This window comes from Ananas comosus, linkage group 13, assembly GCF_001540865.1.
Source record: "Ananas comosus cultivar F153 linkage group 13, ASM154086v1, whole genome shotgun sequence".
Taxonomy (NCBI): domain Eukaryota; kingdom Viridiplantae; phylum Streptophyta; class Magnoliopsida; order Poales; family Bromeliaceae; genus Ananas; species Ananas comosus.
This window is the reverse complement of record NC_033633.1, coordinates 7,944,252-8,015,641: the sequence shown is the minus strand read 5'-3', so window position 1 is coordinate 8,015,641 and position 71,390 is coordinate 7,944,252. Positions and strand designations below refer to the sequence as shown.

Here is a 71,390-nt window from a genome sequence, read left to right as displayed (position 1 = left end):
TGTGTTGGTTTGGTATGTAAGGTGTCACGCCGGAACCAGCGGGAAGCACGGTCCCGGTGGTATCCAAACCCGCCATACGTCTTAAAAAGCATAAAAAGCCGTCTACAATAAACGGTAAATACAGCGATAGAATAAAAACATTAGAAGTATCAGGAGCCAAAGTACAACTAGAAGTCTACAAAAAGAGGATAAGCAAATTGCTAAAAATGCCACTTAAAAAACACCATATGTAGTACAACTGAAATCACAAAAACAAGTGCTATGAGATAATACATAGGGTGGTCGTCTATACATGATGCCAAAGGTCCTCTCGCTCTCTACAAAAACAACGATGAGAGAAAACCACCTAAAGAAAAATAAGGAAGCTCCTCGCGTATTGCTAGCGATCCCCTTGCCGCTATCCCGGTGCCTCCATCCGGGTGGTAGAGGGTTCTGAAAATAAAACCATACAACAGAGGGCGTGGAGACTATTAAATAATAGTTTTCAGTGGGGCAATTAGCTGACTTCAGTGAAAGCGGCACTAGGCCAAAAGGCTAAAAAAGGGGGGTAATACAAGTATAAGCCAGATATGAGCACCCTCTAAGCCGATTAAACATGAACGGTTTACTACAATATGATATCTCTTACTTAGCATGAATTTGCGATAAGTATAAGCTACTGTACTATGAATTACGCAGAGCGTAACTGAATTATAATACACAAGCTAATAGTTGAAAATGTCATTGTTTACCCTTTCTAGTCAGATGTCACTCGGTAACTAGTCATCGATGTTTTTCTAATCTGTTAGGACGTACCCGTGGGGTAGTCCGGCTTGCGCCGTGCTAGATGGCCCTGTGGGTAGTCAACATCCCTACTCTAGGAATGAGCCTCCCCCACGGCATCCCATTTCGGCGCCCAATCCCGCACGGGCGAGCATGTGTCGCGATGGCTATCTCGGGAGTGCTGGCTTGTGGGTAGCGACCCTCACAAGCATGTGCGAATGAGCACAATGGCAAGCAAGCGTAAAAGTCCGTCTCAAGTCTCAAGTCTCAAGTCATCATGTCTAAAATATGGAATGTAGCAAATCTCTCAATGGCCTATCACTATGTCATCATGTCTAAAACATAGAATATAGTCGATGTCACAATGGCCTATTACTATGTCTCTATGTTGTAGTTTCACAGTTTACTAGTTCGGTGCCCCTTTATGGCACTTTTGTTCACTTTGTCCAAACATGAGTTAGGAGTTCAAGCGTACACAATTCAAATTCTTTTCATCATATGAGACATATTTCCAACTTGCAATATAGAATACTTTTCACATGCATGCCTAATACACATATAGCTCTACTATATAGAGTTGAATTTTCACGATACATAACACATGCATTTTAAGTATTCTAAAATTTATAAAAATTCTATCTATCATGAATATGCATGCATTTCGATGAAACAACAACTTTTAACCACTTAGGATAAGATTTCTCCTGTTCCAATGAAGCCAAACCCACCGTGACTTCTCGAAACCCTTCGTTTGCACCGATGAAGGTGTCCACTATTCTCCTAGTACCCTAAAGGTAACAAAAGGAGGGATACACGAACGTTACGAACAATCATTTGCTCAATCATTAAGTGTCATGCCCTGAGACCGCTACCAATTTGGTCCGGTTCGGGCGCGTCGAACAGACGCCGAACGGACAGCACCTCCCCTATCCGCACAAGGCTCAACAACGAGATCGAGTACAAGAATTTATCCAGGAATTTAAATTCTATATGTACACAATCAACGAAGGGCACAACTAGTGCCTACAACTAAGAGCAAGTAATCCACAAGTAATACAAGTGAAATAAAGAGAGATGTACTAGCTATTACATCACATTTGCATTCTTTTTATAATTACATTTACATGTTTCCCCAAAATGAATACATGATCATTTCCAAATACATACTTAGCTCTTCCAAAGATATAAAGCATCTAGATACAAAATGGTACTCTAATGCATAAAAGGAAGCTACTATACTACTGCTCGGGCGCAATGCCTTTGCCGCGATCCTCGCCCGGCGCGCCCGCACTCGACCCTGAAATGAAGTGAGGTGAGAACTATCTTCCATGGTTCTCAGTGGGCTCGGCCGCCGACTCCGCCGATCTTCCCACTAGGTCCAAGGGTTTCAAGAATTGATCCAATAGAAACTTGTTGTTGGAGAAAGAAAGAGAGCACCCAACAAGTTTCTAGGGTTTTTAAAAAGATATTCTATGCTTAGTCATCCTTTAAAAACACCTCTACATCTTATTTATAGGTTTAGACGACTTAGAGATAGACTAGGATTTGAAAACCTGATTTTTAGAAACAAAATCGGTCTCAGGGTTCCGGTCCTTTCGAAGGATCCGGTCCCCCGAGGACCGGTCCTCCAAGCTAGGGACCGGTCCCTCGTTGCGTAGCAGAAAACACATGCCACGGGAACCGGTCTCTCATCTCAAGGACCGGTCTTTCGTTGCGTAACTAAACAAACCTTGCTACGGGGACCGGTCTCTCATCTCAAGGACCGGTTGCATCGTTTCTTTACGCAGAGAGGACCTACGGGGTCCCGTCCCTGCCAGTCCCCGAATCTTGAAAGGCTCAGTCTTGTCTAAATTCATATTTTAAAACCATCCTAAGTCTTCCAAACACTTTTAAACATTTATAAATCATCATCAATAGTATTTAAACTTACCGAGCATTGTGCATTCATGTTTTGAGTCTTCGAGTCTTCGATCTTCATCTCTTCTTCTTCAAACATTCAAGACTCGACTTACTTCATAAAATATGCCAACATAAAATCCGTAACAGCATTAACCCCAACTCGCATGCATAGTGTCAATATATACATACATATAGTTTTTCCATTAAGTATCTTGGCAGCTTTACACTTTAGCAACCAAGAACATACTATTAACCCTCATTAGGGATAAGCAAACATCAACTTTAACCATGGTTTAGTGTGATCTTATCTCAGATTTTATGTCACGCCCCAGGACCCAGCGGAAGCCCGCCCGGCGCGTGCACAGACCCGCCGTGTGCATCAAAACAACCACAATGCACACAAGGCGTCTACCAAAAACTAGAAATGAACAAGACAAAGTCCTAACAAGGCTATCAGAGTGAGTAATATAAAATCACTATGTTCTAGCATAAAGAGATCCTGTAAGGAAGTGAATTCTCGAAATCCAAGAGTTGGACTTCGTCCAGAATCGACTAATTGTCGAGTGGGTAGGTTTCGAAAAAGCCAAAGGTGTCCAAAACACAAAAAGTGCATTGGAGTTGGATCCGCGAGAGCAAACAGTGCAAAATCTGTACTTGGCAGAAATTACTCTCGGAGACCGGTCCCTGGCGGGAGAGACCGATTCCCGTAAGCTGAAAATGTGGCGGGAAACTCTGCGCGCGATATTTGCTCTCTGGGTCTGATCCCTCGGTAGGGGACCAGTCCTTGAAGGTCCGGTCCCTCAGGCGAGGACCGGCCCCCGTACGCGCAACCGGCGAGAACAGCGAAAATTTGGCTAAGTCCTAAGAGCTCTGCTCTCGGGGACCAGTCCCTGGCAAGGAGAGACCGGTCCCCGTACGCTCAAAAGCTGGCAGAAGAGCTCTGCCCGCAGGTGATGCTCTCGGGGACCGGTCTATCCATAGAGGGACCGGTCCCCATGTGCAGAAACTACCCAGTCAGAGCAGTTTGAGAGGGGCAAAGTTGAGGGGCTTGGATGCAATTGTTGCATTTGTTAGGAGTATAGAGGGGAGACCACCCTCTCTCTCTCTCATTTTCACACCCAACTCTCTCTCTCTCTAAGCTCTCTCTCCCTCTCTCTTGAAGCAAGGAAGAAGGAGAAGAAGGAGAGGAAGAAAAGAAAGGAGAAGAAGAAGGAGAAGATGGAAAGCAAGCTAGAGAATGGCTTGGTCATCTTCTTCTTCCTCTTCTCACCATTGGAGCAAGTTTGAAGGTAAGCTCTTGAACCTTACAATGGTAGAAACCTAGGGCTTGGATTTCTAGCTTTGTGAATGGGTCAAATGGACTCCTGGCATGCTTAATAGTTTATTAAAGCTAGAATCTAGAGTTTTATTGGAACAAATTTCATAGATGCAAACTAGGGCTCCAATTTGAGGTTTTTGGAAATCTATGAGATTGATCTCATTTGATGGTATCTAAACCTAATTGTTAGGTGTCTAAACACGTTGGCGAAGACGGATTGAGCATTCGTCGAGTCGTTAGAGAGATATCGGCAAAACAAGGCCGAGCAAGCTTCGTTTCCTTCTTGGAGGCGGAGATTTCGTCGTAACAAGTGTCGAGTAGCATTTTTAGGACCTCCACATCGTCGATAGGTGGGTGGTGTCATCCCGAAGCAACCGGGTTCCTCTCTATGTCTTAGTACTTCATGATTTACATCTCTTACATGTTGCATTGTAGAATTGCATGTTACTCCTTTCCTTATGCTTGCTAATGAGATCGATGTATGAGTTGAATGCATGATGATGGTTAAATGAGGTGTAGTATACCGAAACTTCGGTAAACAAATATCGAACTTTAGTCAAAATGACCAAAGTGTGAAGTTGGTATGCTTCGGAAAGGCCGAAGGCGTCAAAAAGAGCAAAAGTGCATTATAGGGGATCTTCGAGAGCTAGAGAATAAAAAATCTACAAACTGCAGCTTTTGAGCTCTCGGGGACCGGTCCCTGGTGGGAGAGACTGGTCCCCGTACGCGTGAAATTTGAGAATGTGAAAATTTTGGCTAAGTCCCAGGAGAGTAACTCTCGGAAATCGGTCCCTGCGGGGAGAGACCAGTACCATCAGGGAGGGACCGGACCCATTTTTCATAGCTGAGGGGCTGCTCTCGGGGACAGGTCCCTTGCTGTAGAGACCGGTCCCCATGCCCGAAAAATGCCCAGTTTGGGCAGTATAACAGGATAAAAGTTGAGGGGCCTAAATGCATTTATGCATCTAATGGGTTATGTTATGGGGTAAATGAGAGTTTTCTCTCATTTCTCTCCCTCTCACACACTTATATCTCCCTCTCTCTCTCTAGAAGAAGGAGAAGAAGAATGAGAAGAAGGAGGAGAAGTTGGAGGAGTTGGAGGCTAAGGAGTGGATCACCATCTTCTTCTTCCTCCCTAGCATAAAAAAAAGGAAAGTTTTGAGGTAAGCTTTGCCCCCTCTTGGTAGAACCCAAAGTAGGGTTATGATTGACCTAAGGATGATTTTAATGGAACCTCTAGATGATTTGAAGCTTTCTTTTGCTTCCCTAAGAGATCAAAACTAGGATTTTGTATATGTGTTCGAGCTAGAGCACCCAAATTAGGGCTTTTGCTTGTGAGGGTTTCAAAGTTAAATTGATCCTCTAGAAACCTAATTGGGGATATTTCCGATGCGTTGGTGCGCTCGGTTCGACGTTACAAAAAGACTATGCAAAGTTATGAGCGGAAAAGCCTAATTTGGCTTCGTTTTGCCGCAGGCAAGGAAATAGGCGGCCAAAAATCGTGAAATTCGAGCCCGAGCACCCTAGCAAGCCTACGAGGTGGGTGGTGCTTTCCAAACTCCTTGAAATTTTTTCTATGTCTAATGTGTCACTCATTGAGCATACATATATATATTGTTGCATGCATAATACGGTGATTGAGATGATATTTATGTGAATGTTTGCATGTTGTAAGTACAAATGCATTATGAGATGGTCGAGAACCTAAGAACTCTATATATGCATGAGATGTAACATGAAAACCTAGTTGAGGTAAAAGAACAAAGGTGACACTATGACATGTAGATCGAGTGGCATTAGTAAATGTGAAGATGACACTAGAGTTAGTGTGTGTGGCATTAAAGAGGATATGAATGCTAGAGTATTTGAACACTAGAGTTAGTGTGTGGCATCAAAGAGAACAAATGTGGCATAAAGAACACTAGAGTTAGTGTAATGATATGATTAAAAAAAATGAATGCAAAGAATATGAGATTGAGACACAATGACATACAACCTTAGAGCTAAGGGTCATTTGTGCATAATTTTCTTATAGTTAAAGAACGGATTGAACTTGACATCCTTAGAGTTAAGGATTGGATCATACTCGCTTTAAGTCCTTATTCGAGGGCGGTAGCTCCCCCTCGAGCGATGCGCTCCGGAGTTTGTCATCACTGGGTTGGTGCTGTTCCCCAGAGGACGGTCCCCGTCGAGTCGTAGGAGTCTCCTCGACGATTTGGGATTTTGAGTTGGTGAGTTAATGCGGAGAAACCCATGGGTTAGCCATGAGATTGAACAAGAGATCAAAGAACATGCATTCTTCATGAGTTTTATATTGAGCATCCTTATTGATAGCTTTGTTCAGGCATATTCGTTGTATTTGTACAGTTGGTTACTATCTGCTTATTTCTTTCTATTATGCCTGAATTAGACCTAGTGGGAAAGTCGGTAAGATTGGGGCCGAACCCCGGGACCAAGTGAGCCGGCGAGCGACCGCGGTAAAGGTATCGCGCCGTAGACAGTGACCACCCGAGTCGGGTTTTCATATTTTGCTAGTAGATGCATTCCCTTATATAGCATTTTTTGTATTTGGTGATTAGAGATGTTAAAGCAAAGAATGTAATGTTTTATTTTGAGAAAATGTGATGTAAAAAGAAATGATAAAAAGCAATGTAAAGGCAAATGTGATAGTTGAATGCTTGTCAATGGTTAAAAGTTAATCATTCTACTTGTGAGTTGTTTAGTCTAATATTCTTTCACTCTGGCTATTGCTTACCCTCATGTAAGCCATTATGTATGTTTCCACTTGTACATTCTCTTTATTTGAATTGTACATGTGTTGAGCCTTGGGCGGACAGGGGAGACTCTATCCGTTTGGCATCTGTTCGACGTGCCCAGGCCGGCCAAAGGGATCGGTCCCGGGGCGTGACAGATATGGTGGTATCAAAGCCTGAAGTGAAAGAATATGAGTGGACCTAGAGACCCTTAGGATTGGAAAACCTTAAGGATCTAGAAAACGTGAGCGACGATGGATTAAATTAGCGAAAGCATGTGATTGGCTTAAGTTAGGATGTCTCTAATGTGACTAGGGACTAAGTTGAATTGACGTTTGTTCTCTGCTCCTTGTGTTGTGTCGGGCGGCCGACGACATAATGCATTGGAGTGAGGATGGAAACATAAGTTGCTTTCGCCGAATTGGGTATGGTTTGGTAATGTTGGTCACGTAGCTAATGCGAGTTGCTTCTTTTCAGGAAGCAATGGCACCTTGTGGTCGACCGCAAACAAGGTCGATGCCGGAGGAGCCGAGTGCGGCACCCGAGCAATCCGGAGCAACTCGCGACGGTGAGCTTCGAGAGCAAATAGCCGCGCTTATTGGCGTAGTGCGGCAACAAACGGAGTCTGTTCAACGCCAAGGGGAGCAGATTCAACGGCTCCAGAAGGCTTTGGAGCGTCAGCAAGCGGCAGCGGCCCAGGTGGGTGCCGAGCATGTCGCGCCCCCTGTGGTGGTGTCGAGTGGAGTTGACGAAGCGGCGGCAGCGGCGGCTGTGCCAGTCACGGTAGTGCTGGCCGGATCAGGAACCTCAAATCCCGATAGTACGGTGGTAGAGGCGAAGCGGGAGCGTCCGTTGGCGGCTCTCATTCAGTTTAGGAAGTTTGATCCACCTAGTTTTGAAGGTGGCCTGGTGGAGCCAGCGGTAGTGGAGTCGTGGATCGACTCAATGGAAACGCTCTTTGAGGACTTAAACACCTCGGAGAAAGACAAGGTGTATCTCGCCACCCATTGCTTAGAGAACGCGGTGATGGCATGGTAGAAGCAAGTCTAGCGGGATCGATCATCCGATCTTCCGCCTATGCTTTGGGAGGAGTTCAAGAGGGTGATATTCGCGAACTACTTCCCCAACATGGTCAAGCAGAAGCTACAAGAGAAGTTCCGCAAATTAAGACAAGGAGACCGCTCGGTAGCGGACTACGAGCAAGAGTTCTCCCACATTATTGATTGCGTCCCGGATGTTGTTCATGATGATCGGAAACGGGCTGATTGGTTCTTGCGAGGACTCCAGCTGAGAATTTATGAAAAGGTGCAAATTCTCAAATTGACGACCTTTACGGAGGTCTTTGACCGGGTGTTGTGGGCGGAGAACGGTAGCGCCTACGCACGAGAGGAACGCGAGGCAATGGTCGACTCAAGGGATAAAGGCAAGAAGCGAGCGGCGGGTGGTGCCGGGGGCCGGCCGAATGCAAAGAAACCCCCTTGGTATCCCCGACAACAGTCGAGGAGCTGGAGACTACCTCGGTGCCTCATATGTGGCGGAGAGTACCGAGTGTCGACCTGCTCACAGTGTGAAGGAAAATGTTTCAAGTGTTTCCAACCGGGACATCTTATCCGGGAGTGCCCAAGCTGGACGTCGTCTGCGCCGATGGCGGCATCAGCACCGTCTACCCCGAGGTAGCTTGCGGGGTTGCCACCAGCGATGTCGGCTGGACGTGCATCATCACCGCGTCAGCTAGAGGGATCGCGAGCACCTAGTGGCCGGATTTTTGCCACTCAGGTGGAGGAGCAGCCTGCAGTACCAGATGACGTTGTGGCAGGTATTATTCTGATTAATGGCACTAGAGCTAGAGCTTTATTTGATACGGGTGCATCTCATTCATTCATTGGTGCATCCTTTGCAAGAACTCATGGCATCAAAATAGTGCATAATTACGACTATTGGTGGGTCAATGCGCCGGAATATTCGTTCAGAGTGCACGAGGAGTGCTTGGCTTGTCCAGTTCAGATAAGTGAATGGATTATGCCAATCGACTTGTTGGTGTTAGGCAGAATGTGGGGATTTGACGCAATCTTGGGGACCAATTGGCTCTCCAAGTATTATGCAGTCATAGATTGCGAGAGTAAGGTGATTACGTTTCGCGAGCCTAACCAAGAGGAGTTGGTGTATCGCGCGTGTAAAAGCAAGCGCTTCGCGGCGACCGTATTGGCGGCGAGGGCGAGGAAGATGATCAAAGGTGGATGTAAAGCCTATTTGGCAACCATAATAGATACTCAAAGGGAGCACCCTGAGTTGGGAAATATCCGAGTTGTGTGCGAGTTTCTGGATGTGTTTCCGGCGGAGTTACCGGGATTGCCACCGGACCGGGAGGTTGAGTTCATCATTGACTTGATTCCCGGGGCGGCGCCAATCTCGAAGGCTCCGTATAGAATGGCACCGGTGGAGCTAATGGAGTTAAAAGCACAACTACAAGACTTGCTCGATAAAGGCTTCGTAAGGCCGAGCGTGTCACCGTGGGGAGCTCCGGTGCTATTTGTGAAGAAAAAGAACGGTACACTTCGACTCTGCGTAGACTATCGCGAGTTGAACAAAGTGACGATCAAGAACAAGTACCCGTTGCCAAGGATTGACGATTTATTCGATCAGTTGCAAGGGTCAAAGGTGTATTCAAAGATTGATCTCCAATCGGGGTATCATCAACTAAAGATTAGGCCGAAGGATGTGCACAAAACGGCATACCGTACTCGGTATGGCCATTATGAGTTTACGGTAATGCCGTTTGGGCTTACTAATGCCCCAGCAGCATTTATGGACTTGATGAATCGAGTCTTCAGGCCGTTATTGGATCGATGCGTCGTGGTGTTCATTGATGACGTGTTGGTCTACTCGAAGAGCGAGGAGGAGCACGAGGAGCATTTGAGAGCCGTGCTACAGATTCTCCGACAAGAGAAGCTCTATGCTAAGTTGAAGAAATATGACTTTTGGCTTATGGAGGTCACATTCTTGGGCCACGTGATATCGGGCGATGGAGTCTCTGTAGACCCTAAGAAGGTGGAGGCGATTAAGGATTGGCCTCATCCGACGAGTGTAGCGGAGGTCCGCTGTTTTCTTGGACTACCGGCGGTTCGTGGAGGGGTTTGCTAAAATAACTACTCCGCTAACGCGCCTTACCCACAAGGGAGTGAAATATATTTGGAGCGACGATTGCGATCAGAGCTTCAAGGAATTGAAGAACAGGTTGACATCGACCCCGGTGCTTGCTTTGCCGACTCCAAGGGAGACCTTTATAGCGTACAGTGATGCTTCATACAGTGGTCTCGGGTGTGTGTTAATGCAAAATGGCCGGGTAATAGCTTATGCTTCACGCCAGTTGAAGAGTTGTGAAAAGAACTACCCGATTCATGACCTTGAGTTAGCCGCATTGATATTCGCACTAAAGTTATGGAGGCATTACTTGTACGGTGACCATTATGAGATTTACACAGATCATAAGAGTCTCAAGTACTTGTTCACCTAGAAGGAATTGAACATGCGACAGCGGCGGTGGTTGGAGTTGTTGAAGGACTATGATGTCACTATACTATACCACCCCGAAAAAGCCAATGTCGTAGCTGACGCTCTAAGTAGGAAATCAGTGGAAAACTTGGCGACGGCAATCACATCGCAACCGTTATTGCAAAAGGAGATGCAACGGTTGGGCCTCGAGCTAGTAGCGCCAGGAGTGCCGGCAACACTAGCTGCGTTGGTAGTGCAATCGACCTTGTTGGAGAAGATTAAAGAGCTACAAGCTTCGGATCCTTATCTTCAAAAGGTGCGGAGTCAAGTTGAAAACGGTAGTGCCGAGGATTTTGACGTTGGCACCGATGGCGCACTTCGATTTAGAAGTCGTTGGTGTGTGCCTAAATATGATGATGTTCGAAGGGCGATCATGCAAGAAGCGCACCAATCTCCCTATAGTATACACCCGGGCGGTACAAAAATGTACCAAGACTTAAAAGCGCATTATGGGTGGCCGGGTATGAAAAGAGAAATTGGAGAGTTTGTGGCGCAGTGTCTCACGTGCCAACAGGTGAAAGCGGAGCGCCGGTTTCCGGCGAGGAAGCTACAAAGTCTACCAATACCCATTTGGAAATAGGAAGACGTTACGATGGATTTTGTCACCGGTTTGCCTCGATCACAGGGCGAACACGATGCAATATGGATGATTGTGGACCGATTGATAAAGTCGGCGCACTTCTTGTCGATTCACACTACGTGGTCAAGAGACAGGTTAGCTCAAGTGTATCTTGACGAGGTTATGAGACTGCATGGGGTTCCAGTGTCAATTGTATCGGATCGAAACCCCAGATTCACCTCTCACTTTTGGAAGGGCCTGCAAGAGGCGGTGGGTACACGGCTCGATTTCAGTACAGTGTTTCATCCTCACAGTGATGGGCAATCAGAGAGGACGATACAAATCCTCGAAGATATGTTGCGAGCGTGTGTACTTGACTACAGGGGCGGATGGCACAACTACCTACTGATGACGGAGTTCGCGTATAATAACAGTTACCAAGAAAGCATCGCGATGGCGCCATTTGAGGCATTGTATGGAAAGAGGTGCCGTTCCCCGATTCATTGGAGCGTGGTAGGCGAAAGAGTTACTCTTGGCCCCAATGTGTTGCGGGAGGCGGAGGAGAAAGTTCGCCTTGCCCGTCAGCGTCTTGCGATGGCACAATCAAGGCAAAAGAGTTATGCCGACAAGCGCAGAAGAGAATTGGAATTCGCGGTTGGAGACTGTGTATTTGTGAACGTATCGCCTATGCGAGGTGTAAGGCGTTTTGGGGTCCGCGGGAAATTGAGTCCCCGATATGTCGGACCGTCCGAGGTATTAGAGCGCATTGGCGTGGCGGCGTGCAAGGTTGCATTGCCACCGAGACTCGCGGGAGTTCACGACGTATTTCACGTGTCGAACCTCCGAAAGTATATTCGCAACTCGACACATGTGTTAGAGTATGAGCCCGTGGAGCTACGCGAAGACATGTCGTATCAGGAGTACCCGGTGTGCATCCTTGATAGAGAAGAGAGGAAATTACGGAGTCGCACAATTCCGTATGTGAAAGTCCAATGGAGCAACCATGTGGTGCGAGAAGCCACTTGGGAGCTTGACGAGACTATGCGGAGGATGTATCCTCACCTATTCGAGTCGACAAGTTGATGTATGTTTAGTTTCGCGGACGAAACTATTTTAAGGGGCGGAGAATGTAATATACTGAAACTTCGGTAAACAAATTTCGAACTTTAGCCAAAATGACCAAAGTGCGAGGTTGGTACGCTTCGGAAAGGCCGAGGGCGTCAAAAAGAGCAAAAGTGCATTATAGGGGATCTTCGAGAGCTAGAGAATCAAAAATCTACAAACTGCAGCTTTTGAGCTATCGGGGACCGGTCCCTGGTGGGAGAGACCGGTCCCCGTACGCGTGAAATTTGAGAATGTGGAAAATTTGGCTAAGTCCCAGAAGAGCAGCTCTCGGGAACCGGTCCCTGCGGGGAGAGATCGATCCCCGAGAGACCGGTACCATCAGGGAGGGACCGGACCCATTTTTCATAGCTGAGGGGCTGCTCTCGGGGACCGGTCCCCTGTTGGAGAGATCGGCCCCCATACCCGAAAAATGCCCAGTCTAAGCAGTGTAACAGGATAAAAGTTGAGGGGCCTAAATGCATTTATGCATTTAATGGGTTATGTTATGGGGTAAATGAGAGTTTTCTCTCATTTCTCTCCCTTTCACACACTTATATCTCCCTCTCTCTCTCTAGAAGAAGGAGAAGAAGAAGGAGAAGAAGGAGGAGAAGTTGGAGGAGTTGGAGGCTAAAGAGTGGATCACCATCTTCTTCTTCCTCCCTGGCACAAAAAAAAGGAAAGTTTTGAGGTAAACTTTGCCCCTCTTGGTAAAACCCAAAGTAGGGTTTTGACTGACCTAAGGATGATTTTAATAGAACCTCTAGATGATTTGAAGCTTTCTTTTGCTTCCCTAAGAGATCAAAACTAGGGTTTTGTATATGTGTTGGGGCTAGGGCACCCAAATTGCGGCTTTTGCTTGTGAGGGTTTCAAAGTTAAATTGACCCTCTAGAAACCTAATTGGGGGTATTTTCGACACGTTTGTGCGCTCGGTTTGACGTTACGAAAAGACTATGTGAAGTTATGAGCGGAAAAGCATAATTTGGCTTCGTTTTGCCGCAGGCAAGAAAATAGGCGGCCAAAAATCGTGAAATTCGAGCCCGAGCACCTAGCAATCCTGCAAGGTGGGTGGTGCTTTCCAAACTCTTTGAAATTCTTTCTATGTCTAATGTGTCACTCATTGAGCATACATATATGTATTGTTGCATGCATAGTAGGGTGATTGAGATGATATTTATGTGAATGTTTGCATGTTGTAAGCACAAATGCATTATGAGATGGTCGAGAACCTAAGAACCCTATATATGCATGAGATGTAATATGAAAACCTAGTTGAGGTAAAAGAACAAAGGTGACACTATGACATGTAGATCGAGTGGCATTAGTAAATGTGAAGATGACACTAGAGTTAGTGTGTGTGGCATTAAAGAGAATATGAATGCTAAAGTATTTGAACACTAGAGTTAGTGTGTGGCATCAAAGAGAACAAATGTGGCATACAGAACACTAGAGTTAGTGTAATGACATGATTGAAAACAAGGAATGCAAAGAACCTGAGATTGAGACACAATGATATACAACCTTAGAGCTAAGGGTCATTTGTGCATAATTTCCTTATAGTTAAGGAACGGATTGAACTGGACATCCTTAGAGTTAAGGATTGGATCATACTCGCTATAAGTCCTTGCTCGAGGGCGGTAACTCCCACTCGTGCGATGCGCTCCGGAGTTTGTCATCACTGGATTGGTGCTGTTCCCTAGAGGACGGTCCCCGTCGAGTCGTAGGAGTCTCTTCGACGATTTGGGATTTTGAGTTGGTGAGTTAATGCGGCGAAACCCACGGGTTAGCTATGAGATTGAACAAGAGATCAAAGAACTTGCATTCTTCATGAGTTTTATATTGAGCATCCTTATTGACAGTGTTCAGGCATATTCGTTGCATTCGTACAGTTGGTTACTATATGCTTATTTCTTTCTATTATGCCTGAATTAGACCTAGTGGAAAAGTCGGTGAGATTGGGGCCGAACCCACTGGGAACTTCGTTGTAGTTCTCACCCCACTATTTTCACAGAGCCGGGACCAAGTGAGCCGGCGAGCGACCGCGGTAAAGGTATCGTGCCGTAGACAGTGACCACACGAGTTGGATTTTCACATTTTGCTAGTAGATGCATTCCCTTATATATCATCTTTTGTATTTGATGATTAGAGATGTTAAAGCAAAGAATGTAATCTTTTATTTTGAGGAAATGTGATGTAAAAAGAAATAATGAAAAGTAATGTAAAGGCAAATGTGATAGTTGAATGCTTGTAAATGGTTAAAAGTTAATCATTCTACTTGCGAGTTGTTTAGTCTAATATTCTTTCACTCTGGCTATTGCTTATCCTCGTGTAAGCCATTATGTACGTTTCCGCTTGTGTATTCTCTTTGTTTGAATTGTACATGTGTTGAGCCTTGGGCGGACAGGGGAGACTCTGTTCGTTCGGCGTCTGTTCGACGTGCCCGGGCCGGCCAAAGGGATCGGTCCCAGGGCATGACATCTGAATTTCCAGACTTAGCCAAATTTCAGCATTTTTCGTTTTCGCTCGTTTTCGCTCGTTTGGCCTCCGATTCTTTTCAAATCGAACCGAGACTCTCCAAACATGTTTTCGAGCATGTTTTCACCATCTTTTCATCCACGCTAATGCCGGATTTAGTCCATGGTCCAACATAGCCTTTCGGGTTCCGTTTTCGCGCCTACGCGCTCCGAAAACGCCCGAATGCTTCCATACTTCACCGGAACCATTCCAATGGCTCTCCAAACCAATATAAACCGTAACTTCATTATTTTAGAAGTCCGGTACCTTATAGTTTGCTTGTCACGTCCCGCTATCGCCAATTTGGTAGATTCGGGCCCGTACACAGACGGCGAACGGACAGCACCTCCCCTGTCCGCCCAAGGCTCAACAATAACGAGTACATGTATAAAGAAAAAAATAATTCCCAGAATAACATTTCAATATACATAGCTTGCACGAGGGCAAGCAACAAGAACAAGTGAAAGAAACTAACTAAACATGCATTCACTGTACTTTCTTTTAAAACTTTAAACCAAAACTATAAAACCAGATAACTACTACTTTTAGTTATTTACATCACATACATGCTCATTTATACATCATTTTACATGTCTTTGTTCCTCTAATATATACAACATGAAATCAAAATCGGTATACTACTATACTCAAGAGTCCACTAGCTAGGATGCCGGGCCCTTCCCGCAATCCTCGACCACTCCGCTCGCGCTAGGATCTGCATGGTTAGTGGTGTGAGAACTACTAAAAGTTTCCAGTGGGTTCGGCCGCCGTCCTCGCCGACTCACCCACTAGGTCTATTCAGGCATATGTAGGCAAGAAAAGAGAGTAAATAGTAACCAGCTATAACATGTAACTACTACAATACCTATACAAAGCTGAAAAGAGCAATATATATAACAAATGGATTTTATGCATGCATACTATTGATAACCAATACCCAATCAATCTGATTAAGCATTTGGTTAACTATAACTCACCAACTCAATCCCTATTTGTCGGGCCCTAAGCTGCCTCCCGACGAGACCGTCTACTGGGAAGGTTTATACGATCAACCCAGTTGATGACACACAACGGAACTTATCGCCCAAGGAGGAGCGACCTTACCTCGAGTATTAGACTAATGTGAGTATGATCTAATCCTCACATAGAGGATTTAATAACTGACAATGCCACACTTTAAATTCTAACTAGCTCTTTTTAATTATGCTAGTTTTATAATTCCAATCTCGATGCTAGCCAATTCTTCTAGTCATAATATCACCAACTTTACTATTGTCATAGTCCATTACTAATTCACACATTCTTAGGGTTTTCTATGTTCACATATTCTTTACATCGGCATATGTTCAAATACTCATTTCATGACTACATAATGTCAACTACCCTATAATGCATGAATACAAGTCAATTCATATATAAATATGATCAATGAGGTGTGACGCACTGGACCTTTGCAAATTGCGAGGTTCGAGTGTTTGGACAGTGTCCCGAGTTTTTCCAGACTTTCTGGTGGGTCGTTGACAGTGTTCCGACCTATGGCTCGCATCCCGAGAATTGTAGCATTTTATGTAGCGCTAAGGTCACTAAAAAGTTGGACTTAGCCTACCCTCGGATTGCATTCTGCACAAGGTGTACCGGTACACTCTTGATGGTCGTACCGGTACACANGGTTACTCTTTCTTTTGTATTTTGAGAGAGTGTGAGATTTTTGTATCCATGTATAGAGACCACCTATGTACCTACCTATAGCACTTGTATTTGGGATTTCCTATTGTACTTACTTTATGTTTTATTTAGTGGATTTACAGTTTTAACTTTATCCCTTGTTGTAGCATTTAGACTTTTATTATACTCTGATACTACTAGATGTCTTTTATTATTGCTTTTATTATTGTTGTTTTTTGACGCCTTATATGTTGTAGACATATGGCGGGTCTGGGCACGCGCCAGGCGGGCTTCCGCTGGGTCCCGGGGCGTGACATGAGGCGACATAGACATAATAAGGGATTCGAAGATTTCGGATAGCACCACCCACTTGTAAGGGTGCCAAAGCCTAGAACCAATGTCTCGAAATATATAAACAACTATCTCTCGCGGCTAGACGCAAATAAAGCTAGAACGAGGCGTTTCTTAATTAACGCGTCGTAGATCCATCAGAATATCAATCCACGCTTCCGAGCACATCAAACCTTCATTTATAGAGGAATAAAAGGGATTACACTTAGGTCACATTCACATCTTTAACAAACTTTGCATTTAATCCCAACTTTATGCATAGTATCAATAAACACATACATAATCTTTCTATTAAGTTCCCTATGGTAGTTTAGAGTTCTAGAAGCTAGAACAACTCATAATTCAACCTCTTTAGACAGGGATTGTCATCATCTTAACTCAGAATTTAAAGCTACTTTAGTCCCAATTTCCTCTCTACTAATCATTACTATGTATATACGTACATACTTACATACATATATAATATAAGCTAGTTCTATAGGGTTCAAAACTAGGAGTTCATCAATGCAGTTTTGAGTTTCCACTAGCTCAAATAGCCATAGGACTCCCGATTAGCCTCTCTCTGTTATATTAACTGAATCACAATCAATACATAATCATAATTATCTCAATTTGTTGCTCAACTAGCTTGTTTTCAGCTCCAACAACAACTAGACTTTAATGCTGAAAATATGCTCCACTACTTCCCTCTTTGCAGCCTAATAGCATAGAATAATTAATTCTATTGTTTACAACTTTTCTAACGTAACTAATACCCATTAACCCAGGAAATCACATTAATCTCACCTGAGTTTGAAGCTTCCCCAAGTCCCCTTTCAGCTCGGAACACCAAAGAAGCCCCACAAAGTAGCAACTTCACAATTTCTATCCTTTCTCAGCTTTTACTTGAATTTTCCTGCATACACATACACCAATTTGAACCATTTAGAGGCTTCTCTTATGCAATTATAATTATTCTAGTTAAGAAGCAAGCCATCTATCTCAAATTTCAAGCTTCCTCAGCTGAAGCTCCAATTCGGCAGCCCCAACAAGCCCAACACATCAAGATCTACCAACATCACTTCCCTAAGCCTCAACTACTTAGAAACCATCTTCACAGCCATCAATACTACTCAAACCAGGGATATATATCAAGCTTACCTGGATTTGAAGGTTCCCCAAGGGTTTCTTCAGCTCCACAAGCCTTCCTTTCAGCTCCAACAGTTTTCTTCTTAGCTCCAACAGCAAGAAACTCAACTCCACAAGCTTTCTTTCACTAGCTTGCTCCTAGGGCTGAGAGAGAAAGAGAGGAGAAAAGAGATGAGAAAGAGGCTGTTGGAGGGTTGCTCAAGTACGTGGGCAAGTGCTAGACATCTGGGTTAAAGAGATAAGAGCAGAAAATTACAATTTAACCCCTTAAAAGACTGAAACTGCATTGCAATCCAGCTGTCACGCCCCGACACCCACCTATTTGGTCAGATTCGGGCACGCCGACAGACCGCCGAACGGACAAAGTTTTCCGTATACATCCTAGGCGCCGCAATCAATACAATTCACGATGTTCCAACCAGGAACAGAAATCAAGCATAGATTGCATAAGGAAGTATCAAAAACATAAACAACTAAGTTATTACAAGCATTCACCAGCTTACATTTTTACATCACATATTCTTTTACATTCAACTTCCAAATTACAATCTAGTTATTACAAATTTAATACCAGTTTGATACATTCTTGTTCTTTCCTTTCTCTATACCCCTAGGCTATGCCGACACGGGGTACTGCTATCTCTAGTCTCTGGGGTAGGGCGCTACCTACGGAGCTACGCCCTTTCCTCCCGCCACCGCGCCGCTCACGTGCGAACCTGTAACACTACAAAACAACGTGGGGTGAGAACCAACTCCATGGTTCCCAATGAGTACGGCCACCCAAGGGAGGAGCTCGACCAACAGGTCCAAGGGAGGCAAAATACAAGTTAGTCGAATAAACAGATAGATATATATATATATCATAAACATGCAACTAACTTTATCTTGCTTTGCCTCACAACTATAATGATGCCATGCTATATGCAACATGAATATATGCAACCACTAGTAGATCTATTGATTCTACATTCAATCTTGCTCACTTTAGTTCATATCATTCGACTCTAAGGTTTCTATTACCTTAGGTTTATCACATTTACCACTAGCTCTCAAGGTTCTATCTACCTTATTCCAGCTAGCCACCCGACTCGGCCTCGAGTCAATCAACTGCGGATAATCCGCGCTCTGTCCGGCTCGAGGTGAAGGACCCTGTCACATGCACCTCAGCCTGCAAGCCAAGAACCATATCGCCCAATAGTCCGCCCGAAGGTCCGTGCACCGTGGTCAGGGATCCGCCAGTGGGAGAGGAACATGCCGCATACACCCATAGCCAAGATCCCCGATAGGGAGAGGAATATGCCGCATACACCCTAGCGCTCTTTGTTCTTGCTTAGTCACAATCCTCAAAGTTCTTCCGGTGGGAGAGGAACATGCCACATACACCCTCCAAGAACTATTGAGTCACAAGTCTCGGGATTCCGGAATCCACTTCACAAGTCAAGGGTCCATATCCAATCCTAAGCTATCGACCTATCTAGGTCTAATGCACTTTCCACCCTAGGTCCAACTGACTTTAAGTCTAATGCCTCAATCTCACAACCAAGGTTTACTTTAACTCTAGGTTCAATTCTCAACCTATGTTCTTTGACACTAGGTTAGATGCCACACACCTAGATCCCGACTCTAGGTTCATACTCAACCTATGTTCTTTAACACTAGGTTAGATGCCACACACCTAGATCCCGACTCTAGGTTCATACTCAACCTATGTTCTTTAACACTAGGTTCAATGTTATCTATGTCCGACCTATGTTTATTAATACTAGGTTAATGCCACTCGATCTACTTGACATCCTATTTGTCATATCGAGTACTATAGATATCCACATTTCATCTCGCATACATTCTATGATGCCAATATGCATATACTTCCTAGCATATTCTCATGATGCCATTATGCATTTACTATCTAGCATGATCTCATAATGCTAAGTGCAACTAGCATATATTCCACAATGCATATAAATATTAACATGCCATTATCAACTATCATCTAGTATGATTCACATGCTATTATTATGCATATATATTCTCATTATGTCACTATGCATTATCATCTAGCATGTATTCTATCCACTAGCATACATTTACATGCCTCATTACATTATATGCATCAACACGAATTCTTAATTTTCTTAGATATAAAGACGACCTAGTTGCTTCGATGAGCACAACCCACCTTAACTCGCGTTTCGATTGCTTGTCGACACTTGCAATCGGCCTCCTGCGGCACCCGTATCCGGCACGGCCCGATACTGCAATTGAGCCTCAACCGTGCTCCGCTCCGCAGCCCCGGAAATTATAGGTCTTCGGTTATGTGCCACGGTGCTCCAAATCTATTTCCACGATTTTACGACGTCGCCTCGGCCCTCCAAGCGGAAACGAAGCTAAATCACTTGTTTCTTCAATATCTTTATAACGGCTCGACGGATTGCCGAACCGACTTCGCCAATGCGTTCGTTTACCTAGGTTTACAGAGGTTCAATTGAGATCAAACCCTCATATTTCCAAAAATTGCATTTTGAACCCTAGGTTTCATCTATTGTAAAAATGCACAACATAAACCTTGGATTCAAGTAATAAACATCTCATTAGCATGCTAGGGTTCCTACGAAACCAAATCTAGAGCTTAAAATCAACACCCTAGAGATCTACCATGAGAGGGCTCAAGAAGCTCACCTCAAAACTAGCTCCAAACCATGGAGAAGATGAAGAAGATGAAGACGATTCATTTCTAAGCTTCAATCTCCATCAAACCCACCAATTTTGGAAGAGATTTAGAGAGAGAAAGGAGAGTTTCTCTCTCCCCCCATGCATGCGTGTGTGCGTGTAATGCGTGTGTGTGTTGTGTTCGGCTGAGGTGGAAGGAGAAGAAGGGATTAAATCCTTTTTTACAAGTTAGCCCCTCAACTTTACACTATTCAACTCTAGGCAGCTCGAAATCTGATATCTTTCGCCGGAGCTCCCTGAATATCCATTTGACCTCAAATTTGACAGTCATGTTTGGTTTTATTTAACGAGTCCAAAGAAATGTTAATATTTCAGTTTCAACCCCGTTTGGTCACTGAAAGCTGTACCGAACTGTAATCTTTATCAGATAACTGTCGGATTTTATTTTCCACTTTCTGGGTGTCAGAATGGCATGAAACTTTAAATTTAGCCTCATAAAAATAATTCTGACATATCCTCCAATTTTCATAATTTTCTGACATTGTGCATTTTCTACTAATTTATCTGTCCCGTTTCACACAGAAAATTTTAAATATTCTGTTTTCGCTCCGATTTCAGCACAGGTCATTCCCAACCTATATTTCACTTCTCTAAATCCAATAAAAATAGTATCTCATACTATTTTTATTTATTTTCACTTTTATATTTAAAATCCGGTATGTTACATCCCACTGCAACCTCACCGGAACCATTTAAATGTACACCGTAACTTCATAGTTTTAGAAGTCCGGTACCTTACACCAGCAGTTCGCAGTTCAGTCCCTGCAGGTTCACAAATCAGTCCCTGCACTAAACAGTAGCTGGCAGCAGCAGTTTTCAGCCCCTTTTGTGCGTCTAGTTCGCTTCGAACACTTCTAATCACTTCCAAATTATGCTCATAAACCTTCACAAGTGGCCAATTTAATTAGGAAGCAATTAATTTTCATTTTAGCATTATCGGGATCAATTTGATCGAGATTAGCCGCGTAGTCGAAAATTCGACATATTACATTGCTCATATTGATCGTGACTCAATGGGATCTTTTATAGGTCCAGATAGCTTGTTGGAGCATTGTTGGAGCTCGGTGCTCTACTAGATTACAGGTGGGTATTTTGATCCGAAGTCGGTATAGCAGCGCACGCTCGATAATTTCTTTCCTTTTTCCTCTTCTGTAATTGCATAGCTTATCATGATTATATGCTCAGTATCTTGCACACTACTTGGTACTCATTTGTATACTCTACAGTTGTTTCATCTTGTAGTATCATGATTAATCTAGTGATAGAGTAGCATTTCGATGATTAATTATCATTGTATGACTTTGTCATTGATGACATTTCGTACTTGGTAATATAGTTATATAGACCTGATAGGTCAGTGACATAGTGACATTCCTTTGGAAATATTAGATCTGATTTGGTCGGACATGATTATGGGATGTTCTTTCGTTGCGGATGTTGGCCATTGAGTATATTGCATTGATCGTCATAGCTCGTGAGCATTTCACGTACACCAGCGATCTGATTTACCGTAAGAGAGTGTTCTTTTCCAAAAAATTGGTCGTACATCAGACCATGAGTTCTAGCAGCCTACTGCTAGGGTCATATGGCAATTAGAGCAAGCATGGCATTGCTTGAGATCCTTATACCAATGCGGCAGTTGATTCGGTGTATTTGTACTATCAGTCTTAGTTAATGCATGGTTGTTTCTCTATCTCCCTTTAAAGTAGCAGTTGTTTATACTAGTATTATAGTTGCTTTCAACTTAGTTATCGTTGCTACTGCACTAGTTTGAGTGCTGATTGTAGTTGATGGTTACTTTATTATCTCATTTTATAGAAGTAGCTTCTTTTATGATTATCGATGGTTGTTATTCATTGTTATTATACCTGATTTACTTATTATTACTACTGTTATCCCTTCCATCCACCGATGTGTACAACTTACCTCCGTTGGCTTGTGGTATCCACTGGGAAGGGAGACTTATTTATATGTTCTCACCCCCCATTATTTTTTAGGTAGCTCGGATGGTGAGGATCGGGACGGTGCGTGAGGACAATTCTAAATTCTGGATTGGTCCCTCGTCGACTTTCACATTCCTAGCCCTAGCTTAGTTCACGATTTCTGTTGATTAGTTTATTAGTATGGATCTCTTCATTAGTTTAGTTTGTATCTGCTGATAAGAAATAATGCTTTTATGGTAGATCAAATCTTGGTCATCTGATTTTTATGTAGATTATTAGCTTTCTATTGTCTTCTCCTTGTTATAGTTGCATCTATGTGTGAATGTGGTGTGGTTGATACTTGTATACTTGTGCTACACAGTGTATATACAGAGGAGACTATCCATTTGATTAGGGTATCTTTTATTCATGTGGCCGGTCTATGTGCATCGCGGGGTGTTCTTAAGGGTGTTTTAAATAAAAAAAAAAATTTACACGTTATTTCGTTGGTCTTCCTTAAAAATGATTCTCAAAAGAATCTCGAGACATGACATCACCGTATTTAAGCACCATTCAGGATGCTTAAGACAATGAATCATTCACTGCTTATACTGAAGGCGGTGAATGATTCACCATCTTTATAGAATTTTTTACTTTTCGAAAGGCGGTAAATTATTCACCGCTTTCACCTTAATACAGCGAATAGTTCACCACCTTTACGTAATTCCACCCGCTTGGCACCCACGTGTCTACTCGGAACCTATTTTTGCCTACCTTTACGTCGTTCCACCCGCTTGGCGCCCATGTGTCAACTCGGAACCTATTTTTGCAAATATAAATTTGAGAGATTTAATTTTACAATATAAATTTTTGAGAGGGTTAGTAGACTAAAAAAATTAAAAATAAATCACAAATAATTTATTTGCTTTGGTCACTGGCCTACACTTAGGAACAAAGAGCAAAACATAAATTTTTATTACAATCAAAACAGAGTACCGAAAAAAAAAAAAAAACCCTCCAAAAGACACTTTACGCTCTCTCTCAGCTACCGTAGCAGTTCGTATACTAAAGAGTGTATATTATATATACTAATAGCTAAATTCAACGAAATTAAGAGGAAAATCCAACAAATTAGAAATAATTCTAACTTCATAGATCGACCAAAATAAGTAAGGTTAGTAATGCCGCTCAAGAATTCGAAACACATCTAATAATTTAAAATTCAATTCCTCCCAAATCTACAGGTAATTTTTCTCTTAATTCAATACACGTTAGCTCTATAAATGTAGCCGAAAAGTCCTGGTGTGGACCCATAAATTCCAGGGCGGAAATCTAAAGACTCAACTAGAGGATTTTTTTACAAAATAACCCACTAAAATTTGATTATTTGCAAAATAATCTAGTCTAAATTATATTTAAAAAACTAACCCTCCTTTCGCCACATAGATGCCAGAGTGAAGATTTTTTTGAAGACAATGAATCATTCACCGTCTTTAGTAAAGCGATGAATGATTCACTGCTTTTCTCATTTCTCACAGATCCGATGAATCATTCACCGATTCGCTTATTACAGTTTATTTTTATATCCTATATATAATACTAACAACCACATAAAAATTTTAACAAATCACATATAATCTTAACAATCTGATAATCTGTTACATACCTAACTCGACGCAACCCGTCGATGACGATACTTTGCTGAGACTAATACTCCTCTCCTCGCTTGGCAGATGTAACAAAATCTTAATAATTTATCCATACAATTTCATATACATATAATCTTAACAGCTTGAAAATCCTAATGATCTATTCATACAATTTCATATAAGCTTAATGGTTTGAAAATCCTAATAATCTATGCATACAATCCCATATAATTTTAACAACCTAAAAATCATAATAATCTATCTATACAATCCTAACCATTAAATAAAAATTCTAATAATCCACATATAATTCCAACAACCTTACTTTTTTCTATTTTCTATATAATCCATACACAATTTTAACTAATAAATACGGCGAATAATTCAGTGCCCTTAAAAGACATGGAGAATACGGTAAACGATTCACCACTTTTAAAGACATGGAAGAATACGTTGAACGATTCACCGCCTTTAAAAAACATGAAAAAATATGATGAATCTTTTCAAAAAAAAAATCTCACGTGGTTCTTATGTGGCGAAGAGAAGATTAGTTTGCCAAATATAAATTTGACAAAATTATTTCGCAAATTATAAAATTTTATAGAATTATTTTATAAAAAAATCCCAACTGGAAGTCCTTTTGACATAAGTCAACACTGGCCATGCTTCAATCAAAATGGCAACATACCACTTTCGAGACGTATTAAAGGAGGTAAAAAGAAAAAAGAAAGAAAAAAAGGAGGGTTGGTAGGGTGAAGAATATCATTGTCTAGGTCCAACCATGGTACAAGAGACTTAAGCAAAGAAAGCAGCTTGACTTGCACATTACAAAGGAGCACCAAATTGTATGAGACAGTAGAATGTACAGATATTCGCAGCTCAGATCTTATGGACAAAATCACCAACAAAAGCAGCTTAAAACAAAACAAAGTCATCTTCTATGGTCAAATATATGGACAGGTTCCTCAAATATAAGAGAGTTTTAAACTAACAAAGTTTATACAAATCTCAATGCCGCCACTGCCACCAAAGCTGCAGCTCTGAATAGAACATCATTCATGCTTTTCTCAATCTTACCAGCAACTTCTTCCTCCTCCAGCTTTAGCGGACCCGATTTCTTGCTGATAGAGATAATTGTGTCTCTTAATCCGTAGACTGCCCATGAGAGCCAAAACAGCCCGAGTCCAAATCCAGTGTTCAAGAGCTTGGTAGTGCAAAAAGGTACCCTCCCGCCAGCCATTTTGCATCCAATGGAGAAGAGAACAGCGAGGCCTGTTCCAGCAATGCCCGCAGAAAGTTGTGTAAGGAGCTGGGAGATCTCACGCCCTGATTTCTTCAGCGAGAGTGTAGCCGTAGTGCCTTTGTTTTTATCTAAAATCAGCGTTAAAAGACTTTCACAGGCATGGAAATAATTCTTATGGTACAAATCACGCTTTCTTCCTGCTTTTTTGGTTTCTTTCTTCTTCGGCATTGCCTTCCACTTGAGATTGTGAGAGCTGAGCAATTTAATAATGATCACAAGATGGAAGTCAGCGATAAACAGAGAATATGAGTATCAATATCAGAAATTGATGGTTGGAAAATAAATTAACTTTCACCTATAAGCCTGAAACCTACGAGTCTTAAGTCTCAAAGTCAATGACTCAAACAAGCATGGTTCTATATGCGTAGATGCACCGAACAGAGTCTGATGAATCCTGAGAGCAGGATATTATAAGCATCCAGATCAACAATCCTTCTATGTCCGAGATATCTTATATGGATCCTATTCTTTAGCTGGCCAGCTGTTTACCCACAAACGAAAGAAAGTTAAATATGACTTCAAGAAATTTAGAATTATTTTAGAAACCATTTGTGCTTATGAGATTTTCTTTTCTCCTTTCTCTACGTGCTCTTGTTTCTTGCTCGAGCAAGAGGGAGGGACTGCGGTTGACTTGCAAGATGTAAAAAGTAAAGAGGATGCATAACGATTTTCCATAGGTCTAAACACCAAGATTAGAAGTTGGAGCTTCTACTGATCTGAGAATTCAATATGATGATGTAAACCTCCGAGCTTGAACAAGTTAAGGTAAGCTCAGTCAAATGCAGCAGAAAGTGACTGAGCTCGACTCAACTCGCCAAACAACAGATCCAGCACAACCTTCGCTATCTAGCTAATTGGAGTCGAGTTCATTCCCTTTAAGTCAATAACCATCTTGTGTTCTCATATAACCCAATTACTTTTCAACGTATTTAGATAACCGTTATGGTCATATGGGATAAAATTATTTCATGCACTTATAAAGCACAAAATGGCACAAATTGTGTAGCAATCACTACGAGGCTTCAATGAGAGTTCAAATACATCAGGTGAAAAGGACTCGAGATAAAGTTGTTAAATGGTTCATAACAGATTTGCAGACGTATGAAAATAATTTACCTTTGAGCCCAAAATCTTAGCTGCACTTAGGTTGTTTGATAAGCCAGAGCCTAGGGAAGAACAAGCCAAGCTCGAGCTGGCTCGTAAGCCACGAGCTTTCGCGACTACCCTAATTCCGAACAACCACAATCAATGTTTTGATCAGAATACCTAAGTTAAAAGAACATTTAAGGGCTCTAATATATAACTTTTCCACAACCAATTATCCCTTGAACCATTCCCAAGGTGCCCTGACTCCAATGTCACAAACCATGAGGAACACTCGCTAATATTTTAAATATCTCTTCACTGCCAACGCCAACTCTAGAACTAAAAAGAAATTATTAAGTCTATCCTCCTGATGCAGCGCCATACATCAAGGAAACTTCACCTCTACCCATAGAGCACAACAGGCACTGATCATGCTATAAGTCACCACATCACGACCAAAGGAGCCTCAAATTCCACCCTCCAAGCTGCAGATCACATCATATCCACCTCTTTTGCAGATCCAAGACCTCCTAAAGACCCCAGACAAATTCATCAACCCTTTATTTGATATCCCGATTCAAGTAGTCTATATCATCAAGTTCTTGAACATCAATCCTCTAACCTTTCCAGACGACTAGATAAAGATTTTGTTAACATAGATTGATTGTGATGCGACCGTTGGACTACATTGCCAGATCATTCTTGAGCTGTTGTCTTAGGATTAAATCAACAGGGGAATGTTCAGTTTGAATTTAGGTCAAACTTAGTTTTCTTCATATCAATTTGAGCCATAATGGTCATATCAATTTGAGCCATAATGGGACACTGATTTAAATTGAATCTGATCCTTCTTTTATAGTCAAATATTCTTTTGAACTAGAATTGTATGACTTAAACAAAGATTAGAAATACAACCCCTAATGATAGGAAATTAGGAATTATAGTATAAATAAATTTTCAAGGGTCTTCTAAAGGAACTATTATTTTTTTAGGATTAAATGCAGAAAATCTCCCAATAAATATCTTCTTTTGCACTATAGCCCTTTATCTTTTAAAAACCTCCATTGTTCTCCCTCAAAATTTAAAATTGTAGCAGCTACCTCACACCATCACTATGTCGTCACCACTCACTTAATACATTGTATGGTACAACAGGGTAACTACTAGTATACCCATTTTACACTTAGGAATGACAGAAAAGCGAAAGTTAATTAGTGAATAACTAGGTGATCTCTTTCATAAGGCTGAAGTACAGAAAACTCCCCTGTAATTTCTGTACGTACCCTCTTTTTCGCTTTCCTTTCCTGACTTTCAATAACCTATATTTTACCCCCAAAAAATTTCAAGTTGATGCACTTAACCCCCTTGCATTAGGATTCCATCACAGGAGTTGATGCACTTAACCCCCTTGCGTTAGGATTCCATCATAATTCTGTCTATATTTCTAATAATTTATAATTGAATATACTGAAAATACGCCTAAAAATCGCAGAAATATATTAAAAAAAATATTTTTTCCCTCCATAACAAGTATGGGCATTTTGCCCTCTCCATTAACGTCGTAATCCCGTGAAAACATTTCTGAAATTTGACGGGACAAAGTATTAAGTTTTTAAAAGTCATGAGAGAAAAGTAAAAAAGCGGGTATTTACAAAGGAGTTTATATTTTAGCCCTTTCATAAAATTACATAATTTAAGGAAAAATAAAAAATTCTTATGCATTCCCACCAAATATAATAGGTATCTTAATAACTTGCTTCACTGTATCACACAATTTACGCGTGGACTAGTAACAGAATAATAATGGTACTAGGTTTAGTGCTACAACTTTAAATTTTAACGGGGCAAAATATAAGTATTTAAAAGATAGGGGGTAGAGTGCAAAAGCCTTTTCTTGGTTTTGCTAAAGGCCTTAATCCTAAGCCAACTAGAAAAGGTGGCTAGGAAGGCTCCAAATAGAGCTCTAATGGTTCGTTGTACTTTGTTCTTCGTTCATAAATGTTTACTTTAAAAATTAAGGTGTAGCCATAGTTGTATCTCCGATGTTGTTGGCCGCATAGTGCTTCCCAACTAGACTCAAGTAGCACAATTACTTTAATCTCTTCTATTTTCTTCTTTCATTCTCTCTTTCATTCCTTAGTTTTTTATCCTCAGAAGTACAAAAATTCTAGGTTCGTCACTCTTTGTGCACAACAGGTTCTTTGAAAATTCCCTTATTTATCTTGCCTCAACATACATCTCTGGACTTTTTTTCAAAATGACCCTATACAATTTTTTATTTAGGTAAATAACCCTATGAAAAAAAAAATTTGGCAAACTAACCCTCCTTTTGCCATGTAGGAATGACGGTGGAATTTTCTCTTAAAGGCGGTGAATGATTCACTACCTTCACCGCCTTCCAAATTTTTCACAAAAACGGTGAATCATTCACTGTCTTTGCCTTAATATACTATCTTTCTATTTCCTATGTATAATCCTAATAACCACATAAAAATTTCAACAAATCACATATAATCTTAACAACTCAAAAAATCCTAATAATCTATCCATACAATTCTAACAATCTCACTTTTTTCTATTTTTCATATATAATCCTAACAACCATATAAAAATTTAAACAAGTCACATACAATCTTAACAACCTAAAAAATCCTAACAAACAATCTTCAAGAAGGTGGTGAATCATTCACCGCTTAAATAGGAAATTATGAAGACACTGAATTGTTCGCCATCTTCTTAAAGACGGTGAACGATTCACCACTTTTAAAAGAAAATTCCACCTCCGCACTAACTTGGCAAAAGGAGGGTTATTTTGCCAAATATTTTTTTAGTAAGATCATTTAGCCAATTATAATATTTTTTAGGATTATTTGGAAAAAAAATTCCTACATCTCTCTTATCGCTATTGCAATTATAATGTGAACATTCAAAAATTTTCTACCCTTTTAGCCTTAAACATCAAGGCCCTGTTTGGTTTATAAGCAGGGATATCCCTAGGGTATCCCGGTTAATTCCCCAAATGCAAGGAAAAAAAAAAAAAAAAAAAAAAAGGTCTGAACAATTAGTCCTTAATGGGTTATCCTAGGACAGCCCGTCAAGAGGGAAACAGCTTCATTCCAGGTTTGTTCCATGGGCAATTTTGAAATTATCTAAGTATATTATATTATAAAAATTATAGTATATTATACTTGTATGAAATAGATATTTATTATAGAGCATGTAATTTAATATAAGATATTTAACATATTATATTATGTTATGTTATGTTCTTTTATTTTATATTTTATCATTCTATATTATTATTTATTAGTACACAGTATTGTAACATAGCATAACATATTTTATATTATACTATATTATAGTGCATTGTATTCTACTATTTGTTATAGGTTATATTGTATTATACCATTATTAAAATATAACATAGTAAAAAATATAATTTATTATAGTTATTTCATTATTTATTATAATATAAAATAACTACATAATTAGTATAGTATATTATTTTATTATAATTCAACGATACTACATTATATATTTTATAAGGTTAATTTATAAGGAAAAAATATAGATAACCCCCCTACATATATTGTAGGTTGCACTCTAACCCCCTTGATTAAAACAAAGAAAAACACTTATCTCCTCTTAATGGAATAGAAATAGTTTATCAGGTTACAATGTTAAAAAAAAATAGTGAAATAACTAAAGTACCTCTATTTTACTCACTTCCTCTTACTCCTCATAGGGCCTTCTTCACCACCTCCTACGCTGTCGTGGCTACCACCAACACTGCCACCCTTTCATTCTTTGCCTTAATTGCACCTCCACTACATTCTCCATTCAGCCCTCATCCGCCTTGTCCTCTCCTCAATCTTCTACTTCCATTATTCTCTTCCTCTTTTACCTATACATGCAACTACTATGAACTCTATTTCATCTTCTTCATCTTTCACTCATAGGAATAAGTCACTACATCGTATAAGTCGAGAAGAAAAACAAAAATTGCTTCATTATGGTCTGAAAAAGCGACAAGGAGATGATATCTTGGAAATTTGCTCCTTTTCATATCTGTTCCCACCCCTTGGGAGGTCCTAAATACATGACTACTCGAATTACGGTTTTGGGCAATTAATATTGTAATTTGAAGTGGGAAATATATGAGAGAAGGAAGAAAATGAGATAGAAATTGGAAAGAAGGACAATTGTGGTATAGAACTATAGATCGAGAGAAAGAAGGACAATTTCAATTTAAAACTGAATTTATGACGGAATTGGAACGACAAGCTGATGGAAAAGGGTAAGTGCTAACGGCATATTGTAGGAGGGTTAAGTGTTTTTTTTTTAACCTAAGGAGGTTAAGTGCAACACGTATTATATTGAGTGTAATATACTAAATTTCAGTTTAGTATGCTGAGCTTTACCAAATAGAATAAAGTACAGATGAAATAGGTGCAAACACAATTTGGAATAGTGCGTATTGCTAAAAGATAACATGGGGCCAAGTTTGGAGGAAAATAGATCGAAAACGAAGTTTCTAGAACAAGTTTCTGAAAGCTGGAACTTAAAAGAGTCCAGACCTTGTCTAGGAATTCCGGACCTTGAAAATTTTGAAACTTCGTTGTCCAGACCCCACTGGAGAAGTCCGGACCCTAAGTCGTTTTTGTGCAGGATAACGTTCGGAATTTGGACCTTGGGAGGGAAGTCCGAATCTTGAGGGGTAAAAATTCGGACCTTGGAAGAGAGACCCAAACCTTGGCTGTGAAATGGTCTAGAGTACCTTCGGGATCCAGATCCTCTCGGGAAGGTCTGGATCCTCCTGTGCCGGAGGCTGTGTATAAGAAGGGATGTTTTATACAAAATATTGCAACTCATGGGTTAAGTTGCAACTGTTACAACTCTTTTTATAAGGGACCCTCTCATGAGAAAACCCCTCTTTTTATAAGGGACCCTCTCATGAGAAAAGAAGCCCTAATCCATTCTTCTCCGCATCCTCTTGCTCTCTTCTTCCTCTTCAACCCTCTCTCGTTTTCCACTCCATTGATCCATCTCCTTCTAGCTTTGAAGGAAACGGAATCCGGATTCGTGCTCCTTGGGACACATGGGAGGGATAGAAGCCTCAAGAGAAAGAAACGACGACTTTCAACCAAGCGAGCTTTTCTTGGAGAAAAGGGTAAGCTTGTGAATCAAGGTGAGTTGCCTTGAACTCTTAAATCCTTGATCTAGTCGTTGTTGATTTCATGTTTTGAGGGTTTTGGAGCTAATTTGGCATTTATCTGTGTTGGAGACATGATGTTGGCATCATGTGGAAAAATCTAGGGTCTTCTTGTGGTTGGTTGTAGAATCCCCCAAATTGGTGGGAGTTTGGTTGTGTTGGGAAACCCTAAGCCCTATGTGCAGCAAAAGGTGATGTTTGTGTATTTCTTCTTAGGACCAAGTGAAGTTCGAGAAGCCGGCGACACATGGTAGACGTGAAGTTGTGGTTCAGGGTGAGTACTCAATCCGAAATGGTCCTGCTCCACTATTCGGTTCGCCCGTTCCTATCCTTCTCTGTTATTCACTCTTGCTATGGCCGTGATGCCTCGATAATTTAACATATGCTTGTATGAGGATAGGAATCATAGGATAGATGTTACATTTCAATTGTTAACTAGCATGCCTGGCATTGACACTATACTTGGTGATATCCACAGTTCATCATCTTCATATTATACTTGATTGCCTTGTAGGAGAACTCATGATTTAAACCCGCCTTGTAGAGGCACTTATGATTGACATTGGAGGCATGTTAGTTGGGACCTTCTATGTGGATATGTATCAGTAGTAGCAAACTTCGCCTTGTAGGGGCATCATGACTTGACATAGCCTTGTAGGGACATTGGCGCCTACTCATATGTGATTGACATATTCGCCTTGTAGGGGCCATTGAGATTGGTTATATTTATTGGATCTGCTACTAACTCTTAAGCAATGCATATGACTATAGCTTGCAACACAGTGACACTAAGATAGACATTTTGAGTGGTCGTTCCCCCAGTCCCCTTCAGAGTAGGCAGTTGTTGTGCGGCAACCGTGGCAATCGGCTTGCATAGTAAAGAGCTATGGGGGCCAGCCCGACCTTGCATGCAACGAAGTAACCGTGGCAGTGAGTTCCCCGCAATGCTTCGTCGACATGCTTAGGCCGAATCCCTATGACCGACCATTGGTTAGATTTGGGTACGGTTGAGTAGTTGGAGTATTTGGAGGCATTGATGCATGACTATAGTTAGATTATTATTATTGTTGCATTATGATGAGCTTTGTTTATGGTTAAGTAGTATCATAGTGCAGTTAATTCCTTATAGCTTTTACTCATGCCTTCTCATCCACTTTCAGTATCTATCTATATTTTCGAGTGAACCAGTGGGTGTATGTCGTCACTTGCGGCCTGCTTGTCCCACTGGAAAACTTGTCCAAAGTTTCTCAACCTACATCGTTTTCCGGTGATGCGGGCTTAGAGGAGCGGGACACCGGGTGAGGGCACGTGCAGATAGTTCTCAGACCGAACTCTAGATTTTGTACATTTTGGGGTGACCATTGTATTAGCAAAATTTATAGTCATCCTAGGACGTGTACTCTTTTGTCAAGTAATCTATATCAACGCCATACAGGCAGGAGCAGCCGCCCTAGTGTTTGTGGCGGATCTAGTCGCATCCTCAATATGAGCTTCCGCTGTGGCTCGGGGAGTGACATTGAGAGAGTTAAATGCATTTTAAATATATTGATTTAGTTGCATTGAAGATCAAAATTGTTATGTGAACTACTATATTTTTCATTACTCTCTTCTATTAGAGAAAGAACAGCCAAACATGAGAATCTTCAAGCAAGCGCAATTTTACTTTTGCTTTTGCATATCCCAAAACAATGAATTATCCCGGGAACAACAAAGTTATCCTGAAGAAAATTATCCCGAAACCAAATGCACCCTAAGAGATTGATATATACCTATGCCGTTCTATTGAGGTACTAATCACATGGAACCAAGAGCTCAAATCCTTCTTTATTACCAGATCAATGAATCATTTTATCAAGATTTTACACCATAGAAGCTCCGGTTCCCACTCTCCTCCATAATAGAACCAGGAGTTACTTCTTGCATTGTAAAATTACAGAGAAGGAAAATTTCAAACTATCAACATGTTAATTTGTTTGCTAATACCAATTATATATATTGAACATAAATGGTACCATGTAATTTTCCAAAACTAAAAAGACACTTGCAATAAATATTGCCGAATCATTAGAAATAAACCTTTTCAAAGGTGCGACTGTCTCACTGTGTAGCCCCAGGGAAGACACTTGGTTGTTTGCTCGTGAATGTGCACGAAACTTCCTGCTTGCATAGCAAATGCTTGTTAGCTTCAAAGTATAAAGTTATGGTAATGAGAAAGGAAGAGACTAGGAGAAAGTTAAGACCTTGAATTAGACCTCTTTTGGGGATTTGTTATCTGAACAAACCCACTTCAATGCTTTAAAAATCCCAAAAAAATTTGAAACTACTTTAAAGTGTCCCTCCTACAGAGATATAAGATGGTGGTCAAAACCATCATGAAAGAAGTATCAGGCAGGTGCTTCGTAGGTAGCGGTTCCAACCACCATTTTATAGCATTTAAGAGAAGAACTAAAGCACTTTTGGTTTTCTTGGTCCCTCTAAAGCATCAAACAGGTGTGTTTTGATAGTGCACTCCCAAGCTGGGCCTTAATGGCTAGTCCACAAGATATACATACAGTAAGTACACAAATATCTGTTCAGAGGATATCATTCTACATAGCTGTATCAATTTGGCAATTCGCATAAGTTGAAAAAGGTGAAGCCTTACAAGATGCAAGAAATTCTGAGGTATCCATTTATGATTGCCTAACAAAGCTCAATGAAATACAAACTACTCATCTAGCAAGTAGTTAGTACGGTAATTATATAGACGATCAAGTGCATCCATTAATATTTGACCTGATCAATACTTATCATCCTATCACACAGAAATTTATAGTATCAAGAAACTTGGTTCAGAAACTACTAGAAACTACCACTTGCTAAATCTCAAAACGTCACCTTCAACTGTTCAGGTTGATTTTTATCTTGAGACAAGGCCAATAAACTCTTGCAAACTATTTGGCTGCCCAACAAGACCTTGTTCGCTCAAATGGCTATGTAGACATGCTCCGTTAACATAGATGATGGAGATCAATTTATATTGATTTATCATCAAGACTCGTAACACGTAAAGTAAGAGTGATGTAGCAGTTACTCTATTGGAAGTAATTCGAAATCACATATGAAGTTGAACTGTCTACCATGTAGAAATGTGTAAGTATAAAGATGTCTTTATGTAGTGCATATTAATGTCACCCTTTATTTGAGGAAGCGAAAAAATTTAAAGAAAAGCTGTACCCAATTTGGTGCTAATGTTGTCTTTGCATGTCGATAAACAGTGACATGTTGCATATGTACAGAAGCAAGAAGAAAATAACTGTAGAAGTGTGAATCAAGGGTGTGCAGCGTCATAACCACACACATCAAAAGTCAATATAGTTCTCTAACAACATTCTCTTATAAAATATTCATTATGTTAACTAGTTGACAAGAATAGATGGCACGGTTTTGGTTTAGTTGACAAGAATTGTTATAGGAAACCTGAGACCTACATTTTTTTTTTTTTTTTTTTTTTTGAGAGATAAGACCTACATTTTCTCCCCAATAAATGCTCGCTTTGTCGATAATGTAACCCTTTTGAACTTTTTAATATCAAATCTCTCGCTGAAACTGTTGAGAAATTATCGAGCGTACCCCTCCCTTATCTCGCAAGTATCTTAGTGCAAGGATTAAAGTGCTGTGACACGGGGTCGTGCCGGAAACTTGCCGACACGGTACGGCACGGTGCGTGACGAGTCGTGCCAATGCGTGCCGGTCAAAAAAATTCTTGTGTGCCGACACATAATAGCATGAAATATTTATTTTCTTTAGCAACAAAATATTCTAACTATTTATTATGTCTTTTTATCATATCTTTTGAACTTTATTGAGGAAATTACTTACTAATTTAAAGAATAGAGGGTTTTGAGCTGTGCCATTGGCGTGCCGGTATCTTGTTGGCACGGTATAGCACAGTAGATACGGCCCGTGCCGACGGGCACTTAAAACTTTGCCTTAGTGTATCCATCAAATAACTGTCAAGTATCCAGTAATTTTCTAGATTTTTCAAAATGTCGGATACTCTTATGAAGTGCCTGACACATATCGGGCGTGTATCGCGCGAGTATAGGTATACGATACGTATCTGATACGATATGGGGAGTAAAATGAAGTATTTGTGAATCATAGCTTAAGATTAATGATTAATTAATAAAAATGTATGGAGACCCCTCAACTGTAGACCACTTCAAAATGAAGTACTTTTTTTCTGTTGATATCTCTTTGAATTTTTTATTATGTGGAATTGAGTGACTTTAATCAAACAAATTAGACATCTTAGCATATTAATTGATGATTTTATCAAATTTACTAATTCTAAAACATTTCTAGCAAATAGGACTAGAGTTAGAAATCAGACCAAAGCACTTAATAACTATTATATGATACTTAAGTACTTAACTCACAAGAACAATTCAAACTAAAAATTAGAGTTAAGAAAGTGCTGATTAAAAATTAGATTGTTAACCCTTAATACCTAATAAATTCATTAATTTTAACAAAAATCAGCACCTCAAATGATTACTAAAAAATTAACATAAAATAAAAATAACATAAGTATAATAAAGATAAAAGGTGTCAATCAAAACAAATTTAATCTTAAATCAACCATAGTTATTGGCACATTTAATGCACAATTCAAAGCAAAGGGCAAAATGGCTAAAATATTTATTTCTTCTAGTTTTTACAGGCAGATACCTCCCATGGTATTTTTCAATGTTTCTAAGATTTATGAGGTAGTTATGATATTACAAGATCTGGAGGGGCATGTGTATAGTTATGGGTGACTGGATAACTATGTGGTAAATTATCGCAAAAAAAACAAACAGATTTCAAACAAGTGACATACAGTACAAGTGGAGGATTCAGTAAATAACATAAATATGGAAAATTATGCTATTAATTGAAGAAACATTTGGATTTCCACAAAGGAGATAGTGGCCTACCTTGTAAAGTATGGAACTAGCATTGGAAGCTTGCTACCACCTGTCGATCTTTTTGACAGATTAAACTCTGCGATCATCGAAAGTAGATCTTGCATTTCCGCTTCATTACCAGTAAATAAAACCTGTCCACTTCTATTAACAGTTAAGACAGATATCTGTGGCTTATTTCCAAAAAAGCTCAACAGCGAATGAGGGGTATAAAAGTGACTTTGTGGATTCAGGAAAAGCTGGGGCTCAGCCATTCCAATTTCATAAAGACAGAGATCCAGATTAGGAATAAATGCCTGATGACACACGCCGATAGCCACATTCCGAAATCCCATGAGGTCAGATAATAAAGCCATATTTAGGCCTTGTTCGGTCAACTTAGATCCAGAAGTAAGAAACTTTAGAATCTTTTCATGTCTAGTGCACTGTCCAGCAATCCCAAAACTGAAAAGGATGGAATCAGGGCGAGAATCTGTTTCAAGAACAACCATCAAAAAAGAAACATAAACAAGTCAAAAAAAATCATCCCGAAGTAGTGCAATCATGCCACTGCATTCTTCCCACGCACACCATATGAATAGCATACAACAAAATAGATTATCCTATAGAAATTTAGAACTGTTCCATCTAGAGATGGAGTCACATGGCCAACGGAACAAGGCTTTGCATTGTCATGTAGCGCAAATGCACCCTTAGGCAATAGATGTCACGCCCCGAGCCCCACCTATTTGGTCGGGTTCGGGCACGCCGACAGACCGCCGAACGGGCAGAGTTTCCCCTGTATGTCCTAGGCGTCGCAATCAATACAATTACAAAATGTTCCAACCAGGAATGATAATCAACACACAGATTGCATAAGGAAGTATCAAAACATAACAATAGACTTTGATGTCGCCTAGGAAACAAACGGACAATCTTGAATTTAAAGGGAAAGGAAATAGACTTTTACTAGTTAGTAGTGGATATGCATTCTAATCAAGGACTTATTTTCTCGTCGACACGTGCCAACCAATACCATACGATGCTAACAAAGTATCGGCATGGTGAAGCCCCTGTTTCTACGGCATAGCTTAGAAACCTCTTCTTCAAAACTTTCAACCTAAAATTGCTTTCCAAATTCTTTCATTCTAATGCTCCTGCATTTGGTGGCATGACTCTTGTCAAAAGAACCAAATTTAAAAGCTGGTACTAGTGATCAACCTTGCCTAATAGCTGCTACAAGAGATGGGTGGTTGTCCAAGACTGTTGGGTTGTGCAATCAAGCCAATGAAAGGTGCTGTAAATGTACATAAAGTTAGTTTGTATCTGGTTGTTTTTTGGAATTTGGAACTTGGATGTCATGGTTGTATTAGAACAACTTGTTGAAACCTTTATCTTATATAATTGGTTCAATGCTATAACGACAAGGTAGTAGTCTGCAAAATCCCAAGTCTAGTGGTGATAATGTCAAAGACAAAAGTTTCATGATATAAATTAATAATAGCAATGTCTTTCCAAGTATAAAAAAGTCATATGCTTAAATAAAAACAAGTTTTTTTTCCATTTAGGAGTAATAATGTATTAAAATACTTCGTTCAAAGATACACTAATAACACACATTTCTATTTACAATCACGTAAACCTGCTAGAGATAAGGCACAAACCTTGCACGTCAATAAGAACAGGTTTTTTCTCCATTGGAATAATACATGATGGGCCACAATCTGAAGATAGAGAATTGCGTTGTCCTCGATCATCGAGATGATGAGAATTGAGATGTAAAAAACCGCATCTCACTATATCTTGCCTTCTGCCATGCGTAGGAAAATGAGTTTGAAGCTCCTGTATCATAAAAGGTAAAAGCAACATAACTTATAAAGCAGATAGGATCTCCTAATCAAGAGAAATGCATAAACGGAATAATATATAAATAAATTAGTCAATAAGCACAAATTATTTTGCTGCGATTAGAAAATGTTTAAGAACAGATGACGAATTGATCCAATATTATCCATTTGAAAGTTTCGCGCTGATGCAAACCAGTTCAAATTCTTAAATGTTGTGTTGACTATTTAAGAACCAGTTCCTCAATTTGCAGAACAACTAATTTAGTTTGATAGCCTTAAAATTGTCAATTACCAATTTTATGCATCCTTCATGCATTCATAAATCCTCTAGATGCCAAGGATTTTTGGACATAATCAAATGTGAATCTGATTATCTATGAAAGATTTAGTTACTTATTATTTCCCTCTCAACAATAAATGGGTAAAAGATAAAACTGAGTTACATCTTCATTATGCTTACCAAGTCTTAGAAGTTTAATTTAAGATAAGGGAACCTGTACTAGGGACCGTCCATGTTTCCTTTGTATGGCCAACTAGGAAGCTGATGGCCAAGTGGCCAACTGATGCAGCCAAATTAGTGTACTGCAAGGTGGATGTGTGTTACTCTGGCAGTCCAGTGGGAAAAAGAGAGAGAAGAAGATAGAAATATAGAAAGAAGAATAAGAAAAAAGAGAGAGAAATAGACAGCCAATACAGGCTTAGATAGAAGGAGAAGAGACGGCCAATCTGGGCTCGGAGAGGAGGAAAACATGGATAAAACCCTAAACCATCAAAATTAACTCGTCCTATAAACTGATTACAATTTAAGGCCTTGCTACAGACACCTCTTACCATCCCAAATTTAAACTAGTCTCTTGATTTTAAGGATCTTATTCTATTGATTCACTAAATAAGAAGCATATCAAATTTTTTCTTCACAAAAGATTCTCTCTAATAATCAACTTATCAACTTAAACAAAAATAGAAACTCATAATGCACGGATCCTTTAAAAGCTCGACAAATTAGTGCAAGCAGTTAAAGTGCTAACGGCCAGAAAAAACTCCTCTACAGACAGTACAGAACTTCACTATTCCAATGGTGACAGATCCTAATGGTTCACAGTCTTCCACCGTGCTGCAACAACAACTAATAATGCAACAACTAAGAGAGTCACCAGCAAAAAAATCAAACTCCATCAGCTAACCTGCGGCCACCACTAGAGCCAAAAATTTCACACAAGATTTGGGGTGTTGAAGTGGAAGTGCTGAAATTTAATAGAAAATTGGATTCGAAAATTTTTCAGAGTTGGATCATCAATCTAGAGTATGCAAACGCAAAGCTTCTTCAATTGGTATCAATTAAACAAGGCTCGACAACTACTGTATCCACACGCAAAGGTTCGAGGTGCGGCATACACCTGGTGGATGCATTAACAAGACAGCGCACGTAGATCTGACTGTGATGTGACTACTTGGGAGGAGATTAAAACCCTTCTAAAGCAAATGTATCTCCTTCTTGATTATCATCAAAATTTACAATTTTATTGCCTAAAGTAACAAGATAAGCCTCATTGAACAAAATTGTACGAGCTTTCCTGTCGCACGAAATTGGTCACATCTAATAAGGTCTTAGTACCCAAATATCACACTAGAGAGAAATGGCATACAAGACAAATTAGTTGGCTTAAAATTCAGGACCATTGATGAAATTTCAACACTACACTTCAAATCTAACACAAATTAAATAGAAGAGTGTGTAGCCAAAAATCCAGTTTAGAGTCTTCTTCATTTGCGCCAAAGCCACAAAACACTTCGAAACAAGTTGATTAAGCCTTCTGTAGTCGAAATTGATACCAAAAGATCAGAATTATGGCAAGGTCAAAAGTGTTTCAAATCTTGTGAGAAAGGACACCTCCCATAAAACAGCCCTCGTTGACACATGAGGCCGTTGTAAATGCTCTCAAAGTTTCACCAACTAAAGAAATGCAAAAGATGAAAAATCCTTCTATAGAAGTAAATGGTGACACACAGTCTTTATTCTCATCATGCTATCAATGCAAAGAATTAAAATGTGAGAAGAAATTAAAGATGTCACAACATTTCAGGACCAACATGACGTGTGGTGGAAAGATTTTTCCAGTTGTTCATCAACAATGGCTATGCAGAAAATATTGTATCCACCAATTTAGTGAAAAAGCTAAATTCTGAAATAGAGTGCAAAGATTATTCCTACCCACTGGCATAGCTTAACAACAATGAATGGACTATCATCACATACCACTATTTGGTGGAGTTCACAATTGGTCCTAATTGCAAAGAGGAATTCGTGTGCGATGTAGCTCCAAAGACTATAGCTCATATTCTTCTCAGGAAGCCATGGATATATGATTGTCCAGGTTTCACATTCTGGCTATCTCAATACGTACGCGTTCCAACATCACAATAAGAAAATTGTGCTGCACTCAATGCGATTGGAAGAGCCAATTCAACCAGCCATGAAGATCGGATTTAGATCCGTATCCCAGTTGGAAGTTGACTACATCAAATCATGAGACTCGAGAATGAGTTTACGCGCATTGAATGCAAGTGATGCGGTCAAAACAATAATTAAAAATTTAAAAGTATTTTCATATAGTTTTCAAAATTTTATTTTAATATTTATTTTTAGATTTTTTTAAATATTTTTAGGATATTTCATATGGACTAAATCCTTAAAAATTAAGGATTGATTCTGGGATTTCTAAATATAGGTGAGATTTTTTTTCAGAGAGGATAATGTTGGATAAGCAAACTCCCTAGAATCAAAGATTTGATTAAGATTACAATTAGGGTTTATTTTATATGAATTAGGCTAATGCCTAGCGTAGAAAAAAGAGTTTCGAGAATAAAATATTATTTTAGATTTCTGATCATTCTTTACACCCATTTGGCCGAATTCCAGCATGTGTGGCTTAATTCTTCTACTTCCTCCTTCCTTGCATTTTTGTTTTTCCTCTTTTTTCTCTGCATGCTACAATACCCGCGACTGTAGTATTTTCACAGTACTTTTGTAACGATCCGACTCGCTAACAATAATAACTCGTTGGGCCCAAACCACCGGCCCAAAACGCTTAAGCCCAGTTATTATACAAACTGTCCAAATTCAGAACACAGACATACAAAGCAGAATTACAAAGTGATGCGAGATTTAGAGGTGGCTCCTACAAGTTCAAGAGGTGGCTTCCACCAAACCCGTTGGTGTAGCACTTTGCGCCGCATAGCACATAGCTCTCACACTTCCGGCTGGTATCGGCTCTAATACCATTGTAACGACCCGACCCGCTTTTTTGTTGGAAATAATTCATCAGGAGCTAGCGGGTCAGGTCGTTACATTTAGTATCAAAGCCGAATATCAACCGGAAGTATTTGAGCTAAATGCTATGTGGGGCAAAATACTACATCAACAGATTTGATGGGAGCCGCCTCTTGAACCTGTAGGGGCCACTTCTAGAATCTCACATCGTCTGGTAATTCTGGTTTGCATCTGTGATCTGGTTTCGACCAAGACGAGGACATCAGGGTCTAAATAGAGGGAATTTGTAACACTCCAATAATCCCACATTGGATGAAAAAATAATTCTAATTGGAATATATAAGACCTCGTATGCTAATAATAATAACTAGGCTTAAGCATTTTGGGCCGGTGGTTTGGATCCAACAAGTTATTATTGCTAGCAGGTCGGGTCATTACAACTTTTAACCTACTACCTATGTCAAAAAGCTCATGCATAATGGAAATGAGCCAATGCATTGGACTTACTAGAATAAGAAAGAATCTCTGATGGAAAACCAACCAAAGAGTTTCTCTTTCAAAAATCAGTTTGAAGAGGCAACTCAAATTTTATTTCATGAATTTTACACATAAAACATTCTAAGAGAAGGAAAAAAAAAGGATTGGAAACTCCTTTCAAAGTTCTAAAAGTTGTCCATACAAGTAGCAAGGATACCCAAATAAAGTCACCCCTTTACTATCCCAAAGAATGTTCCAAAAAGCGGTCTATGCTGCCGCATATGCGGTCCGACCATATATACGGCCGCAAAAGCGGCATTTTTTTTTATATGTTGAATGAGATTGTTTGGTTAATGATTATACATACACATATCTATTTTCATACAGTTTTAGTTTTAGTAGGTATTATTCCTAATATATCTAATAATTCTAATAGTTATATCATTAATATCAATGAGTAGTTTTGTAGTTGTTAGATGTTTTTTTTTTTTTTTTAAGTGTTGGCCTGTCTGATGACTTGAATGATAGTTTATGAAAAAAAATATTGTTCTTCAAAATAGTTTAGCATACTATTTTTTAGAAAATTTATTTTTATTTGACATTTTNAACTAATAATTAGCAATTTACTCTTAATTATTAAATAGAGAAATAAATAGAATGTTGATGACTTGAATGATAGTTTATGAAAAAAAATATTGTTCTTCAAAATAGTTTAGCATACTATTTTTTAGAAAATTTATTTTTATTTGACATTTTTTTATCACTTCTCATCAACATTCTATTTATTTCTCTATTTAATAATTAAGAGTAAATTGCTAATTATTAGTTTAGTGGTACATGTGTGCGTATGAGGTCCTTTACTTGAAACTAATTATTTCAATTTGTGAATTTTAAATTATTCATTAGTTATTTAGCTTTGTTATATTTATATATAATTTTAATAGCTGAGCCGCCTATGCGCTATGCAGTGGGGAGCCGCATGGGTACCGTATACCGTATTTTGGAACATTGACCCAAATGGTTGTGCTTTCAAGGTATTAGGCCTTTTAGTATTTTGGGCTTTACTTTTACAATTTGAATAGAGAATTGGATATTGATAACCTAAAGTCTCCTTTAAACTTATATCTCTCTTTCCCTATTGTCTTAGAATCGTTTCTTTCCTAGGTTGTTGAACCTGATCTAATGGGAACACGTCATTTCTCAACAAATCAACCTGTATGACATTACGGACTATACAAATTCAAGGATTTTTGGCAAACCCATATAGTTTTTCAATTGTAAATATAAATCCTTAAAAAAACTTTTATTTCTAATATTACACTCATTTGCGCCACTTCGGCAAAAAGAAGCAATCATTTACCACTTTCAAAATGCAGAGAATTATTTACCTCATTCTAGAATTAGTAAACCATTCACCACACTCACATAAGAATTAATTTTATTGAGGTAAAGTATTACTTTTCTAAGTTCGGCTTCAACAGATATATACCGCTTTTACAAACAGTTAGTGGCTCATCGCTTTTATGAGTACCCCAAATATTTTAAATAAAGCGGTAAACAATTTGCCTCATTTAGAAACGGTGATTTGTTCACCGCTTTCTTTGTTTCCCGCCTACGTGGCATAATTAAGGCCTAATTTTGCAAATAATTTTTTTGAAGGACTATTTATACAATTATAATATTTTGAAAGCCTACATATGAAAAAAGTTCTACAAATTCTTTGGATTTCATTTCTCTTTTTCTTCCCCTTCTTGATCTGCAACACACCAAGAAAAAACAAACTTGAAAAGTTTGCTTGTTGGCAGTTGAGAATTTGACATATGATATTATATCAAAATTGTATCTGGGATGCTTTGACCAACGACCAAATCTTCTCGGAGATGGTGACGAACAACTAATACAACACAAGTACCTCCGGGAAAGATGAAGATCTGGACAAACAGAAGCACTATACAGTATAACCAGAAGCAATTGAAATTTCTACGAGAACAACTAGGCTTGACGCCACCAAGCCCTCATCCCGTGCTAAGTAGGGTCTACTATGTTCATCCTCAAACGAAACGATGAAGGACCCATAACATATTTTTTTTATTTGCCAATCAAACCTATCTTGAGCTGTCCATACTCTTGATCAAAGTGTGGGCTAAAAGGCTTTCCTGGTCACCCTTATGCTACCTCATTCTCACACAATAGCCTACTTGGATTGCGAGCGGCATACCAGCATCTTCTTCTTGCACGCGATGCAACCTTCCCACCCATCTAAAATGACCTCTCTTTCATTTTCACTTCAATTAATTGCAATCCTCCGACTTCGTGTAACCACTTATCTAGACAAATTAATGGCTCTCTCATTCAGATTTCCAGTGTAAAATCCTTTATCAGTTTTGAATTATGAACAGGTCAAACACGTAACAATCCAAGCATTAAACACCGACGAATCATCATAGTTTAGTAATTTTCAGTGGATTCTTTGTGACGGGAATTGCTTCAAACGCGGAGTTGACCTCGGACGCCCTTTGATTATGTTCAGCAGGGCATAATCGACTGATGACACTAATATCGATGCCTCCGAGACCTAAAATCGGAAGCGGAAGCGGAAGCGGAAGCGGAAGCGGAAGAAACTAACCAGTAGGATCAGTAGGATAGATGACAAGTACGGAATATTTGTTTAGCTCACTCACCTGATGAAAAATAGGCGGCGAAAAGGTTGGTGAGGTCACGAGAGAGAGCTCCGCCATCTTCGTCGAGCTAACAAGCGCTGCTGAAAGCCCAATTTGATAAGCCGCGGATGAACGAGTCGGCAGGGGAATTTCTACGGAAGCGAGACCCACGGCCACAAGCCCGGGGGGCTCGCACCAGAATCAGATAAAATGGAAAGGGCGCTTTTTAAATTCCAAAATTTGGGTAGCCGAAAATTTTCGAAGGGGAATTCGACTCTACCGGCTCGCGGGCTATGTGGTCGTGCGGGAACCTTCGGGATCCCATTTGGACGGCGACGACAAAGAAGGATATTGGAGCGTTTCGCAGATTTTTTTTTTTTTTCCTTTTTTTTTTTATAACTGTTCTTTTTCTTTTTCTTTTTCTTTTTCTTTTTCTTTTTTTTTTGGCCGATAACAAAAAAAAATTTATTTGATTTTGAGTTTTTACCGACTTTTTAAATTTTATAAATTCGATTTAAATTTTTAATAAATTGAGCAAAATACTCTTATTTGTCTTTCTCTTTTTTTTTTTTATACTCGTCGTCTTGTAAAGTTTGTCTTCTTTCTCCTCGCTGCTTCTTCTTTTCTTTTTCCTCCCACTTTCTCTTCTTTCTCCTTTTCCTCACCACCCCGATGTCACCGCCGTGCTCCTCTCTCTTACTTCACTCGCTTCGTACCTCCGTTGACACCAGCTTGGATATTGCACATAGCACAATGCAGCAAAAATACATACCCGTTGATGGTGACAGTAATGGTAATGAGAGTGCTCGAGGTTTTGATGACGACGGAGAGGGAGAGGACATCGGAGCTGCGGCGGTGGCTGTAGCAAAATGCAAGGGAGAAAGATGTAGTAACAAAAAAAAGATATAGAGGATAAAAGAAAAAATAAAGAAAAAATAAAGAAAAAATAAAGAAAAAAATTTCTCCTAAAAAAACCATCATATATTGTGACCGCTAAAAATAAAGAAAAAAGAAGAAGACGAAAAAACTGTACTATTTGAAATCAAAGTTGCACTGCTTGAAAATAAGTTGCATTGGTTAAGATAAAATTACACCATATAAAATAAAAATTACATTATTTTTGGACTAATTACACTATTTGAGACCCAATTATACTATTTGAGAGAAAGAAGAGAGAAGAATAAAACAAAATTGCACAGTTTGAGATGAAAGTTATTCTACTAGAGAATAAGTTGCACTGATTGAGTTAGAATAAGTTTATCTCAAATAGTGCAGCTTAGTCTCAGACAAAATTACACCATCTGCCACTCCCTTCTCGTGCCTATATGCTCCCTGAGCTCCACTCCCTCTACCGCTACCTCATTCTCCTTCTCTCATCCTCCTCCACCTCCTTCACGGCCGCCACCGCCACTGTCGCTATTGCCGCCACCATCTCTGTCGTTGCTATTGAGGAGAATTAGCATCAGGGGGACAATCAAATTGGCATCAGTTAACAAATTTTAACTAAAAGAACTCAATTAACACAACTAATAACAAAATATATGTATTCAAACTATCCAAAATGATTGACAAAACTTACCAAAAGATAAGATTGTGTGATCTTCCAAATTGAATCGAACAAGAATAAAAAGGGCCCACTCTGCTTTGATCATAAAAGGATCAAATAACTGGTGATTTAATATTTTAGATTAAAACTATGGCGACGACGAAGACGATGGCAAAAACGACGATGACGACGACAAAGACAACAACGGAGACGACGGCAATAGCCACAGCGGAGATGATTGTGACGACAGCGACGGTGGTAGCCACGAAGGAGGCGGAGGCAGATAAGGGGAGGAGTAGAAGGTGGAGATAGATGGAGTAGAACTCAGGAAGCACGTGGGCATGTGTAATGTACCCGATTTTTAATATAAAAAAATAAGTGTAAATAAAAATAGTGTAAGACACTATTTTTATTGGACTTAAAGAAGTAAAATATAAGTTGAAAATGACTTTTGTTTAAATTGGAACGAAAATAGAAGATTTAGAATTTTCTGTAAGAAACGGGGCTGATCTTTTAGCAGAAAATTCACAGTGTCAGAAAATTATGAAAACTTGAGAATATGTCGGAATTATTTTTCTGAGGCTAGATTTAAAGTTTCGCGTCATTTCGAAATCCGAAAAGTGAAAAATAAAATCTGACTACTATCTGCTAGAGATTTTAGTCGGTAGAGCCTTCGGTGACCAAAAATGGTCGAAACTGAGAAGTTAAGATTTCGTTTTTCTTGTTAATTTAAACCGAGCCTGACTGTCAAATTTGAGTGCAAATGGACATTCAAAATGGCTCCGGCGAAAAATTTCAGATTCTGAACTGCTAAACTGAAAATAAGCTATATGTTGAGGGGCCTATGTATGTAACAATTATTTCTTCCCCTTTGTCCTGGTTCAACCCGAGAGAGAGAGAGGAAGCAAGTCTTCTCTCTTTCTCCCTTGTTCTTTAGCTCACACCTCACATCTCTCTTTCCCTTAGCTTTCTCTCTCTAGCAATTTCTCCATTAAAAAGAAGAAGTTGGAGGAGATTAAGTTGGAGATGAAGCTTGGTGGTGAAGCAAGCTCTCCAATGGTGGATTTAACTTGGTGAGCATGGTGACCTAAGGTGAGATTTCATGTTTTAAGCTAGGGTTTGTGTTAAATCCTTCATGAATAGCATTCTAATGATCCCTAGGTTATTAAACACATGTTCCACTATTTAATTTTGGGTTATTTTGAGAATATGCTCATGCTAGGGTTGGAATGGGGGTTTTGGGGATTTGAGGGTTTTGGTCTATAATAACCCTATAGTTCTCTAATTGAAGGTTAAAGATGAGCCCTTGATGATCTTAGATGGCGGATTGGCGAGTGTTTGATTGTAAGGTACCGAACTTGTAACACACTGGACCTTTGCAAATTGCGAGGTTCGAGTGTTTGGATGTGTTTCGAGCTTTTCCACACTTGGTGGAGGGTCGTAGAATGTTTTCCGACCTAAAAAGTTCGAAAACTGGAATTCTGGATAAGTCCTGAGAGTTTTTACTCTCGGGGACCGGTCCCTGGAAGGAGAGACCGGTCCCTCAGTGAGCAGTGTTGCGGCAGCCCTGAGGCAACCGGTCCCTGGCNGCTGATTTCAAGGATTAAGTTGCAATTCTTTGTTCTTATCACTTTGCCCAGGGTGTTTACACATGTCCACGTATTGGATTTCTTCTCTCTCTCTTTTGCATCTTTTCCTTCCCCCTCCCTCTAGGCTGTTGGAAACCGAGAGGAAATTGATGCAACAGCTTGAGTGTTGAGTAGCTATGGGGCTACCCGAGCAAAGAGAGCAGTTAAAGAAAAGTGAGAACTCGAGGAAGTTCAAATAGAAGCTGAAAGTAATTTGAGAGAGAGAGAGAGAGAGAGAGAGAGAGAGAGAGAGATTTGGTGAAATACCTAAGCCAAGGTAAGTTTGGTTAGTATTTGTTCCTAAACAAATTAGTTGCCTTAGAGATGATGCTTATATAGACTTCTTGCTGCTAGAAGTGGCTGATTTGGAGCTTCGGGCTGAGTGGAGCTACCAAATTGGGGTTGCAGCTGAAGGAGAGTATCCCTGCTGTGGGAGCTATCTAGTAGGAGAATTGGGCCTTTTGAATTGAGAGTGATCTAGAGAATTATCAAATAAAGGTAAAGTGTACCTAATAGATAATGATAGTTTAACTAATTTCATTAAAAGTGAGTTACAATTAGAGGATTGTTGCTGCAGTGAGCAGATTAAGTTGGATTCGGGCTGTTGGGATTGCCAAAGTGAGGACCCAATTGTGAAGCTGCTGCAGCTTCAAGAATCTCTGGGCACCCAGACTCAAAGAGGGAGTAGAGGATTGACAGCTTCCTAGTTAATCGAGCTGGAGGAGTTCGAAAGTGAGGTAAGAATGAATCCAATTCCTGATTTGAATGGTGTACGTTACTTTAGTGAAATGATAAGTATTAAGATAAATTTACTCCCAATTCTAGATTGGAAGGATCTTGATGAATATGCAGGTGCTGGAATTAGTATTCAGCTACTATATAAGACAGCATACTACATGTACATATACATGTGGATAAGTTATGGAAAGCCAAAAGCTGAATTGGGACCATGTTAAATTCTGTTTAAAGTAGATACTAGTCGTCCTAGTTCTTAATTATTAAAGTGAATTAGAGAAACTTCTAATCCAGATATGCATAGTACCAAGTACCCGTATTAAAATTGGGTAAGGATGAGTACTATAAGATACTCTCGAGTTGAGAAGCAAACGCAGAATTTCAAGGAACTGAATTTCAGCATTAACTCTACCGACTATGGGAGTTGGAACTAGCTAATTGAGTAGTAGATCTGATAAATTTCAGATTAGAAATGATTAGAGCCAAGTTGGATTTGATTAGCTCTAATTTCTAAATGAAATTGATGCTAATCCCTGCTTAGAAGGAGGGATTAATTATGAGTTGTTTAACTTCTGAGACTTTAAAATGCTGAAATTCTAAGTAGTAAATGAAGCTGATCTCTATGTACTCGAAGCTGAAATTAATAGTTAAGGCTATGCAAAATATAAACATGCAAGTAAATATGTCTATGTGTAGACTATTATAAATAAAATCCAAGGTAACCTGGCTTTGATTTTGAATGGAATAGTATTAATAGTTGCATGAGAAACAGTGAGACTATGTAAATATATATATATGTGGATAGTATATATCTTGGCGTAGAAATGCAAGTTTTAGTAAAATGTATATATGACTCTAGTCTAAACTCTTTTATTCCTTTATAAATGAAAGTTAAACTTGCTCGAAGGTCTAAATTGACTATCCGACAGGTTGACGACGCGCTAATTACGATTGAGGCCGTTCTAGTTTCATTTATACTGAGTCGCGAGAGATAGTTGTCGACGCATTTCGAGACGTTGATCTTAGTTGATTGACACCACTACAGGTGGGTGGTGCTATCCGAAATCTTTGAATCACCTTTTATGTCTATGATTTTTCATTGAGCATATTACTCGTATTCATGCATCATAGGGTAGTGATATTATGCAAGTGGTATTTGAATATGTGAATGCCTATCAATGTTGAGAAAATGTGAACTTAGAATGTGGACATAGAACCCTATGAATGTATGGACTATAACAATAGTGAACTTGGTGACACTCTAATTAGAGATTGAGTTAGCATCAAGAACTGAATTTGTGAAACTAGCATAAAGAACTAGTTAGAGTAAAGTGGGACAGTGTTTGTCAGTTGAATCCTCTAAAGGGGGATCAGATCATACTCACATTCGTTTGGTTCAAGGTAGGTCGCTCCTCCTTGAACGATGAGCTCCGAAGTAGTCATCTTTACTGGATCAGGAGATGCGTCTCCCCCAGTTGACAGTCCCGTCGGGTGCAGGTTGCGTCTCCCCGATATTTGGGATAGTGTCAGTGAGTTATTGTTAACCAAAAGGTTAACCAAGAGATTGGGTAAATTCAGTAAAAGCATGCATGCATATTTACAGTTTTATATATTACTTCTTTCAGTTTTGTACAGGCATTGTAGTAGTTACATATTATAGTTGGTTACTATCTTTTTACTTCCTTGCCTACATATGCCTGAGTAGACCTAGTGGGTGAGTCGGCGAATTCGGCGGTCGAACCCACTGGGAACTTTTCTGTAGTTCTCACACCACTAACCATACAGGTTCCAGTGCGAGCGGTGTAGCCGAGGATCGTGGCAAGAGCCCCGCAGTATAGCTAGCTGACACCAGAGTATAGTACTTTACTATTTTGAGTTTATGTAGCATCTATTTCGATGTACAGGGACATGTAAATGTATGTATTAAACAGCATGTAAATAACTAAATGTTTCTGTTATGTAAAGTTTTAAATTACAGTGAATTTCATTGTACAGTTAGTTTACTATCACTTGTGCTTGTTGCTGGCCTTCGTGCAAGTCATGTATATCGAAATGTGATCCTGGGAATTGTTTATTTCTTTATACATGTATTCGTTATTGTTTAGCCTTGGGCGGACAGAGGAGGTTCTATCCGTTCGGCGTCTGTGTACGGGCCCGGATCGACCAAAATGGCGATAGCAGGACGTGACAATGTTAGTTTGGAAAGCCATTAGAATGATTCCGGTGAAGTTCGGAAGCATTCGGGCGTTTTCGGAGCGCGTAGGCGTGAAAACGGGACCCAAAAGGCTATGTTGGACCATGAAACTAAATCCGGCATTAGCGCGGATGAAAAGATGGTGAAAATACGCTCGAAAACATGTTTGGAGAGTCTCGGTTCGATTTGAAAAGAATCAGAGACTAAATGAGCGAAAACGAGCGAAAACGGAGAAGAAACGAAAAAAGCTGAAATTTGGCTAAGTCCTAAAAATACTGGAATTCTGGACCTACGGGGACCGGTCCCTCAAGTCCAGGGACCGGTCCCTTATACAAAAAATTGCCCCATGCAGGCAGTACATAAAATACAAAGTTGAGGGGCTGTTTTGCAATTGTTGCATGAGTTGAGCTATTAGAGAGGTGTAGAACTCATCCCCTCTCATTTCTCTCATTTGCAACCACCCAACACCCTTCCTCTCTCTCTCTAGAAGCTCTTCCTCTCTCTCTAGAAGTGGAATCAAGAGGAGGATAAGGTGGAGATTGGAGCTTGAAGGAGGATCACCATTGTTGTCTTCTTCTTTTGCTTGGAGAAGGAGCTTAGTAGAGGTAAGCTCTTTGCCTTCTCATGGTAGAATGCTTGGATTAGGGTTTTATACTCTAGAAATGGAACTTAATGATGCTCTAGAAGTAATTAATCTCATTTATTGCTTCGGATAGTGCTTGTATGAAGCTAATTGCAATAATTGGGATTTAGGGCTCCAAAAAGAGGGCTTTTGTTCTTGTACTCGGTTTGAGTATTCGTCGAGGCTACGCGAAGATATTGAGGAAATAAGCCGTAAAGGTACAGATTGCCGCAGCACGCGGCGTAAGCTTCCAAAAATCACAAAACCGGAATCGTAGCATCGTGACATCACCAAAAGGTGGGGGGTGTCCATCCCGAAGCAACCGGGCTTCCTTTTATGTCTAAGTTCTATTTTGATCATATTCATATATTGATATTGTGCATTATAGGATTAGTAAATAATTACATTCCATTTCCTTGTATGTTTCCTATGGTAGTGTAGCATTGTGGGCTTGACACTTGAACTTAGGTTGCATGAGGATTGGGTCATGTGACAAGAATCCTATAGTCACAAAAATGATGATGAACTTGGACTTGTGATGATAAAAACAAGTGGCATTCAAATTAGTATAGTAGAGATACTATAATGTGAACGAGTGGCATGTCAATTTAGTGTATTGAGACACATACAACCTCATGACATATTGAGTGGCATTTGGACTAGTGTAAAAGAGACACTATAATATAGACGAGTGGCATGTCAATTTAGTGTATTGAGACACATACGACATCATGACATAAATGAGTGGCATCAAATCTAGTGTAGTGGAACACTGGCATTTAGGGATAGTAGATTTTTCCGATTGTCATATTGTGGACATTATGCATTTTGCATTAGTACAGTTGAGGCATTTTGGCCCTAGTAGATAGGGTATCCTCCAGCGTGGGGATTGGATCATACTCACATAGTCAGTGTAACCTTGGCGTGGTCGCTCCACCCGAGTAGCGATCTCCGGAGTAGTAGTCGCGTTGGCGCAGACATAGTTGTCCCACAGGTGGGTCTTGGGTGAGTGTAGTGCAGATTCTCCCCACTAGCGAGATTTGAGATGTGAGTTGGGATAGCAACCTTCGGGTTGATCTCGGGGTAGCAACCTTCGGGTTGATCATGAGATTGGATATTATCGAGGCATAGTTGCACGACGCACTATGTAGTAGCTCATTCATTCATGTGATTGTTTAGGCATAGTATCATGTGTAGATTGTATACTATGTAGTAGCCCATGCATTTCACTTGGGTATGGTATTTGGATATTTGAGGCATAGTAGCATGTTGCAGGATACATTATTATGTAGTAGCTCATTTCCATTATTGTTGAGGTATAGTATCATGTGTAGTTTGCATACTATGTAGTAGCTCATTTCCATTATTGTTGAGGCATAGTACCATGTGTAGTTTGCATGCTATGTAATAGCTCATTTCTTTTATTGTTGAGGCATAGTAGCATGTGTAGATTGCATACTATATAGTTGCTCATACATCGGATTATTGAGACATAGATCATATACTATGTTGTACCTCATATCCTTGATTATTGAAGGTATAGTAGATTGTTGCAGATTACTTTACTATGTTGCACTTCAATTTCATATCTATCTATTTATCTATCTTCTCGTGCCTGCTTGGATGTAGCACACTGGACCTTTGCAAATTGCAAGGTTCGAGTGTTTGATCTGTGATCTGAGTTTTTTCAGATATTCTGGAGGGTCGTTGACAGTGTTCCCACCTATGGCTCGTATCCCGAGAATTGTGGTATTTATAGTAGCGCTAAGGTCGCCGAAGTGGAGAACTTAGGCTCCTCTCAGGTTGCCTCAGCAGGGCTGTGTACCGGTACAACATTGAAGTTGTACCGGAACAAGTGGTTGTACCGGTACACCATCGGAAGTGTACCGGTACACTTGGCTATTTTCTGCGAACCCGAGCCTCGGGTTTGCGCGTACAGGGTTTTGTACCGGTACACTTTCCCGTGTACCGGTACACAATGCAGTCCGCAGACTGCTTGTTCTAGGAGAGTGTTTTTGCAATTGTTGCTTATCTATAAAGCACCCCACGCCCCTTTGGAGTTCCCTGAGCTTGAGACTAGAGGAGGAGAAGGTAGGGAGGCCATCTAAGACTTCTCTTTGATTTTCCTTCTTTTGTTGGGATTTTTGATGATTTATTCCCTCTTTTTGCTTCTTGGTGTGAATTCCACCATGGAAGGAGCTTGGAGCTTGGTTTTGGAGCTAGTTGGAGGAGAGGTCTTCAACCCTAGCTCATCCCAAGCCTTGTTTGGAGCTTCTCTCGAGGTTAGNCTTGCTTAGATGATAGAACCTTGCTCGCTCTGATATCACTAGTTGTTACTGCTCTATTTGTACTATTTCTTGTTTTTACCTCCGCTTTTATTGTAGACGCCTTATATGTGTAGACATATGGCGGGTCTAGGCACGCTACCGGGAGGGCCTCCGCCGGTCCCGGGGCGTGACAGAACTTCTAAAATTATGAAGTTGCGGGGTATTTTTGTAATGTATCGAAAATCTCTCTCGAGCTAATTGTGATCAAAGTGATCACAATAATGTTAAAATGGAAATTAGAAAATTCTAAATTTAATTAGAGGTTTGAGAACAGCAAATGAGATATTTTGGAAGTGTGAGAATAGATAAAAAATGGAATTGGAATGGCTAAAGAAATCCAATTGTCATTTTGACTCGAAAACTGAAATTTTAATCAACTTGGTTGAAAAGGATCAAATTGATGTCGAATTGGAAATTAATTGCTTCCAAATTTATTTGATAGACCGGGAAGCNTAGAAATGGAAAACTTAGGGTTTATTTGGGGGTTTTGGATTTAGGGCTTTTGAAGCTTGATTTTTTGGATTAGAGCCTTCATCTAAGTAGGATTGGAAGGGTTCTAGCTCCCATTTGGAGCTTGTGAGGGGATTTCTACTCTATAGGTGAGTTTTGGCCCTTTCGTTGAGTTGGTTAATGTTTAACCTATTCGTTGTTCGTAACGTTCGTGTAACACTCATAGTTTAACCTTTAGGGAGCTAGGAGGCTTGTGGGCACCTTCATCGACGCAAACGAAGGGTTTCGAGGAGACTTGGTGGGTTTGGCCTCACCAAAATGGGATAAATCATCCCTATAATGGTTTTTACTTATCGTAAAATGAAGATACATGCATATTCATGCAAGATAGATTATTTGTGAATTTTAGAATGCTTAAAATGCACATGTTATGTATAATATATTTTTGGACCTCAATGTAGTAGAGAGTTTGCATATTGGGCTTGGGCCTATGGATAGCACTTCTATGTGTGAATTTGGATCATGTTTCATATAGTGAAAATGACAAGTGCATTGCATTCTTGGACTTAGACTCATGCTTGATATAGTAAGCTAATGTCATAAAGAGACATTCGACTTAAAATTGGTATAGTAAGCTATAAAGGGGCATTAGGCTTGGACTAGATATGGACTTAGCAAGCTAATGTCATAAAGGGGCATTAGGCTTGGTCTAGATATTGACTTAGCAAGCTAATATCATAAAGGGGCATTAGGCTTGGAATATGTGTGGACTTTGTAAACCTAATGTCATAAAGTGGCATTAGCGTTGGAACAAGATTTTGGAATAGTATGATATAATGCCAGAAAGGGGCATTGGACAGAATGAATGGTTAAACCTTCACTTGGGACATTGGACTAGACCTATGAGTTGCTAGCGATCATTTCCATGGTAAAGCCATGATGACCGGATCGTTGAGACGATGGCTTTGCTTGCTTGCCATTTGTGCTCATTCGCACATGCTTGTGAGGGTCGCTCCCTACAAGCCGGCACTCCGGAGTTGGCCTTTTTGCGACGCAGTTCGCGCGTGCGGGATTGAGACGCCTGTAGGGTCGCGTGGGACAGCCTTATTCCAACTTGGGATGATGTGCTACCACGGGCAGCTAGGCGGCGAGGCGCCTGTAGGGTCGTGTAGGACAGTCCCGTTCCTCGAGGGGGAATGTTGGTGTCACGCCCCAAACCCGCCTATTTGGTCGGTTTCGGGCACGCCAACAGATCGCCGAACGGACAGGGTTTCTCCTGTACCGCGGACAGAGTCTCCCCTGTACGTTCAAGGCATAGCAATCAATACAATGTACGATGGTTCCAACCAGGAACACATTTCAATCAAGATTGCATAATGGAAGGTATCAAACAACATAACACATCCTATGTTATTACAAGCATTCACATTAGATTCATTTTACATCACAATTACATATTATAATTTAACTTCCGAATACAATCTAGCTTTAACAATATTAATAAAACTTGATTCTTTTCTTTTTCTTACATCCCTAAGTAACCGACTCAGGGTACCGCTATCTCTAGTCTCAGTGGTAGGGCGCTAACTATGGAGCTACGCCCTCGCCTCGCGCCGCCGCGCCGCTCACGTGTGAACCTGTAACACCCCAAAACCACGTGGGGTGATAACCAATTCCATGGTTCCCAGTGGGTACGGCCACCCAAGGGAAGAGCTCGACCAATAGGTCCAAAAGAGGCAACAACAGGTTGTTCAATAAAGAGATAGATACATATCTTGATTATGCAACTAATAAAACCATGCTTTGTCTCACGAATGCAATAATGCCATGCTATATGCGAATCATGCAACTATACAAGTAGAATAAATGATTTAACTTTCTATCATGCTATCCATAGCTTTTTCATAATTTATACATCTTGTCACTTTACATCGTTGGTTATTTGCTCCTAAGGTTTTTCTCTACCTTAGCAAAGCTAACCACCTGACTCGGTCTCGAGTCAATCATCTGCGGAATACCGCATACATCCAGGCTCATAATGCATACTTTCACACATTCACTTTGGCCCTTACCCAATCTTTCCGGGGTTCATTAAGTTCCCCCCAAGCTCACATCTCACATGTCCCATCTACCGGGATTAGCATTAGGAAATGCCACGAGAGATCCATCACGTCTACCGAGGAAGGCACAAGGCACTGTCACCCGAGGGATCTTCGCCGGGCACTCTCACCCGTGGTGTCTATACTCCGGAGTACGCCGCCTGTAGAGGGGCGACCTCACACAAGCCGGAACCGATACATGTGAGTACGATCCCATCCTCAATTTGAGGAGGTATAGCCAACCTGTTCCATATCTCTCTGCCTCAATGTCAATGATAGGTTTTTACCTAATCATGCATATACCGCTAATACCAAGCCACAATGTCACTTTGGGTTAAACCTTGTTTAACTACTTTCTTTAACACTAGGTTCAATGCCACTTGATGTCCAACCTATGTATATTCACACTAGATTCATATGTCCTTCATGTCCGACCTTGATTTACTAACACTAGGTTCATATCATTCATGTTCAACCTATGTTCTTTAACACTAGGTATAATGCCACTCGATCTAATGTATATAGATTGTCCATATGCACATTATACTACTAGCATCACATGATAAGTCCTTTACTTAGCATTCTTATTTTAGCATCCCTAAAACATGCTTATCATATATGAACTTAGCATTTTTATCATGTCATCATCTATTTTCTTAGCATTAACTACGTGCTTGCATTTATTATTTCTACATCATGCTTATCATACCATTACTTAGCATTATCCACATGCATGCTTATCATACCATTACTTAGCATTATCCACATGCGTGCTTTTCATGTATACTTTAGCATTAATCAATGCATTCATCTAGCACTATTTACACTAAGTCATCATGCATTCCTTTTATCATGTTCTTATAATGTTAACATTCATATGCCCTTTATCTTATGCATTCAAAGCATTAATCACATGCATTTATCTAGCATTTCTATAATATGTTAACATGCATTCTTTTCACATTCTTACATTGTGTCAAATGCATTCCTCTAGCATTTCACATTATATGTCAACATGCATCAATATGAAATCTCATTTCCTAGACATAAAGGGCGACCTAGTCGCTTCAGTAAGCACAACCCACCTCATTTCGCATTCCGATTGCCTGTCGACACTTGCAATCGGCCGCCTGCGGCACCCGGCACCCGGTTTGGCCCGATCTCTCGCGCGACCACCCAAACGGCCTCCAATTCACGATCCGAAAATTAAAGGTCTTCGGTTATGTGCCACGATGCTTCAAATCCGTTTTCATGACATTGCGATGTCGCCTCGGCCCTCCAGGCGGAAACGAAGCCTAAACGTCCGTTTCTTTAATAACTTTACAACGGCTCGACGAATCGCCGAACCGACTTCGCCAACGCGTTCGTTTACCTAGCAATTAGGTTTACGGAGGGTCAAATTAGATCAAACCCTCATATTTACAAAACTAACATTTTTGAGCCCTAGATTACAACTAGGTAAAAATCCACCATTAGAGCCTTGGTCTCAAGCATCAAACCTCTAATTAGCATGCTAGAATACCTCTAAATCCATTCTTAGAGCTTAAAAACCAAACTAGAGAGAAATGCCATTAAAGGGTTTGAAGCTTACCTTCAAAGCTTGCTCTAATGGAGAGGAGGAAGATAAAGAAGATGAAGATCAACTTCCAAGTTTGCCTCTCCACCAAAACCTTCAATTTTGGGGGAGATCTAGAGAGAGAAAAGGAGCTTTCTCTCTTTCCCTTTCCTTGCATGTGTGTGTGTGTGTGTCGTGTGCGTGTGTGGTGTGCGGCCGAAGGAGAAGAAGAAGCATCAGCTTCTTTATAATACCCCTCAAACACTATTCACTCCAGACAGTTTGAAATCTGATAACTTTCGTCGGAGCTCCCTGAATGTCCGTTTGAGCTCAAACTTGACAGTCATGCTCGGTTTTACGTACTGAACAAGAATATATTTTAAGTTTTCAGTTTCGACCCCATTTGGTCATCGAAAACTGTACCGAACTGTAATCTTTATTAGATAGCTGTCGGATTTTATTTCTCACTCTACGGGTGTCAGAAAAATATGAAACTTTAAATCTAGCCTAATAAAAATATTTCTGACTTATCCTCCAATTTTCATAATTTTCTGAGACTGTGCATTTTCTGCTAATCTATCTGTCCCGTTTCCAACAGAAAATTCTAGATCTTCTGTTTTCATTTCGATTTCAGTACAAGTCATTCTGACTTATGTTTTACTTCTATAAATCCAATAAAAATAGTTTCTCATACTATTTTTATTTATTCTTATCTTTATACCAAAATCTGGTATGTTACAGTTGGTACTACCACCGGCAGCTAGGCGGCATAAGCTGAACTACCTTGTGTAGGTCCTTAATTGGAAATGAAAATCGACATGGAGTCGTTTATATAATAATCACTACTTGATAGTAAATCGTAGTTGGATTCAATGAATATTGGGACATATAGTATACTTGGTCGCTATGATAGTGCATACTAGATATGTATTGGATACTTGGACATGTAGTATACTTAGTAGTATTGCTTATTGCATTTTAGTATACTTGGGTACCGTGATAGAGCATACTAGACATGTTTTGGCATATTGGATCATGATAGAGTAGATGTACTCCATGTTCATATCATGTATATTTGTGGCATAGTAGTATAGCATTTATTATATGCCTTCTTTTCCGCAGTTATTATTATCCATATCTGCTTAGGTTTTGGGCCTAGTGGTGCATTTTGCTCAGGTCAGTAATTGCCCACTGGGAAATATAAATTATAGTTCTCACGCCCTATGTTTTACGATTTCTTTCAGAGCCTTCCACTCCGGAAGAGGCTCGGGATCGTGGGAAAGGTATCGCCTCGAGTTAGCTTGCGAGGGGTTCAGCGATAGGTGGTCCACCTCTCTTTTGAGTTTTGTTTTGGAGAGGTTGAGAGAGACTTGCACCATTTCGTAGAGACAACCCCATACTTGTATCTTGAGATTTATGTTGTATTAAGTTTACTTCTTACTGTAGTGGTTTTGTTTCTGTTGACTCTATTTGTTGGTAGAACCTAGCTGTATACTGCTCTGACATCTCTAGATACTCTCGGTTTCTTGTTCATTTATTCGCTATTGTTGTAGACGCATTATATGTGCAGGCATATGGCGGGTCTGGGCACGCACCGGGCGGGCTTGTGCCGGGTCCCGGGGCGTGACATTGAACCTAGTGGGAAGATCGGCGGAGTCGGCGGCCGAACCCACTGGGAACTATATTTATATAGTTCTCACCCCACTTTGTTGCAGGGCCTAGGGAGAGAGCATTGGCAGAGGACCGTGGTAAGGGCATAGCACCCTAGCTAGCTAGTTACCTCCTATATGCATTAGAGTCGGGCACCATTTTGAGAGGTTATGTGTTATGGTTCGAGCGACTTATGTACTTTGATGGTGAGGTTGCTAGTGATGTATTTGGGAGTTACTATGTTGGAGAGCCATTTTGTATTATGAGAAGAATATGTATTCATTTTGGAAGATGAAAATGTAAATCAATATGTAAAGATTAAATGTGGTGTAATAGCTAGATGTATCTCTCTTTATTTCACTTGTATGATACTTGTGATTCTTGCTCTTAATTGTATAGCACTTGTGGTGCTTCGTATTGATCATGTATGTCGTTTTGAATTTTCCTGGGCAATTCTCGTACATGATCTTGTCGTTATAGCCTTGGGCGGACAGGGGAGGTGCTGTCCGTCTGGTCGACGTGCCCTGATCTGACTAAATAGGCGGGCCGCGGGGCGTGACATCGGTGGTCGAGTGCGGGTTCGAGCCGAACCGGATAGCGTGAGCCGCGGGAGGCCGATTGCAAGTGTCGATAAGCAATCGGAGAGCGTTACGAGATGGGTTGTGCTCCACCAAAGCGATTAGGTCACTTCCATGCCAAAGTGGAGTGTTGTCACGCCTTGGGACCCAGCGTAGGCCCGGCCGGTGCGTGCCCAGACCCGCCATATGCCTGCACATAAAAGGCGTCTACAATAATAGAGATATGAAAGCAAGGAAAAGTAAGACCACTATAGATATCAGAGCAACTAGCAGCTAAAATAACAACAAGTATAGAAAAAGGAAACTGATCCACTGATAGTAAAACATAAGGTAAATACATCAACTGTCTCAAATACAAAATGGGTGTCTCTGTACATGGTACAACTCTCAACCTCTCCAAAATAAAATCAATGAGAGGTAGACCACCTATCGATACGTCCCTCGGCAAAGGGCTAGCTCGAGGCGATGCCCTTTCCGCGATCCCTAGCTTCGCCCGGTGTGGAAGGCTCTGAAAAGGAAACAAGAAGCAGGGGGCGTGAGAACTATAATTTATAGTTCTCAGTGGACAATTACTGAGCTTAACCAAAATGCACCATTAGGCCCAAAAGAGTCAGGTAAAAGAGATAAGTAGCAAGATAAACTGCTAATATGAAAGTATGCATTGTATGCTAAATTACTATGCCATGAGTAACATGATAACAATAAGTTGTACATTTATTCTCTTATGAACATGTATGTGAAAAGCATGACTAGTCTATCCCAACATGACAAGCAAGTGTGCTAAGATGCAACAAATAATGCTATCCAATATTCTATCCACCCAAATGTCCAATAGTATGCTAAAAGCATGTCCAAGTCATCCCACTACTAAGCCTATCTAGTAGTGATTGTCATATCCCGGTTTAATGTCATCATTGCTCAATTTTGTTTAAGGACCTACACAAGTGAGTGCCGGCTTGTAGGGAGCGACCCTCACAAGATTGTGCAAATAAGCACAAATGGCAAGCAAGCATAGTCATCGTCTCAAGTACCCAATCATCATGTCTCTAACATGAAAACCATCACTAGTAACCCATCGGTCTAGTTCTATGTCACAAGGTGAAGTTCCAACTTTCACTAAGTCTAGTGCCTCTTTATGACACTATAACATTGCTATTGCTATATCTAAGCATGTTCCAATTCCCATGCCTCTTTATGGCATTATTACAAGGTTCATATATAACCTAAGCTCAATGTCGCTTTATGACATTAGCTCACTAATTTACATGATTTCCAAGTCTCAAGCCTCTTTATGGCCTAATATATTCTCATAATTCCAAACAAGGTTTGTGTCCAAGACATAATACATTTATCATGTCTACTATATGAAGCATGATTCCAAGTCCGAATTAGAATGCTAAACCCGTACATAAGTCTCTAATGCAAGCTCTCTACTATATAGAGGTCTGAAAATGCATTGTATATAACATAATCATTTCAAGCATTCTAAAATTCATGAATAATGCATCTAACATGAAAATATATGATTTTCCATTTTACGATACTCAAATCATCAAAAATGATATTTTCTCATTTTTGGCGAGGTCAAACCCACCGAAGCTTCGCTATAACTCCTTCTTTTCACCGAACAGTGTTGTCCACAATTCTCTTAGTATCCTAAAGGTCATAAGAGAAGAGATACCCAAACGTTACGAACAACCCTATGATCAATCATTAAGCATCTAAGGCAAAAGGGCTAAAAGCTCACCTAGAGAGTAAAAATCCTTCACAAGCTCCAAAAGAGAGCTAGAACCCTTCCAATCCAACCTAGAGGAAGGTTCTAATCCAAGAGATCAAACTCCAAAAGCCCTAAATCCAAAATGCCCAAAATAAACCCTAAGTTTCCATTCTAGGGTTTCATCCCAAATCCACAATCAAAACAAGAAATTTAGAGGAAAGAACAAGTTGCTTACCTCTTAGAAACTTCAATCACAGCTCTAAATCAACTAAAGTTGAAGATCTCTCCTCCAACAAGCTCAACTCCAAGCCTCAAGCCTTCAACAATGGTGAAAATGCCACCAAGGAGCAAAAAAGAGCAAAATGAAGTAATTATACTTCAAAAATCCCAACAAAATCAAAGAAAAACAAAGAGAAAGGATGGAGGGCTCCCTTACCTTCCTCTCTAGTGTTCTCAGCTCAGGGGAGAACCTAAGGGGCGTGGGGTCACGCCCCGGGACCCGGCGTAGGCCCGCCCGGTGCGTGCCCAGACCCGCCATATGCCTGCACATATAAGGCGTCTACAACGATAACGAATTAAAGAACAATAAATAGAGAATATCTAGAGATATCAGAGCAATTATACAGCTAGGTTCTATCAACCAGTAGAAACCACAGAAGCTAGACTACTAAAGTAAAATGTAAAGNTATACTCCCAAAACACTATTCACATCAGATTGTAGCTCAGGTACAGATATTTTTCGTCCGCCCTTCTGAACGTCCGATTGAGCTCAAATTTGGCAGTCATGATCAGTTTAACCTTACTTAACGAAAGAAATTTTAATCTTTCAGTTTCGACCCCGTTTGGTCACCGAAAGCTGTACCAAACTGTAATCTTTATCAAATAACTGTTGGATTTAATTTTCCACCTTCCGAGTGTCAGAATGGCATGAAACTTTAAATCTAGCCTCATAAAAATAATCCTAACATATTCCCAAATTTTCGAAATTTTCTGACACTGTGCATTTTCTGCTAAAATATCAGCCCCGTCTCTCACAAAAAATTCTCAATCTTCTATTTTCACTCCGATTTCCGCACAAGTCAATCCTGACGTATAATTTACTTGTCTAAATCCAATAAAAATAGTATCTCAGACTATTTCTATTTATATTCACTTTTTATTAAAACAAATCCGGTATCCTACACGTGGGGTGTCTATAGAGTTGCTACAAAAGCAAATAAACCCCTCAAAGCTGCAGTTTTCGCAGTGTGCCAAATTGTATCGGTACACGGAAAAGTGTACCGGTACAAATCCTGCGAGACAGCGAACCCGAGCCTCGGGTTGGCTATAATCCACATCTGTACCGGTACAACCATTAGGGATGTACCGGTACACAATGTGTTCCGGTATAACCATCTGATGGTTGTACCGGTACACAATCCTACAGAGGCAACCCGAGAGCAGACCACTTAATCCAATTTTCTGGATTTTGTTACCAAGTTTAAAACCTCAATTCTCGGGATGCGAGCCATGGGTCGGAACACTATCAACGACCCTCCAAAAACTGTGGAAAGGCTCAGAACACAGATCAAACACTTGAACCTCGCAATTTGTAAAGGTCCAGTGCGTTACATTCACCCCTCCTAAGAAGGAGTTTCGTTCGCGAAACTCAAAAAGCAAAGTACCTCAAGCCTCCATATGAAAAAGATGGGGGTAGCGCTCCTGCAGTGCGCTCTCCAACTCCCAAGTGGCCTCGCGTTCATCGTGATTGCTCCAAAGCACCTTCGCATACGGAATCTCACGGTTCTGCAGCCTCTTCACCTCGCGAGCCAAAACCTCAAAGGCTACTCTTCAAAACTCAAGTCATCCCTCAGCTCCACTGGTATAGCATCCAACACATGAGCCGGATCATGGATGTATTTTCGAATCACCGATACATGAGATACATTGTGTACACCCGATAGGTTCGGTGGTAGAGCAAGTCGATACGCTACCGGGCCTACACGCTCCAAAACCTCACACGGTCCGATGTACCGGGGGCTCAACTTACCCCGGATACCAAATCTTCTAATCCCTTTGGTCGGCGAGACTTTCAAAAAGACATGATCTCCAATCTGAAACTCCAAATCTCGTCGACGCTTGTCAGCATAACTCTTTTGCCTACTATGGGCTGTCAACAGTCGCTTCCGAGCAATACGAACATTTTCTCTGCTTCCTGGAGCACATCGGGGCCTAAAGCCAATTTCTCGTCAACTTCATTCCAATGAAGTGGCGATCTACACTTTCATCCATAAAGTGCCTCGAAGGGTGCCATCTTGATGCTTGCTTGATAACTATTGTTATAAGCAAACTCCGCCATCGGTAGATGCTGCGACCATCCTTCCTGGAAGTCGATCACACAGGCTCGAAGCATATCCTCAAGAATCTATATAGTGCGCTCTGACTGCCCGTCACTCTGAGGGTGAAAAGCTGTACTAAAATCGAAGCGCGTGCCCAAGGCATCCTGCAAACTCCTCCAAAAATGAGATACAAAACGGGGATCTCGATCCGAAACTATAGAAGTAGGTACCCCGTGCAATCGCACAATCTCATCAAGATATACCTGTGCGAGTCTCTCACGAGTCCAAATAGTGTGAATAGGTATAAAATGAGCCGATTTCATCAACCTATCCACAATCACCCAAATAGCATCATGCCCGGCCTGTGAGTGAGGAAATCCCATCACGAAGTCCATGGTGATCTTCTCCCACTTCCACACTGGAATCAGTAAGCTCTGCAATTTTTCCGCGGGGACTCGATGCTCAGCTTTCACCTGTTGGCAAGTTAGACATCTAGCAACAAACTCACCAACATTCTTTTTCATCCCGGGCCACCAATATAGCAACTTCAAGTCCTTGTACATTTTGGTGCCTCCCGGATAAATCACATAGGGTGCACGGTGTGTTTCTTGAAGAATGTCCTCTTTAATACCCAAATCCGCCGGTACACACAACCGTCCGCGGAAACGCATCAACCCCACACCGTCCACAGTAAAGTCACTGGTGCAACCATCATCCATCTTAGCTTTAAGTCTTTGCAACTCCACATCGTGAGCTTGCTTTTCCTTGATTCTATCCAAAAGGGTAGGTTGCACCACCAAAGCCATCAACCTCAAAGGTGTATCAGGAGCCACCACCTCCAATCCCAACCGCTTCATCTGCTCGATCAAAGGCGGTTGAGTAACCACAAGCATCGCTAAGTTTTCCGTCGATTTCCTACTTAGCGCATCTGCCACCACGTTAGCCTTGCCCGGGTGGTAAAGAATAGTCAAATCATAATCCTTGAGTAGCTCCAACCATCTGCGCTGCCTCAAGTTCAACTCCTTCTGAGTGAATAAATACTCTAAGCTCTTGTGATCCGTATATACTTCACACCGCTCGCCATAAAGATAATGGCGCCATAGCTTCAATGCAAAGACTATGGCCGCGAACTCCAAGTCGTGAGGAGGGTAATTCCTTTCATACTCCTTTAACTGGCGAGAAGCATACGCGATCACTTTTCCGTCCTGCATCAAGACACAACCCAATCTATTAAAGGAAGCATCACTATAAATCACATACCCTACTCCAGCAATTGGCAAGGTTAGGATCGGGGCAGTCGTCAATCTCTGCTTTAGCTCTTGAAAGCTCCTTTCGTACGCATCATTCCAAATGAACTTGGTGCCTTTATGCGTGAGCCTCGGAGGGGAGTAGATAACTTAGCAAATCCCTTAACAAACCGTCGGTAGTAGCCGGCCAAACCAATAAAGCTCTGTATCTCGGTAACACTTGTCGGCCTGGGCCAATCCTTGATAGCTTTAATTTTCCTCGGATCTACAGCTATACCCGATCCGAAAATCAAATGGCCCAAAAACGCCACCTCTCTAAGCCAAAACTCACACTTTTTCAATTTGGCATAGAGCTTCCTTTCCCGAAGCACTTGAAGTACAAGTCTCAAGTGTTCCTCGTGATCCACATCACTTCGGGAATAGACCAAAATATCGTCGATGAACACCACGACGAACCTGTCTAAATAAGGCTTGAAAACACGATTCATTAGATCCATAAATGCTTCCGGGATATTAGTAAGCCCAAACGGCATGACTGTAAATCATAATGTCCATACCGTGTTCTAAAAGCCGTCTTCGACATATCCTCAGGCTTGATGTTCAACTGGTGGTATCCCGACTGCAAGTCGATCTTAGAGTACACACTAGATCCTTGAAGCTGATAAAAAAGATCATCGATCCTCGGCAACGGATACTTGTTCTTGATCGTGACTTTATTAAGTTCACGATAGTCCACGCTCAAGCGAAGTGATCCGTCCTTCTTCTTGACAAATAGGACCGGTGCTCCCCAAGGTGACACACTCGGTCGCACAAAACCCTTGTCCAGAAGATCTTGCAACTGTGCCTTCAGCTCTTTCAACTCAGCTGGTGCCATCCTATAGGGCGCTTTTGAGATTGGAGTAGTCCCGGGGACGAGATCTACCACAAACTCAATCTCCCTATCAAGTGGCATTCCTGGAAGCTCCGCTGGAAACACATCTCCAAACTCCCGCACTACGGGGATATCCTCAATCCTAGGAGCGTCGACGTCATCCCTCAACACCACACTAGCCAAGTAGGCTACACATCCTCTGCTAATCAACTGTCTAGCTCGAGAGGAGCTAATCGTCATTGCAAACAGCAAGCTCTGGCATCCACGGTATACTACCTCCGCCTGCCCTGGCTCTCTAAAAGTCACCGTTCGATTCTTGCAATCGATAGTGGCGAAGTACTTGGTCAACCAATTCATGCCTAAGACAACATCAAACTCTCCAAGTTTATGCAAAACTAGCAAATCCACAGGCATAATCCAAACTCCTACCCGAACAGGGCAACTGGGGCAAAACTCTCTTATGTCCAAGGAGTGGTCGGGGACGACGACACGTCGTGGATGCAACAAGAAAACAAAGGGGATGCCATGCAACTTGGCAAACAGCCGATCAATGAATGAATGCGATGCATCAGTATCAAATAATGCACGAACTCGAATGGCGTTTAATAAAATGATACCTACAACCACATTCTCGGCCGTTGCCGCCTCCTCAGTCTGGGCCGCGTACATGCGCCCTCTCGGGGCCTGTCGTGACCCCTCCGTCTGCCGCTGAATAGGTGGCCGCCCGGCATCGTAGTGAGCAGAAGGCGTCCCCTGGCTAGGACCCGGTAAAGCTGGTGCTGATGCCGGTGATGGCGCTTGCGCTAGGCCCCTCGGGCAATCCGACTGGAAGTGGCCCTCCTGGCCGCACAAGTAGCACCGGCCCCGACTGCGTGAACACTGCCGTGGGAAATGAGGATCACCGCAGATCACGCAGCGCGGAGCTTGGCGACGATCAGGTCCTCCTTGCTGAGTAGACGAGCCATGTCCTCGCGACTGGCTACGGCTCCAGGGGTACCTCGGCGGCCTCCGTGAGTGCGTCTGACTCGCACCCTCAGCCGCAGGTCTCTTGCCCTTCCCCTTGTCCATGCCCTCGCGGCGCTCTTGCAACCCCGCCGCGCTGCTCTCCACGATGAGCGCGCAGTTAACCACATCATGATAGGTCTAAAGGTTGGAGGACTGCACCAACCGAAAGATCGAGGGCCGCAATCTACGCTAAAAAATGCGAGCCTTGTTCTCGTCGTCCCGCATGACAAAAGGCACGCAATGCATAAGCTGAGAGAACTCCCTCTTGTACTCGGCCACCGACCGCTCCTCTTGGCGCAAGCTGCGCAAGTCCTGCTCTATCTTTCTCTTGACGCTCTCTGGGAAGTACTTAGCCATCAGAAGCTCCTTAAATCTCTTCCACGATATCGCCGACAAATCCGTGTTCGGGTTGTCTCGAATATCCAGCCACCAACGGTAGGCCTCGCCGTCAAGATAATGTGTGGCGAGGCAAACTCTGTCCCTCTCCGCCACGAAGGTGTCGTGGAATAACTTCTCCATATGCATGAGCCACTTCTCTACTATCCAGTGGTCCACTTTCTCTCCGTCAAAAATTCGCGAGTTGCACCTCTTGAACTTGTTGAGGCGATCCATGAGTCGATCCCGCTCGGTCCCCTCAACCATCACGGGAAAAACTGTCCCCGTCAAAGGCACCGGGGCTGGTGGTGCCGCAACGTCCTCCTCCCGAGGTGCCACCACGGGGGCCGTCCGAGAAGTGTCGAGTGCAGGGGACGATGTCACGCCCCGGGACCGATACCAATTTGGGCCAGCCCGAGCACGTCAAACAGACGACGAATTGACAGAGTTTCTCCTGTCCGCCCAAGGCTCATCACCTGTACATTTTCAAATAAGAAGTGCACTAGCGGAAACATATACAAACGGCTTACACGAGGGTAAGCAATAGGCATGACTGAAAGAAAGGAACTAAACATCTACTCAAATATCATGATTCAACTTTTGATCACATACATTGCGTTTAATCTTCATATTCATGATTCTTTACATTGCTCGCATCATTTCTTTTACATCACATTTGCTCAAAATAAACATTACATTCTTTTTCTCATTTGCTTTATACATCATCATCTTAAATCATCAAATACAAAAGATGATAGAAGGGTATACTACTAACAAAATGTAAAGCCCGACTCGGGTGGCCACTGTCTAGGGTGCGATACCTTTACCACGGTCGCTCGCCGGCTCGCTGGGCCCCGGCTCTGTGGAATAGTGGGGTGAGAACTACAGCAAAGTTCCCAGTGGGTTCGGCTCCAATCTCACTGACTTTCCAAATATGCTACTAATCATGATGCTAATATGCCTGAACAATAAAGCAAAAAATATGCTCAACATAAATCATGCAAGTATGCAAGTTCTTTGTTATTTACTCTTTGTTTTTTAAGCTTTGTTCTTTGTTCTTTAATCTCACGGCTAACCCGGGGGTTTCGCCACATTAACTTACTCACATTAAGTCCATCATCGCGGGCCCTCAGCTGCCTCCCGCTAAGACCGTCCTCGGGTTTACTCCAAGCCGTGATGCAAAACTTCGGAGCACATCGCCCGAGGGGGAGCGACCGCCCTCGAGCACGGAACTCATAGCAAGTATGATCGATCCTTAACTCTAAGGATATATAGTTCAATCATTGACTTTACACTAACTCTAGTATTCTTTACATCATTTTATTTTGCTAACTCTAGCAATCATTGTTCTTTAACTTTACTCATTCTCTATGCCATACTTTGCATTAACTTTAACCATCATCATTTGTTCTCTACATCGCATGGATTCTTTGCCCCACACTAACTCTAGTGTCACGTCACTTTACATTTTCGAATGCCACTCGATCTATGTCTCATTGTGTCACTTTGTTCTTTTATCTCATTAGGCTCTCACATTACCTCTCATGCATATATAGGGTGTTATAGGTTCTCAACCAACTAGAAATGCACGTGTACTCACATCATGCCACATTTACATAATTATCATCACATTTTACCCTACAATGCATGCAACAAAATATACATAAATGCTCAATTAAATGACACATTAGGCATAGAGGGAATTCCAACAAGTTTGGATAGCACCACCCACCTCGTAGGATCTCAAAGGTGCTCCGGTGATTTTCTTAGAATTTTTAGACACCCGGATCGCTACCTGCGAGTTAACGAAGCCGAATTAGGCTTATTTGGCCATAACTTTACATCGGCTTTTCGTAACGTTAATCCGAGCGCACCAACGCATCGGAAATACCCCCAATTTGGTTTCTAGAGGGTCAGTTGCACTTTAGAACCCTCACAAGCAAAAGCCCCAATTTGGGTGCCCTAGCTCATAATATACATCAAACCTAGGGTTTGATCTCATTGGGAAGCAAAAGAAGCTCCATTCTACTCAAGAGACTCCAATCATCCTTAGTTCAATCCAAACCCTAGTTTGGATTCTACCATAAGAGGGGATGAAGCTCTCCTCTAAGCTTCACCCTCCACACCATTTCATGGTGTTGATCTCAAAAGAAAGCAAAAGAAAGCTTCAATCACTCTAAAGGTTCTATAAAAACCATTCTTAGACTTAATTTAAACCCTAGTTTGGGTTCTACCATGATTAGGGTTTAAAGCTTACCTTGCAAACTTTCCTTTTCCAAGCTAGAGATGAGGGAGTTTCTTCACTCCTTCTTCTCCACTTTCTTCTTCGTCTTTTCCTCTCTTTTCCTTGTCTTCTTCTTCTCCTTTTTGTCTTCTAGAGAGAGAAAGAGAGAGAAGAGTGTGAGAGGGTGAGGGAATGAGAGAAATACCCCATACACCACTCATGCATAGCCCACATAATGCATAATTGCATTTAAACCCCTCAACTTTCATCTTATTAAACTGCTCAAACTGGGCAGATTTCGTGTGCGGGGACTGGTCTCCCCGACCAGGGACCGGTTCCCGTAGCTCTTCCCTGCGGGCAGCGAAGGCTCCCACGCAATGTGACTGGTCTCTCTCTGGGGGATCGGTCTCTGGGGGACCGGTCTCTCTAGCAGGGACCGGTTCCCGAGAGCCTGATCTCAGGGACTTAGCCGATTTTCCTTTTCCTCAACTTTCACGCGTACGGGGACCGGTCTCTCCTTCCGGGACTAGTCCCCGAGAGCACAAAACCTGCAGAATGCAGATTTCTGATCCTCTAGCTCTCGAAAACCTTCCATAATGCACTTTTGATCATTTTAACACCTTCGGACTTTTCGAAGTGTACCATCCTCGCACTTTGGTCAATTTGACTAAAGTTCGACATTTATTTTCTGAATTTTCGGTATATTACATTCTCCACCCCTTAAAATAATTTCGTCCGTGAAATTACGCATACTTTAACTTGTCGACTCGAATAAATGCGGATACTCTCTCCGCATGGTCTTCTCGAGCTCCTAAGTGGCTTCTCGCACCGCATGGTTGCTCCATTGGACCTTTACATAAGGAATTTTGCGACTCCGCAACTTTCTTTCTTCTCGATCGAGAATGCACACCAGGTACTCCTCGTAAGACATATCCTCACGTAACTCCACGGGCTCGTACTCTAACACATGTGTCGAGTTACGAATATACTTTCGGAGATTTGACACATGAAAAACATTGTGAACTCCCGCGAGTCTCGGTGGTGGTGCGAGCTTGTACGCTACCGCACCCACACTCTCCAATATCTCGAATAGGCCGACATAACGGGGCCTTAGCTTCCCGCGGACCCCAAACTGCCTTACTCCTTGCATTGGCGATACCCTCAAAAATACGCGGTCTCCAACCGCGAACTCCAAGTCCTTTCTTCGCTCGTTGGCATAACTCTTTTGCCGAGATTGCGTCGTCGCTAACCGTTGACGGGTAAGGCGAACTTTCTGCTCCGCCTCCCGCACTACATCCGGGCCAAGAGCTGTTCTCTCGCCCACGTCGCTCCAATGAATAGGAGAACGACACCTCCGACCATATAGTGCCTCAAATGGCGCCATCGCTATGCTTTCTTGATAACTGTTATTATATGCGAACTCCGCCATCGGCAAGAAATCATGCCATCCTCCTTTATAATCTAGTACACATGCTCGAAGTAAATCCTCAAGGATCTGTATCGTCCTCTCCGACTGTCCATCACTCTGAGGATGAAACGCTGTGCTAAAGTCGAGCCGTGT

General features: G+C 41.0%; 1 protein-coding gene and 1 long non-coding RNA gene across 5 annotated transcripts; one reads left to right on the top strand and one right to left on the bottom strand.

Moving 5' to 3' along the window:
• LOC109719314 lies at positions 24,700–44,991 on the bottom strand. 4 transcript variants are annotated; one of them, XM_020245901.1, is made up of 6 exons: positions 44,710–44,986; positions 38,098–38,275; positions 36,751–36,926; positions 36,467–36,588; positions 33,582–33,662; positions 24,700–25,400 (listed from the first exon to the last, which is right to left on the bottom strand). In XM_020245901.1, exons 1-6 carry the CDS (start codon positions 44,764–44,766, stop codon positions 24,902–24,904), a joined length of 1,113 nt encoding a protein of 370 aa, XP_020101490.1. In that variant the 5' UTR covers positions 44,767–44,986; the 3' UTR covers positions 24,700–24,901. The 4 variants fall into 4 exon arrangements, with proteins under 4 accessions (XP_020101490.1, XP_020101487.1, XP_020101491.1 ...); XM_020245898.1 differs by having other exon boundaries at positions 36,467–36,926; positions 44,710–44,985; XM_020245902.1 differs by lacking the exon at positions 44,710–44,986 and adding an exon at positions 38,741–38,854 and having other exon boundaries at positions 36,467–36,926.
• LOC109719234 lies at positions 47,911–50,579 on the top strand. The gene is made up of 4 exons (XR_002218654.1): positions 47,911–48,139; positions 48,220–48,599; positions 49,527–49,642; positions 50,383–50,579. It is a non-coding gene; the product is annotated as an uncharacterized LOC109719234 (long non-coding RNA).

Excerpts from the sequence above, each read along its gene's own strand:
- LOC109719314 (XM_020245898.1), bottom strand. The coding sequence starts at position 44,766 with ATGGCGGAGCTCTCTCTCGTGACCTCACCAACCTTTTCGCCGCCTATT. Across the intron at positions 36,927-38,097 it reads TGTTCTTATTGACGTGCAAG|ATTCTCGCCCTGATTCCATC; the intron begins GTTTGTGCCTTA and ends TTCTTGAAACAG. Across the intron at positions 25,401-33,581 it reads ACAGTCGCACCTTTGAAAAG|CTCTCACAATCTCAAGTGGA; the intron begins GTTTATTTCTAA and ends TAAATTGCTCAG.